The 72,089-nt window shown below is 40.4% G+C and overlaps 1 long non-coding RNA gene across 1 annotated transcript; it reads left to right on the forward strand.

The window, feature by feature from the left end:
* Nucleotides 1–30,038: 30,038 nt before the first annotated feature.
* LOC129474869 (uncharacterized) lies at nucleotides 30,039–50,365 on the forward strand. The gene is made up of 4 exons (XR_008654659.1): nucleotides 30,039–30,722; nucleotides 43,990–44,073; nucleotides 49,254–49,390; nucleotides 49,605–50,365. It is a non-coding gene; the product is annotated as an uncharacterized lncRNA (long non-coding RNA).
* The last annotated feature ends 21,724 nt before the right edge of the window (nucleotides 50,366–72,089 follow it).

The following is a 72,089-nucleotide window of genomic DNA, read 5'->3' on the forward strand; positions in this document are numbered from 1 at the left end:
GAAATAAATCTTTTGCCAAACTAAGTATATATTCACTCACATGCTGGAGAAGAAATGAGAAACAGGCACGTGGTTAAATAGTTCAGTAGTTACAAAATTGTTGTTAGTAAAATGACTGACTGGATGATCTGTAAGTCTGGTGGCATCATGGAGACTTAGCCATCATTCGGGATATTCACCGCCTTGTGTGCAATTCAGTCCCTCTAAGTCTTTTTGCTTCCACTAAAGTAGCCTCACCCTCCCTTTCATTTACTGCTGACCAGATCTTACGAGCCTTATGGTCATTAATTCCCCTCCTTTACCCTTTAGGCTTCCTTTAAAGCCAGATTCACTGCTTTCTCTTGAAACCAAAGCCTTTTTTTGTTTTTTAGACCAATGTCAGCTTTACTTAAACTACCAAGGAGGATAATCTTTGCATTTTTCTCCTTGGAAGAACATTGAGTTCGAAATTAAGGTGCTTTGTTGCTAGTCACAGGAGTGCCATCTGCTAGTTTTGTTTGCTTTTATCTCCAGTTCCCTCCTCTTTGAAGTTGGAGTTAGATGAGATTGTTCCAAAAGTGCGTTATTCTGGATAATTTCTTTTTAATATGTGTTCTTATTAACTTGCCTTTTCTAACACAGCCTTCATTATTGTGACAAGAAGGTGGCTTTGACTATATTGGAGGGCTCTGTTCACCTATTTCTTCCATTTGGAAAATGATTCTGCTTTCTATTCTCCCTTTGTTTCTGGAGATAGATTCAGTCATGAGCATCAGTGAACTTGCAGTGATACCTTTGTAAGAGATTGTTTGTGTTTCTCTATTGACGAATCAATTGATTAGTGAATCAGTCTTACATTTTCAAAGGCAAAATGTGTAAAAACTATGAACTTCTCTTTGAGTTAGCCATGCTTATTAAAGACATGGCTATTCATTTCATGTTGACAAAAGTGTGCTTCACTAGATGTGTCAGGTATTACAGAAAAAAAATTATGTACTGCTCACAGGAAATCCTGGGTTAAAGCAAGTAAAACAGGTTTGGGAAATGCTATAACCTCTAACTCCAAGTCGTGAATCAAAAGAACAGCAGCCTATTTAAGGAGCCGGAGAGTCCTACAGAAAAAAAAAAAGCAATCCATGTGAAGAAAACATGGAAAAACGTTGGTCTATAAATCATCTCATACCCAGGAGGCACAGAGGCAAAAATGTAAGTTCAAGAAATGATACACCTTTTAAACATCTCCTCAGGTCGGAAGGAAAGCCACCACACTAGCAGTGTTTTGGCATCTGGTCGACTCTCTCTCTCTGGGACTGTGTGAAAGAATTCACTCTGAGTTATGTGGTATGTCGCTAAGCATTGTAACATCCAATTTTTTGTGTAGACAGAATACAAATTAGAGTGGAAACAGATAATCATGGAATAAATGTTCTTAGCATACGAAGAGGGAAAGGATACTCATTGGTGCTGGATAGTGAAACTAAAATTCCTCCAGCCAAGATGTGAGGGAGAGGAGGGGCCTTACAAGGCTCACCATCTTCATGTCCATCTGTGCTGTTACACAAGTCACAACATGTGATGGTCAGAATGCTGGGATTTTCATCCCTGGCTGTTATTTCCTTATCTTGCTATTAAAACACCTCAAAGTTGAAGAACAATGGTCAATATTTAGGCATATTATGAAATCACTTCAGTTCTTCTTGATTGGAAGTTTATTTGGATTTGTTAAATTAATAATTTCTAAAGTTGGTACTCAACATTGTGTAAGCATGACTTTTGGAAATATACTAAGTAACATGTCATGAACAGCTAATAGAGGGAAATTACAGTTAAGTGGATTTTCATTCATCTACTTATTAGAATAAAAGGAAATTAAGTAGTTTCCCAAGCAGAAAGTTTTGGATAAGAATTGTAGACAACAAAATAGATCTGTCTATTAAAATATTCTTTTAGTAATATATTAATACTGAGAATTAGACACAATACTGAAAATTAATGTTAGTTGTATTCGTGTGTACTCACAAATCTCCAATACATATTCTTTGTAACGTTGGTATTTTAATTTATTAACAAATGACTGGGCTTAATCTGACTGAGACTCACCTAAGTGTCTTCAAGCTAGCATTGAGAATGGGCTTTCAGTAAAGGGATCTCCTCTATCTTCCAATTCAGCAGCTCACCTAACCCTATGCTCATCATCCTGCAGCCCCCAACAGTTCTTTACAATTTTGCCCTTATTTTCATAATCACTGTTTGTGAACAAAATAATAAAGCAATTGGCCTGCCCTACTCACTCTCTCATCCTCCACCTCACACTCAATAAATCAATTTTTTTTCTTGTTTTTCAAATAGCAAGAATTGGAATTTTGTAGCAAGTTAATGAAAATATGACCAGAAAATCGTCCAGTAGTTCCAATGTTGTTATTGTTGTGACCACTGTGGTTGTTTTAATCTGATAATTCCACTCACTTTATGTGGGACTATCCACAGATCACATACAAGACAAGAGAAGGGCCTGGGCCCAATACTTGAGGACCTACAGCCTTGTCTAGAGAAAGACATTTGTTCTCCATCCTCCTTATTTTTTTTTTTTTTGTTTTGTTTTTGTTGGATGATACCCTTTTCACATCTTTACTCAGGTGAAAAATTTGGGACCCCTCGTGACAGGCACCTACTTTCCTCTCTAGCCGCACCACCAAGTCAACATTGTGTTTTAAGTGTGCCTTTATTCCCATCTCTGGAAGCTGTTCTCCCTTCTCTGCCATTCTCTCTGCCTCGGTTCTGAGCCTCACTATTTCTGCTTGGACTGTGGCAGGAGCCTCCACCCTTACATTCAAGTACACCCTAGGATCACCTTACTCCAATCCATCCTTCAAAAATGCCTATTTGATTATTTTCCTCCCCTGCCAATGTCTTCAGTGGCCCCACCAGTGAGCAGTCATGGCCAGACCCCTCCAAGGAACTCCATTCCCCCTCCATCCTTTTCCCTTATCCTGGTTAATCTTGCCACCATCCACCCAGGGTATCTGGACAAACCCATGAGAGCCACCTTTGATTCCTCCTTTTTCTTCACCCTATTCACCCAGTCTGTCAGCAAAACCTGAGGCTCTACCTCCAAAATACATTCAGAGCCCATTTGCCCCTCTTCAACTCCTAACTGGGCTCCGTGTTTCCATTCTTCTTCCACCCACAATCCTTCCTCCATGCAGTCCCAGAATAAACTTAACACATCGATATGCCTCTCCTTCATTTCAGAGTTCTCAGGGATTCTCACTGCTTTTTGTGTCAAATACAAACTTCTTAAAATGTCCATCTTGGTCCTTACCTGATCTTGTCCTGTTCCACTTTTGGAACTGCACTTCTACCTTTCAAAATGTTTCATTAGGCAAATTCTGACACAATGTAATACAAAGTACACTGCACTGTTCTCAATGCTCTGGAAACACTGGCCTCTTATGCCTCCAGAATGGCAGATTCTTCCTGTCTTTGGATCTTTGCCCAGCTCTGCACTCTTAAAAAAGTTCTGCCCACCCAACCCTACCTCCATCTCATCCCCACCTCCCAAAAGTTACATAGCTAGCAACACCTTAGCCACCACCTTTCCTCTCTGGGACACCTTCTCTGTACAGTTCATCTGACTCCCACCCTGGTCTATTGAAAGATGCTATTAATTTATTTATAGAAATGTCATTATCTGAAATTAAGTTATTCTCATGTTTGTTTATCTATGTATTGACTATTTCCTACTCAGTAATGCAAGTTTCTTAAGGACAGGGAATCTACTTTGTTCTCAGCTATGCTTAGAATTAGGGCTGGTATAAGCTTAGGGCACAAAAATATTTGTCAAAATATGAATGAATATTATCAAACAATGCAAATTTACCAATATGGCAGGATAAAAACAGTGTCTTAGTATTTTGATTTGCTCTGTGATTATTCTTGAAACTGAGCCTTTTTCATACTCTTATTGACAATTATTTTCCATGTGTCTGTTAATATCCTATTTACATCCTTTGCTTACTTTTTTATTAGTTGTTTTTCTTTCTCTTACTAATTTGCAGTTACTTATGTCTTAGATTGTTTGTCCTACATTTTGAAAACATTTTCTCCTAGTGAGTCGTTTGTTTTAACTTTTTTTAGGGGTGGGTATGTGTCATTACAAAACTTCAAATGTTGATGTGATAAAATATATCCATTTTCTTTCTTAAAAATACATAAAACACAAAAGCAACAAAGACATATTCCTCGAAACATAAACTCCCACTTGAACACATTAGTCAGTGTTAGGATTCATAAAAGTGTCACAACTGCATATTAGGTAAGTTCTGGCATGATATAATATGAAATATACAGCACAGTTATGATGCATTCTTGCAAAAATAAAAAAAAAAGAAATGTATATTTAATGAGGTCATTGCATCCAATCTCCAGCCTTTCGTATGTAACAGGGATGTGGGAACAGGTAAAATGACTCCATGGGGCACAGGCAGGCAGGTAAACCCAGACTGTGACAGTCTACGGGCCCAGTGACTTCAACAAGACAATCGCATGAGAGAAAGGAAAGAGTGGGGGAGAAGGGGACAATTTCAGGTGAAAAGAGACTTAAAAGATAAAACAAATATAGACAATTAGTAGCCTCTTAAAAATCTTCATTCAAACAAACTGTAAAATGGCATATTTGAACAATTAGAGAAAACCGAAAATCATCAGACAGCAGATAATATCAAGGAATGTTAAAATTTTGTTTAGAGTCATATGGCATTGTGAGGACATCCTTTTTTTAGATACATATTAAATATTCAGGAATGAGAATATTTAGAGTTTTCTTTATCATATTTTGATGTTGAATTCCAAAAAAGTGTTAAAATTTCTTACCTATAATTTTAGAATTAGAAATTTCTTATTATTCTTGATAGTTTTGTTTACATTATTTGAACCTAAAAAGTTCCATGAGTAACACACCTTCTTGATACAGTGTTCCTTTTATCAATATGAACTATTATTTGCTTTTTAAAGGCTTTTTGTTTAAATGATATTTATTTATCTGGCATCAGTAAAACCTGCTTTTTTTGTTAGTGTATGTTTCACAGTTTTTTTTCTATTTATTTTCAATATTTCTCTTTGTCTCGTCCGTGTCTGTATGTGTGTGTGTGTGTGTGTGTGTGTGTGTGTCTATGTAACAAGATGTGCCCAGATTTTTTTTCTTTTTTTTTTTAAATCCTATTTTTGACTTCCAATAGGTCAATTTTATCCCTTCATATTGGGTGTGATTACTGATTTAATTGGACATATTCATATCATCTGTTTTTCAGTTTTCTTTTTACAGTGCTCACTGGAAATATGCAGGCTTTAATTGGATTTACCAAGTTCTTTTATGTTTTATATATTTTTTGCAGTGTTGTGGAAATTATACATATAATTTCTATTATTTAGTGATTATTCTTTTTTTCCTCTTGCCTCTTTAGTGATTACTCTTATAATAATTTATATTGTGTTTAAACGTACTATAATGTTATTTTTATCAATGTCTAGAATTAGTTTTCTCTCCCAAGTAAGACCTCAGCAGGCCAGATATGGTGACTCAGGCCTGTAATCCCAGCACTCTGTGAGGCCAAGGTGGGAGATCACTTGAGCCCAAGAGTTTGAGACTAGTCTGGGCAACAGAGTGAGACCCTATCTTCACAAAAAATTTAAAAATTAGCTGGGTATGGTGGTGTCGACCACCTATAGTCCTGGCTATGCAGGAGGCTGAGGTGGGAGGGTGGCTTGAACCCAGGAGGTTGAGGCTGCAGTGACTTATGATTGTGCAAAAACAAAACAAAAGAAATAAACAGGAAACCTCAGCAGAACTTAATTTTCCTCCCTTCTTCCCATGCCTACTACTTGTTGAGGTCATCTAGAACTGCTGACCAGTACAGAAGGCTACTGAATATCCCAAATATGCCTAGTCTGAATGGAGAGGCGCTCTGAGTGTAAAATACATGCCAAATTGCATTGTTTAAATATCGATTATATCTTGAAATACTATTTTAGATACATTGGTTTAAATAAAATATATTAAATTTATTTTACCTTTTCATTTCCCTATTTTATTTTATTTTATTTTATTTTATTTTATTTTATTTTATTATTTTATTTTATTTTTGTGTGTGTGACGGGATCTCACTCTGTAGCCCAAACTGAAGTGCAGTGGGGAGATCTTGGCTCACTGCAACCTCCGTCCCCAGAGCTCAAGCAATTCTCATGTCTTAGCCTCCCGAGTAGCTGGGACTACAGGCACGTGCCACCACGCCCAGCTTAGTTTTTGTATTTTAGTAGAGACGGGGTTTCACCATGCTGGCCAGGCTGGTCTCAAACTCCTGAGTTCAGGCTATCCATCCGCCTCGGCCTCCCAAAGTGCTGGGATTACAGGCATGAGCCACTGCTCCCTGCCTCATTTCCCTTTGTTAAAGTTGTTATTGAAAATTTGAAATTACAAATTTGGCCCAAGTTATTTTTCTATGAGTCAGAGCTGCTGTAGGATTTTAGTTCTGCCTTGGTATTAGTTCTTTTGGAAACACTAAACAGACCTTCCTCCTTTTAACATTTCTTGTGTTCCATTTTGTTTCCCCTCTTTGTCTCTGCTTTTTTGGTTCACTGTTTAGCCCTTGAATTATACTGTCAAGTAGGTAGACAATTCTGGAACTCTGATGCAATTGCTACCTCATCTTCAGTTTCTTGCTTTCTCTGTAGGCAATCTGTTTTTCTTTCTAGAAGATTTTAGGAATTACTCTTGACTCTTAGCGTCCTTCAGTTTCCCTCAAAGTGGAGTGTTCCTCCATTTTCATCCCTACTGTTTTACTCTCATAAAACTTCGAAACTTCATGTCTTTTTTGTTAAACTCTGGAAGAACTTCTTGCACTATCTTTTCGTCCGTCTATTGCCTTCCACGAGATCTATTTTTTCCATTCTTTCCTTTGTGTCTCCTTTTAAAGGAAATTGCATCTTTTGGATCCATTGCCGCATTTAAACTTTCCTTTAACTCTTTGCTATTGTGAATAGTGCCGCAATAAACATACGTGTGCATGTGTCTTTATAGCAGCATGATTTATAGTCCTTTGGGTATATACCCAGTAATGGGATGGCTGGGTCAAATGGTATTTCTAGTTCGAGATCCCTGAGGAATCGCCACACTCTCTTCCACAATGGTTGAACTAGTTTACAGTCCCACCAACAGTGTAAAAGTGTTCCTATTTCTCCACATCCTCTCCAGCACCTGTTGTTTCCTGATTTTTTAATGATGGCCATTCTAACTGGTGTGAGATGGTATCTCACTGTGGTTTTGATTTGCATTTCTCTGATGGCCAGTGATGATGAGCATTTCTTCATGTGTTTTTTGGCTGCATAAATGTCTTCTTTTGAGAAGTGTCTGTTCATGTCCTCTGCCCACTTTTTGATGGGGTTGTTTGTTTTTTTCTTGTAAATTTGTTTGAGTTCATTGTAGATTCTGGATATTAGCCCTTTGTCAGATGAGTAGGCTGGATTAAGAAAATGTGGCACATATACACCATGGAATACTATGCAGCCATAAAAAATGATGAGTTCGTGTCCTTTGTAGGGACATGGATGAAACTGGAAAACATCATTCTCAGTAAACTATCGCAAGGACAAAAAACCAAACACCGCATGTTCTCACTCATAGGTGGGAATTGAACAATGAGAACTCATGGACACAGGAAGAGGAACATCACACTCCGGGGACTGTTGTGGGGTGGGGGGAGGGGGGAGGGACAGCATTAGGAGATACACCTAATGCTAAATGACGAGTTAATGGGTGCAGGAAATCAACATGGCACATGGATACATATGTAACAAACCTGCACATTGTGCACATGTACCCTAAAACCCTAAAGTATAATAAAAAAAAAAAAAAAAAAAAAAACTTTCCTTTATGCCTTCTCTATGTTCATCTTTCCTCCGACTCATGCTCCCAGCTCGCTCATTCCTGCGTTTATTTCATCTGTTCTTCTATTCAGCCCGTCTGCCGTATAGAAGAGGTGGATTCTCATTTTAAAGTCTGCGTTTGGTTCTTTTCCTTAACAGCCCGCTCTTGTGTCACAGAAGTGATCACTTGTCCTGCTGAATATGTTAATTTTACCCTCATAAATGAGCCAGCTTTCAGTTACAGGTTCTGTCTGCAGAGTTTGGTGCCTTTCTTTCTCTTTCTTTCTTTCTTTCTTTCTTTCTTTCTTTCTTTCTTTCTTTCTTTCTTTCTTTCTTTCTTCTTTCCTTCCTTCCTTCCTTCCTTCCTTCCTTCCTTCCTTCCTTCCTTCCTCCTTTCCTTCCTTCCTTCTCTCTCTCTTTCTTTCTTTCTTTCTTTCTTTCTTTCTTTCTTTCTTTCTTTCTTTCTTTCTTTCTTCCTTTCTTTCTTTCTTCTTTCTTTCGTCTCTCTCTCTCTTTCTTTCTTTCCTTTTTTTTTTTTTTTTGATGGAGTCTCCTTCTGTCGCCTAGGCTGGAGTGCAGTGGTGTGGTCTCGGCTCACTGCAAGCTCTGCCTCCTGGGTTCACACCGTTCTCCTGCCTCAGCCTCCTGAGTAGCTGGGACTACAGGCGCCCGCCACCAGGCCCGTATTTTTTATTTTTTTATTTTTTTAGTAGAGATGGGGTTCACCGTGTTAGCCAGGATGGTCTCGATCTCCTGACTTCATGATCCACCCGTCTCTGCCTCCCAAAGTGCTGGGATTACAGGCGTGAGCCACCACGCCTGGCCCAGAGTTTGGTGTCTTTCTAGTGACAAATGAGACCCAAACCACCATCACTCCCAAAATGAATAAACTGTGGCAAGTCATGTTCCACAACACAGACACTCAGATCACCAATCTCCAGCTTGCTCAGGAGCAGGTGCTCAAGATAAGACCACAGGCAAATCTTTGTCACCCCTCTGTCGGTCCCTCAGAGCTTGGGACCCTAAAAAGGAGCTTGGTCTCTGTCTTGCAACAAAGCCCCCTGTCTTTGCTTTGGGTAGCACTCCCCACTTTCATTTGACTTTATCTTTACTAGGATTCCTCAAAACTTCAGATGCACTGAGGTTTCCACTCTTATTTTCTAATACTATTATATGTTTAAAAAAAAAACCCACTGTCTATTCTGTCATTTTTAGGTTGAAGGGCAGGAATTGGATACCGTTCTCCACCTTCTCCACATTGCCAACTCCTGTTCATCCTTCAAAACCCATCACAGGACAGACTCTTGCCAAAAACCTTTCTCAGTTTCTCTAGGTGGATTCAACTTCTCGTCTCCGTGTTACCTCTATATAACATACATATTTTTAATTGCTATTTTAATTTCTTTATTGTTTTGGTTCATCCTATCCTATTTTAACACATTCATTTGCACAGATTTTTTTTTCTTTACTAGAAAGTATATTTATTGAATAAGCATATAACAACATAATCATTTCATTTTCTTTATGTGGGCACATTATCTAGCTCAGATTGGGGTATGAACTGGAGTATTTGCACTATGCCCCATAAATACATACACTTATTATGTGTCAATCACATATTTAAAAACTCCGGGGTATCTGACACATTTGGTTCCTTTCCCCCACTGTGGCACAGGGGAGCAGCAGGCATCTACCTTGTGGCGTGAGGGGCCCCATTCTGGAGACCGCTTCATAGCCTGACGCCATGGGAATTGGTCACTCTATTTTGAGTGTGCAATCTAACCTATAGCTTCTCTCTACTGTTTCCTTCCTTTCATATTATTTGAAATGAAGGGCATAGATGTTTCATTCTCTTTTAAGAAAAGAAACCATATTCTTCCCCTTATATAATAATGAGCTTCCTTTTAAAGGTAAAAATATCTGCTGAAAATTTCAATAACATATTCCACCACCACCACCATCATAACACTGACTCTCTCTCTTTGTCTCTCTTCTCTGCTTCTCTTCAAATTGCAGAAATATTAAGTGAGAAAGCATCCAAAAAGAAAGCATTCTGAGTACTATCCTGATTTGTCCTTATCTGCAATATATATGCAAGCCAGACCAAGTTGATAAACACAGACAGCCCACCTGACTTCAAAAAACAAACAAATAAATATACAGGCAGACGTTGATTTCCCTGTGGAAATTTTACAGGGGAGTTAAGTTATGGAGTGTACACAGACCTGAAATTGTCATGCAAACTGGGTTGGCAGGGATTTCAGTGTCTATACGTGGGTTGAGTAAACCAGTTCAAATAAGGAAACCCTGGGACTAGATGTTTGAATAAAAGCAGCTGGAAACTTAGAGTTGAGATGTTTTCCCTTTATCTGTCCGTATGCATCCACTATTTCTGGTTGTTTTTGCTTTTAGCAAGAGAAATTTACAAGCCACTGTGAAAATGATTGCTAATTGTATCCGGATCTGGTTGAGGAGAGAATGTTACATATCACATCCAGGTTTTCCTGAGATCAGAATTCAAGTCCAGTTGTTCATTTGGGAGGTGGCTCCAGGAAGCACTGGCAGGTGCATGAAGAAGGGAAACGGCTAGTACAGGGAGTGTTACCATGAAAATTATCACTATGGGTCCTGGGAGCTTCATTCCACCCAGGGCCTGTGGGGGCAGCATGGAACATATACTTCAAAGCTATCCCACTTGAGGACTGAGGGAGTGGGGGCATTTATCCACCAACTCCTGTCTGACATTGGCAAAGGGCTGCTCCAAGTGGGTGTTAAATCCCAGAAACTCTGGTCTGTGTTGCCCAACAGACAGAGTGGGCCCCAGGACCCAAAGAAAGACCTGAGGCTTCATAGGGCCTGTCTGTGAATTCAGACCAGCATACAAAACTGGGAGAAATTGCAGTAACAACACATTTTTTTTTCAATTCAGACTAATTTTTACCATTTTGAGAAAATTACAAAAAATTTATAGATAATTCATGTTTATTAATTTGTTATCTGGAAATCTTTATGCCTAACCTCTGAGAAACAGTCACCTGTCACAGCTGTTCAATTTAAATCATCCATCCACTCATTCAATAAACTTTATGACTGTTGAGAAAGTTCTCATTTTAAAATAAACTTCTCCAGGCAGACAGAAAGACCAGGATGTGTGATCTTGGAGAAGCTCGAGGAACTGAGAAAGGAAAGGGAGGAAAGTAGCAGGAATTAGACGGGACAGGAAGTCACAGGCTTTGCTTTTTGTTTCTGCCTTGCTTCTGCCTGGGTTCCTGTTGGTAAATGCCTCCCTGCCCCAGGGCTCAGCCCCCTCATCCATAGATTGAAGGGCCTGTGCTAGATATTTTGACACTTTCTTAGTTTTCTTCCAGTTTCGACCTCCTGTAAATTCTATACTAAATGGCATTGGAAAAGTGGGGGTTACTTAGGTTAGATTAAGGCAGAGTGGAGCAGGGCTTATTTGTATCAATCATAGTAGCCAAGGATAGCCTCTGAGTAACCTTCCTTATTTTTAAAGCTCTATCTCCATGCACTTGTTGGGGAGGTTATCATTGTCCTTCTGTATTCAATGCTCCGTTCATGTGGGAGTATTGTTTGCTTACCAGTGGGCTGTACCCTTGGGGTCTAGTACATCGTGGGTATGCAGAAAATACTTGAGTTTTTTTTTTTTTTAGTTTCAGAGACATGAAAAGTGTTCTATTTAACCTTTAATCTCTGCTTCAACTGTGCTCTGTCTTATTGACCCTCCTGTTTTCTTAATAACATTTTGGGTAGATTCTATCACTTTCTGGTCAATTTTTTATTTTAATTTTTAATTGTAGTAAAAACACATAACAGGAATTATCATCTTAACATATTTATCAGAATTTTTTTCTTTTTAAGGCTAAATAATATTTCACTGTAAATATATACCACATTTTGTTTACTCATTCATCTATTGATGGACTTTTAGGTTGCAAAAGCTTGTGTTTTCAATGAATGAAAAAAATGATTGAGAATCAAATCTTGCCCATTAATGGTTGGCTTTTAACCCACCTATTAGGATATGTCAAACAAGTATTGTTCTATGTATATAAAACCCTCTTTTTAAAACTGTGTTAATTTTGGAAATTTAGGAAGGAGAATTTCTTCTCCAGTGAAAAGTCAAAAAAGAAACTAACCTTTATTGAATGTTTGCTCTGTGCCACACAGTCTTGCAAACATGTCATATTTTGCAAGTGAGTAAAGAACACTTCATAGAAGTGAGGTTATTATAGCCTGAGAAGGTTCAGGGGGAGGGGAGAATAGAGAAAGGTTGGTTAAAGGATACAAAATTACAACTAACTAGGAGGAATGGGTTCTAGTGTTATGTAGCACGGTAGGCTGAATGTGATTAACAGTAATTTATTATATATTTTTTAAAAGAGAAGATTTTGGATATTCCTAATACAAAAAATAAATATTTGAGGCGATGTATGTACTAATTACTTTGATTTGGTCATTACACTTTGCATACATGTATTGAAATATACCTCTCTATCCTATAAGTATGTATGATTATTACATGCCAACTAAAAATAAAAGAGGGGAAAAAAAGAAAAGAATACTCTTTCATAATTTGATCAGTGACGCTGTGAGTGATACTGAGGGGTTGTAAGGTGCTGGGCATTGTGTAGTTGCTGAAACTGTGACCCAAGCAAAGATGTCCCATCCAAGCCTCAACACTTTACGTCACTACCAACTTTGCGTGTTGATTTTTTACATATTTTTATTCTAACATTCTTGACTCCCAGAACAGGTGAATTATATATTTGTTATGACATTTTTCTAGCAGATAGCCATAAGATATCATGGTCTTGTGAAATCAATATATTACAACAATTCTGACAATGGATGTAAAACTTTACTTTTTAACTTAAAGAATTAGCACAACAATCAATCTTGTTAATCTAATAACATCTAAAATAACCTGTACTTCTAAATAGATTCTGTGAGTAATGAACTCAGAGATGAGGACTTTTAAGTGTAAAATTTAAAAAAGAAACCTTATCAGTAATGCTATAGTGGCAATATTTAATGTTCTGCTTGATGTTCATATTGTCTATTGTTCTTAAGGTACCAGAATGAAATTGCTGGGTCTCCAGTTTAAATTGACAATTACTTTTATTAAAACACAAATCATTATGTAATAACCATTAACTGTTTATCATAAATAATCCATAAAGTTTTATTTAAATGTGTTATAAACATTTTATAAGTTGTTATGGAAAATTAATCCAGTAGAAAATAATTGATACCAAAATTTAAATGTAGAATTTAAGTGAAATATAAATGCAGAAATTATTTCAAAGTGTGAAAAAATTCTAAGATAAAATGTTAAGCTGTCATAAAGTTTAGCTCAATATATAAAAGATAATATAAAAATATTTTAGTCCAAAATAGAAAATGAAAACTATCAGAGGGGAAAAAAAGAAAGCCAATTGTTCAATCAAGTATTGGAGAAAACAGACAAAATGTCAGAAAAAAGGAACAGGCACCAGAGTCACTGTCTCGGCAAATTCCAGCCGAGGCCCTTTACTTACAGAGCAGGGTATGCATTTGCCATCTATTCCCATGTCAGTAAAGTGGATGGATTTCTAAAAAAAATTAGAAGAAAGAGACCCAAAGAATCCATTCACTCAAATATACTTTCTGTCATATCAGGTAGTGGCCCAGTGATCCAAAAGGGATCTCAGGGAGACTCAGCCCTTATTGGAAATAGTCTTCCTCAGGGAGACTTGCTGGCTTTCCAAAGACAGAGCAGGAAAGACACTGCCAGGAATTCAGTACATGTGACTCGTTCTAAGAGGTAGGGGAAAATCACTGCCACTTAGGTTTTTTATCGTCCTCAAAATTCAATATTTCTTTTGCTTATTTTGCAAATAAAGGGGGAAGAAAAATAAGTAAAAATACGAATGGGTCAAAGATTGGCACAAGCTAGCACTAGTCTCGGAGCTGGGAGGGTCCTTGTAGGTCTTTCTGAGTTGACCAAGATGTCCAGGCTTGAGGTCATTCACAGCCACCAGTTGTTGGATGTGGGAAGCTATGACCTGAGGCCAGGGGCTCCAGGCAGCTGAGGCTTCCCTGAAGGGCCCTCCAGCAGCCAGAGCAACATGTCCTACCCTGAAAGGGGATGAGAGAGCACATCACAGCTTCCCCCATAGGCTGCCACCACACCCCAAGTTGATCTGATTGAGCCTAAAACATGAGCCGGAATGGGAGTGGACAGATGGGATTTTTATGAAAAGAGGCTCGATTTTCATTAGTGGTAGCAGAGACTAGAGAGGAAAAACAAATGAAGTCGTTGGAAATCCATGCAAGTTTCTGAATTTAGATGCCAACTCAAGTCGTCATCAGTAATGAGAATTATAATTTGAATTTTCATTTGGCAACAAGTTTTCTTTTTCTTTTTAGGCAATTAGTTAAGATTGGGTTATTTGATTTTAAATATATGAATGATAGCAATTTTATATAAATTTATATAATTTGTATCTAAATGAATACATATGCTTCTATTGTGGGAGAGAAAAGTAAATTGATGTTACATTAGGTGTGGGTAGTGGGTGAAAAGTACTGTGTATATCTCAGCAAACTCATCTTTACTTCTTGACAGTAATCCCAGACTTTTACTGGTTAACCAGTTACATAGGTCTTAGGACTTTTGGAAATAAACTTTTTACCTTTTTAATTTTATTTCACTAACTTCAGATCTGTTGCATGGGGGATGGGAAGACAGATCGCCAAGGCTGTGGTGTGGCCAGAGATGCCTCAGTACTCTAAGTGGAGGCTGCCAAGTGAGGAAAACCGGTTTGTTTCTGCTTAACCCTCATGGCCTCCTGAAAAGTTTGATGTGGTGAAGGTTAGCTGCAAAGTTCTAGTAAAAACAAGTCTCAGAGCAGACTCTCTCATGCAGACTCTCATTACCATTTTTTTTCCCCTGTAATTAGTGAGCAGCCACAAGACAATTCCTGCTCCCTCTGCTGTGGGCTCTCCTTGAGGTCACAGCTCACTGCCTTTATAGGTGTTCGTTCCTCTGTGCCACAGGGTGCAGCCCTCAAGGCAGGCATGACTGTGTTCCAGGGGGCCTCTGTCATCCGGAGAGCCTGCCCAGGCACCCAGAAATCCCCTTGTGAATGCCTGACACCAGCTTAATTTGGGAACCACTCCTAAGAGCATGGAAATGGGCTTTGCTAGGCTAATAGACCCTCCAGGGAGGTTGACCATTTTCTCGTATCTTGAGTACCACTGACGTCATCAACAGAATCCCACCTCTGACTCCCAGTGTGCTGTTTGGCAAAGCTTCTGGCATTGGCGGAGGTGTAGATAGCAGGAGCACTCTCAGCAGCTCCCGCTGGCCTGCCTGTGGCTGTTTAGATTCTGGCTTAGCATCCCTGGAGTGTGACAGTCAGGGCCACAAAAGCACTGGGGTAGGACTTAAGCTCCAAACTCCCTGCTTGTGATCATGCCGCCCAGGCTAAAGTACAGTCCGTTTCCCTCATTCACTGTAGCTATGTTCTATGAAGTTGCTGCAAACACTGTATTAGCAACCCACTGCTCCTAAAGGAAATATAGAGTTAAGTTCCTGCAAGCCTCTGGTCACAACATTTCCTCAATGGATCCATACATAGCCTTGTATTATGAGTGTTTCCACTTACTTAAATAAGAAGACACCTTATTTGCTATATAGGGTTGATTCATTTACCATGAAGTCATAGCAAACAGCAGTTTGGAGAAAGCTTGTCTAACACATCTTGTTTTGTCTGTAAGGTGCACCCCAGCTTTCCCAGGCTTAGGGACAGTAGCCCGTACTTCAGCACCGTGTTCGAGGGCCATTTTCAATAGCAAAATTACCATTAAAAAGCACAAAAATGTAAAAAAAAATCATGTCACTGAATGGACTACAAAAGAACACTCATATATAGTCTGAGAGCTAAAACGAGAAGGCAGAATGGGAGCTTGTTCCACCTCATCTGAGAATAGGTACTTTGGATGACTCAAATTTTTGCCACACTATGCATGTCTGTGAATGGGTGCAAAAAGCCATGAATGATGATGTGGGGGTTACAAACAAATTTTAGAGAATAGGCCAAAAATATGGAATTCATAATGAAAATAGACTTTACTAAAATAGTTACAGACATTAGAGCAGTGGGGAAGAGGGCTCAGAAACAGCTGTCAGAATACATGGTAACAGGTATGATTACCCTCTTGAATAATAAGAAAAATTCTATTAAGAACCTAACTTATATAACCTCACAGCACATGGTTTTTTAAAAATACGATTGCTAGGTGACAGCAGTGAACACTGGGTATTTTCTGAGCTAAGCAACAACTTTTGAATTCCTTTTGTTTTCTGTTAACAGTACATATTCATTAAGAAATAAAAATTTACAGAATAAAGTTTAGCATAGACAATGGATATCTCCCTGATCCCAACCCCAGAGGTGACCATCACTGACTGATTGGAGAATTTGCTTTCAAAATGTTTTCCATGGATAGCCCTATGTGATTATTATTTTATAAAATGGGGATGTTTCTCTATGGTTCTTTATTCACTTAAAATATCACGGAGAATTTTCTATTTTAGGCTAAGTGCATGAATCTTGGTACTTTTAGCAGATATCTAGCATATGAAATAGTTTATCTCAATGATCCTCTTTGGAAGGGCATTTGTGGTCTTTCAAGAAAGTTTGGAACATTGCTCTCTCATATAAGACTGCAATGACTGCGGTTGAACAGATCTTTGCAAAATTGCATGATTTTCAATAGAAGGAACACACAGAAGTAGAACTACTAAGTGAAAAGGATATGACCATTTGAATATTACTAGTTAGTTTTAAAAAAAGGTTTTATCCATTTTGCTGTATTCAGATTCTGCTAGCCACTAAATACTCTCTAGTTTGAGTGTATTTCAAGTTCGGGAAATATTTTCAGAAACTTCACGCACCCATCCCAGTGGTCAGAGGGCAATGTGTCCCTGTTAGGGTTGCATCCAGAGTCCTGAGGACAGCCCCCTGGGTTGTTAGAGGACAGACCACCTGGCGCATACTTGACCTCTCTGTGCCTTGATTGCCTAAAGTGGAAATGATAACATCCACTTCCAAGGTTGTTAGAGGACAGACCACCTGGCGCATACTTGACCTCTCTGTGCCTTGATTGCCTAAAGTGGAAATGATAACATCCACTTCCAAGATTGTTGGGAGGATTAACATGAACGTGGAAGATTGGAAGTGCTTAGTGCATAGCCCACAGGAAGCACAGAGATTAAAGTGTCATTCTTTCATTGTTACCTCAAATAACTAACAAGAATTCACTTTTACAGAAAAATATTCTTCTATTTCTAACTCGGTTTCATCTGCTAGACCACTAAGAGTTGGTAGGAGGATCTTAGTCTTGCTCACAGCTTTGCAGGCTGGCCCCAGTGACAACTGTGCAGGAATAGGAATATACCTTTGATTCTTGTTCCCTCTTTGAGTTACTCTCTGCCCTCTCCTCGGAACACCCTACCTTCCTCCCTAGCACTCCCCACCCTGTATCCTGATCAATTTCTTCTTAAATACTCCTTCGAGCCTTATTTCAATGCAATGCAGGAATGGGGATGTACAGATGCCATCTAGATTCAAAGCATGAAGTTATAATAGGGTTATTGGGGTGGTGAAGATACTATGTGGTGGTCCTACTGAAAGCCCCCTCGATTGCAAGACACAACTTTCCTTCATGCATCTGAACCCAAGGAGGCTGACTATTAGGATTTGGTCAGCTTCAGGGCCCAGATAAGCTGTCTTCAGCAGTCTTTCCATAAATTACACTGATTTCTGCTTTCTCTTAATAAATCCTGCTGCTTCATAACAAACAGTAAAACCTGATTTCTGAGTAAATGTTTGAAATATTTGTTTTCTAAAGACAAATTGCAGGCAGAAATGCATCTTCTTACCATTCCTTCCCCTCACTTGTGCAGCAGCTAAGCCAGCTCCATCTCCCTTTGTTTGGTATTCAAAGCACAAGAATAGTGTCCATGAATATCAGCTAAAAGAGACCGAAGGGATTTTAGGTGGAATATCTTAACCCCAGGAGTGTGGCCCACGCCAGGGTGGTCACAATGTTTGTTTAGTAGGTTGGGCTGGGGGTTGAAAACCAGGGACTAAAATGCTATAAAGGCCTGGATTTGAGGGGTTGAAAATATTTCACATTTGGTACAGGCACCAGGAAACTACTTATTTTGCTTGAATGTCTTATTGTTCATTTGGTCAAGTGGGGTTAGGAATCAGGACATACTGGGGAGATCATTTTTATGCATAGATTTGAAATTGCCTCCAACAGCTCATAATACCAGCTGCATGATACCACATCCTGCACCCTACTCATGCCAGAGGAATAGACAGCTCCTTTAACACACCTGCCTTTCTTTCCTGGTTTTATTTTATTCACCAAGATAAGTAGGCAAGCAGATAGATAGATAGATAGATAGATAGATAGATACCCCGATAAATAAACATATAGACCAATGGATTGATAGATAAAACAGAAACATATTAGAAGATTTTTTTAAAAAAAATTTTATTTATAAGAACAAGATACCCTGTTATTATTCCTGTAAAGTTCAGAATGGGCAGAGAGTAGCTCATTCTTAAATAAGAGAAGGGAGCTGAGAAACTTCTGTGCAGTAAAATGACTGTTGGTACTAAGACCTATGGATAATTTTTAAAGCATAGTAAGCTAACAAAAAAGTTATAAGAAACTGTTTGGAGGGATTTAAAATTTTGGGATTTTAGATACAAGAGAAGTGTAGCCCCTGCCCCGAATGCTCTATGGGTGCCTCTTCATCAGGGCTTTCCAAGAGGAGCAGGCCAACCAAAGCTCCCTTCAAGCCAGCATCTGCCTCCAAAATCCGCCTGGAGCTTCAGCCAGCCTCTGCCACCAAAAGGAGCCAGGGTGGCATGCACAGCTCTCATAAAAAGGTGCCAATCTGGGGCTTCGCCCAGACTAAATCCGACTGAGATAGAAAGCAGTGACCCTGTAATTGGACGACTTCCCCTGTGTCCAGACCACCATAGAGACTGCTGGGCAGCACAAGCTTCCCGGATCGCAGTTCACCAGGGGTCACCTTCATGCTGTGAGAACAAAGTCCGACTGAGCCCAGGGCCCCCGCTGCATGGTTCTGCTGTGTAAACACCGCGCAGACAACAGGACGACCAAATGTTAGGGTCCCCGTGGGATCCATTGTTGGATTATAGACATGGCCATAGACTTGGTTTCCAACTGCCCCTACTTCTCTCTCTTCCCTTCTCTCTTGTCTTTCTGTCTCCTCTTCTACCTCATTTACCGGCTTCTAAACATCCTCTAACAGGACAAATCTTTGACTGTTTTGCCTTTTTTGTTTTCCAAGCCAGGGTTCCCACTGCACCCCAAACAAGCCCAGTACTTTTAACAGGCACGGCCTCAGCAGAGGTGGCCCCACTGAGGCCTGTATGGTCACACGATGAATATTTTCTCATTTGTCCCCATGAACAAAACTTGCTTAAAATCAGGTGCGGGAGGAGGAGGTTAGGAAAAGGGCTGCCTCTCCTCTTCCTTTTAATCAACCAACTCATCTTTAACTGCCGCCATTCCCCTCCTCTCTGCTAGGCCCCAGCTAATAGAAACTCGGAATGCAGGTTCATACCCCTGCTCTTAGGTGTTGGAGGGTGCACTCTGGGAAGCGCCACTGCATCCATCACTGTCGGTGGCTACTTGAGAAACGCCGTGATGGACTGGCCCAGCAAAGCCCCTCCCCACTGCCCGCAGGCTGCAATTCAATTAGTCATGGTCAGAGGGAGGCATTATTATTCATACACCGCCGATTGTTCCCAAAGTAAACAGAGCTGGGATGAGGTCTCTGATCCTCCCAGTGCCTTTAGCTGGGACACAAAAGAAAAAAAACTCCAGAGACACTGGGGTGGGACATTTGATCTGAATTCTGATCTCCTTTGCAAGCTTCCCCATCAAATCTTGTTGATTTCTTTCTTTGCTTCTTTCTCTCTTTCTTCACTGTCTTCACAGATAAGTGCCCTGTGTGTGCATACGCAAACGCAGCAGGGCCGTTTTATTCCTTTATTGCCAACAATGCTAGAAAGTCTCTTCCCACCCAGGACACCCCCCATCACTTTATAATAGGGACATGGATCCCTTAACTGGAGTGAATGATCCTGTTAGAATATAACAGACCAATAACTTCCTAATTCACAATAAATAATCCCTGTAAAAATAAAGGATGACATTTGTATTTTGTAAAGTGCTAACCAAATTGCCCGTGGCCTGGCCAGCCCCCATCTGTTTATCAGTTTTGCTGAGTACAAGTGAACCCAAGATAAATGCCAGTTTTCCTTGGATAAATTTTACAGCCAAGCAGAAACTGCCAAAGCACACAGGAGAGGTAAAAGCAGAGCTGTGTTCTCATTGACAGAAAAGTCAATTTTGCAGGATGGACTTAGGCAAGAGCCTGTGACCCCCGCCCCAACTCAAGTTTGTATGTTTATAATAAGGCTGTTTTCTCTGGGAGGGAATGAGCCAATTCCGGGAGCTGAAAGTTCAATGGAGCAGGCTGGCTGGGGCTTCCCAGTTGCAGGGGGAAGAAACGGCCCTGCCTGCTCACTCTGTTTTGCAGGAGTGAGCGTCATGCACCCTGGCCCAGACATGGTGATAAACTTGGGGTGTCTGGATAACCCACATGCTCATTTTCACTTTCGCTGCATCTGACCCTCTGAGGATCACTGCACTGGGACGCTTGACCAGGCCATGCGTTTAGAAGCAGCACCTTAGCACCTCATTCTGCTCCGGAGAGCATCAGAGCATCCAGCTGATATGACGGAAACCCTTGTGCAGAGTCACCTAGAGCCTTTAAGAAACATGAATTCCCAGGCCTGACCCCAGACCACTGAATCAGAATCTCCGAGGGCCAGGGCCTTGTCATTTGTGATTCACAACAAATCACTATGGGAGGCTGCCCAGACCCCCCTTTAAAGAAAGACTTTAAGGAATAAATCTCAGCTGCTGGGAGTTGCACTGGCAGACAGTTTTCACTATCAGCCCCTTCAGAAATTGGTCAGCTGTGGAGAGCCACCTGGAGCCCGTGCTCAGGCCCCTTTGGGCAGGTCATCCAGTGGCTAATCAATGGATGTGCACATAGGCTCTGTAGCTTGGCCCCACTCAGGACTACTCTGAAGGAACCATCCATTTCAGAATGCCCAGTAGTATCCACTGTGGCTCCCTTCCACAGATATTGGTCCCAGAGCCTCTCCTGAATAAATACCCTGCAAGTTAAACTCCATCTCAGAGGGAGAACCTTATTGCCAGGTTTGGAGAATGATGATCTAGAAAACACTGTTCTTGTCCAACACTCAACCCATCCGTAAATTCTCTCCATAATATCACAAACAGCTGGGCACCTAGCCCCAGCCTGGCAAGCCAGAGGAAAGAATCCATCAGCTTCTGATCCAGTCCCTCTGGACAACACTGGGAGGAATAAGTTGGGCCCCTTAATTCTCTTGCTTTCCATAGAAAATTGAAGAGCCCTGGAGTTCTACTGCTGGCTACACTATTAGAGATGGGTTGAATGATTCAAATTACTTGGCCTCAGTTTTTCCTCTGTAGAAATACAGAAATGGTGAGGGATTTTGGAGACAGAATGAAAAAACAATTACCTCCTAGACTTTTTCATGTTCTACCATCGGTGACCCACGGAAAGAAGAAAGGGAGGGAGGACTGGAAGGAAGCAATGTGCTGAAGACCTGCTCCTCTCATCAAGAGGTGGCATCAACTTCCCTCCCATGGAACAGGGCTGGGTTTAGTGACTCACTTCTAATGAGTAGGATGGGGCAGAAGTAGCGCTGCATGACTTCCAAGGCTAGATTATAAAAGGCATTACAGTTTCCACCTGGTACTCTCTCTTAGGACACACACTTCAAAAGATTTGAGCCCCCAGGTAGGAGATCATATGGGGAGACCACATACAGACAGGGAGGCCCAAGGAGGCCAGCTGTTTGAGTCTTCTTGTGAGCTAACAGCAGCCCCAGTCACTGTCCAACTGTTCCTATATGAGAGACCCTGAGTGAGAACTGCCCGGCTAAACTTAGTCAACTTGCAGAATCATGATCAATAATAATAATAAATGGTTTGTGTGGTTTTACAGTAAACTTGGGGTGGTTATTACATAGCAATAGTTGAGCTGGGGTGAATAACAGATCTTAAAGCAGAGATCCATATTTATTCATAACATGAAGAATAACTTGACAAATATACATACCTACATATGTATGTGTGTGTGTATGCATATATATATATATATATATAATTTAGAAGAAGGTAAACCTGGTTCTAAAACTACTCAAACAAAACAAACTCAAGTTGTAGTCATGAGATTTTTCTCATAGGCCTCGGTGAGGACAGGCCAAGCACTGATGGGGCAGAGACTGGGCCTTTGTCCACACGCCAATGACTGGCCTACCTCATCTGTCTAAAGATATTTAAGAGCTGTAATAACCAAGCAGATGTCACATCTACATGCTCAGCATATGCATTCATCTCCACAGCAATGCCAGTGATGTTCACTGGAGCCTGTTTTTTCCACTTGACATAGTTGTTCTAGGCCAGGCACAGTGGCTCACACCTGTAATCCCTGCACTTTGGGAGGCTGAGGCCGGTGGATCATCTGAGGTCTGGAGTTTGAGACCAGTCCTGCCAACATGATGAAACCCTGTCTCTACTAAAAATACAACAAATAATCTGGGATGGTGGCAGGCACCTGTAATCCCAGCTATTCAGGGAGCTGAGGCAGGAGAATTGCTTGAACCCGGGAGGCAGATGTTGCAGTGAGCCAAGATCACACCATTGCACTCCAGTCTGGGCAACAAGAGTGAAATTCCGTCAAAAAAAAAAAAAAAAAAAAAAAAAAAAAGACATAGTTGTTCTAATTTAGGTTGCATTTGAAATGGTAATTTTCAGCATGGGCAGAGGCTGCTTCCCATAGCACTGAAAAATGTTTACTAACACATTGCTTTTGTTAAGCTGCTATATAAAAAATACCACAGACTGGGAGGCCTAAACAATAGACATTTATTTCTCACAGTTCTAGGGGCTGGGAAGTCCAAGAACAAAGTGCTAGCCCCTTTAGTTCCTGGTGAGGGTCCTTACCTCAGCTTGCAGTCAGCCACGTTTTCGCTGTGTCCCCACCAGGTGAAGAGAGATGGAGCTCCAGCATCTCTTCCTCTTCTAATAAGACCATTAATGTCATCATGGGACCCCTCCTCGTGAGTTAATCTAAACCTAATGAACTCCCAAAGGCCCTGCCTCCTAATACCATTACTTTGGGGGTTAGGGCTTCAACATATGAATTTGAGGGAGCACAAATGTACAGTCCATAGTATACACCAAAAGCATAATTATTAAACTTTTATTAAAATGGTCCTGAAGTTTTATTTTGAAATAATTCAGATTTGAGGTATTGTGTTTAAAATAGCAGAATTGTGCTTAAGCCTTTAGAATGATAGCCACCCATAATCACTAAAGATTTTGAAAGTCTTACTGCTTGAAAGGGGATGACTTTTCAATTGTCTTGACATTAGCACTCCATGCTACTATCTCTAGACACTGTAATTGTAAAAGGCTTACCATCATCCTTGCTGCTGAGTTTATTGTCACCCCAACAGACACTTGATTTTTTTTTTTGGTGATGCTGCTCCTAGGCACAAAATGGGAAGAAATCCAAAATTAAGGGAAACATGAGTTTTAGTTCTTTCCTCGTGGTACCACCAAGGGAAGGGGTGAGAGTAAGATCAGAGAGTAAAACTTTTAAAGCCAATTAGGGGTGTTTTAATCATTTCATTCACAACTTAGAGGGAAACTGCAACATGTGTGGATTGTGTGACCAGAGCTGCTACAGGCCTAATCCCTCCCAAGGCAGAGCTGGAACAGTGGCCTCCTGACTCCCAGTCCAGGGCTTTTTCTATTTTGTGAGTCTCACTAAAGCTGCAGTCATAGAAATGAATGTATTCTCTGCATACTTATGACAGGTCAGGCTAAGGACAAAACTCTGAAATTCTGGGAATAAAGGGAATGCGTTAGATCTTTTCTTATTATTATCTGCCTTGTGCTATCTCCCCATTTTCCACCTCAGTAACTCACACGTTCCCCAGCCCACTCTTTCATCCCTGGTGATGGACATTGGAAAGTGTGTAAGAGAAGGTGGGCTGCCCTGTTGTGGAGGGAGGGCTCTAGAGGAAACTTACAGAGCCATTGTGAGTATCTCAAGCTCTGTCAGTTATTAACTACTGACTGAGCATTCCAGACTTACAGTCAGCTTAAATACGTTTCCTAAATTCTTCAAACAGCTTGACCTTCCTAAATCACGAAGTTGACTTTGCATTTACTTCCAGGGTCCTAGTTTTGTTTTTGGTTTTGCTTTGCTTTTTGCTTAGCATTATTTATTTACTTTAGAAGTAGAAAAATACTTTCTAGAATTTGTCTCTCTTGTTGCTGCAGGTAGGTTACTGTGTCCCTCATTAGATTTATGGACAAATTTGTAATGTCAACAAAATGTGGGCATCCTTTAACATCATTAGAGTGGGTTAGTAAAACAATCTAGTTGCTTTGTGCTTCTAATTTGCCTTAGTTGAAAACAGTTTGTAGTCTTCAGAAAAGTAAGTGGCATTTGATCTTTAAAAGCAGAAAAGGGGCCGGGTGCGGTGGCTCACGCTTGTAATCCCAGCACTTTGGGAGGCCGAGGCGGGCGGATCACGAGGTCAGGAGATCGAGACCATGGTGAAACCCCGTCTCTACTAAAAATACAAAAAATTAGCCGGGCGTGGTGGCGGGCGCCTGTAGTCCCAGCTACTCGGAGAGGCTGAGGCAGGAGAATGGCATGAACCCGGGAGGCGGAGTTTGCAGTGAGCCGAGATTGTGCCACTGCACTCCAGCCTGGGTGACAGAGCAAGACTCCGTCTCAAAAAAAAAAAAAAATAAAATAAAATAAAATAAAAAAATAAATAAAAGCAGAAAAGGTTTTTCTTTAGTTTATTAGAAAACTAGGCCATTTTTTTCTGTAAAATGTAATTTGGGGATGAATATGGGAGTACTTGTAAGTGGAAGTATCTGTGTCTGTGTGTGTGCTCATGTGCATGTGTACACACATATGTAGATCAAAGTATTTTTACTTTTTGAAGAAGATGTGTAAAATATATATATATGTGTGTATGTGAAATATAAATGTATATATACATTGATTTTTTTTTTTTTTTTTTTTTTTTTTGAGTCGGAGTCTTGCTCTGTCACCCAGGCTGGAGTGCAGTGGCGCAGTCTTGGCTCACTGCAAACTCCGCCTCCCGGGTTCACGCCATTCTCCTGCCTCAGCCTCTCGGAGTAGCTGGGACTACAGGCGCCCGCCACCACGCCCGGCTAATTTTTTGTATTTTTAGTAGAGACGGGGTTTCACTGTGGTCTCGATCTCCTGACCTCGTGATCCACCCGCCTCGGCCTCCCAAAGTGCTGGGATTACAAGCGTGAGCCACCGCGCCCGGCCTATACATTGATTTTTCCAATTATTCTGGAACTTATTCGCAAGTAAACTTCAGATCTATTAAATGTTAGCACTCTCCATTCCTAATGCTCAACCATCAGCCTAGCATTTTTTATAGTAATACACTGATATCAGCTTGCCATAACCCTGGTAGTGGTCCAGACTTACATTTTCTCTTTAAAGTGTCTTTTCACCCCAGCTCTGGAGGCCAGTGTTCTGTTTGACTGGCTCGTCATCATTTTTTCTAGCTATTTCTCACTGAAAAGTGAACCTATGGTCTTTGGCTTGTGTCAGCTACCCAGAGTGCAGGAGAGAGACACTGTGAAGGGGAAGGCGTACAGAAATAGGAAATGGTAGACTGGAGGGACTATGGGTTCAAGGTTGAAATATAACGAAGAAACCCAGTGCCAGCCTGCAATGGCTGTTTGACTCTGGGCAAGATTTCCAATGGTTTTAAGACTCAGTTTACCTATATGACTCATCTATATCTGAAATAATGCCTATCTCCATGGCCACTGTGATATTTAATTTAATATTTTATGTGAAAATAGTTAGCTTAGCATGTAGAGGAAACTAAGTATTCCATTGGTGTGTACATATGTAGCACCTCCTGAGCCTCTTTCACATATGTATGTCTGCATGCCTGCCTGTGGGTGGTCTGGGTGTAAGTGTGCATGCACGTATAATTACATGTATCGTAAGTACACAGATAGATGCATGTATGTGTGTACCTGAGTACATGTGTCTTCGTGTGTGTATGTGTGTGAATGTGTGCATGTCTGGTTATACATAGCAATCACTGCAGCTGAAAGGAATATGAGCTTGAGGAGAGCCTTAGAGATTGAACAGAACAGAACTTTCATCGCTTCTTAATTTTTCCCTGGTTGGACCTGTCATCAGGAGATTCATAACTTAATTCCTAGAGATGTTAAAAATGCTCAAAGGATAATGCAATAAGATAACTTGGTCTTTTTTTTTTTTTTACAGTGCATTTAAGAGTAATTGAGGAGTTGGTATTTTTTAAAGAAAGAGATGTGGAAATTCATTTATTTATTTATTCAATCAGGATATTTGGGATGCCCACGATATGCCAGGCACCAGGAAAAAAGTTGAATCAGTAGAATAGGTTAAATATCTGGTCCCACCTCAGGGAGCACATCTTTCCTGGGGAAACAGAGAGGTGTAGATAAACATCTACCCCATCCTGTAATATGACCTATTATAGCAACAAAATGTGCAGCAGTAGCAGAAAAGAGAGAGTGATTAGTTTGTCCTGCTATGGTCAGTGAGGGCTTCTGAAGATGTGGTATTTAGGCTGAGACATCAGGGATAAGAAGGCTCTGTCCAAGTGAAGGAAAGTCAAGACGGAAGATAGAAGAAATGCAAAGACATGGGGGCTTGAGGAGGTCATGCACTGTTGAGAAATGGCAGTGACTTAGTGCCACTGGTGAGTATGGAAGAGGTGATCAGAAGCCCAGCCATGAAGGGCTTCCTCAGGCCCGTGGTAAAGGGTTATTTCTTTCTTTCTGGAAGAGATCAAGAAAGAGCCAGCTAATGTACCAAGACTGAGTAGACTACGATGAGATCAGCTGCACATTTTGGAAGGATAAGTAGTGGTGGTGTGAGGATGAAGTGGAGTAGGAAGTGAGGAGTGGAATCACTCCACAGTGCGGTGAAGCACTGGACAATGCCCAGGAAAAGAGATGGAGGAAGAACCCACCTGAGATGCATTCGAGACATAATTGTTAGGAATTGTTGACAAGAAAGAGAAATCATCAAAGCCACTCACGTTTCTGACTTGGACAATTTGTCAATGGTGGTGCAACAAGTGAAAACAATAGCACATGGACGAGACACTATGGACATTGGACAATGAAGCGAAGCTCATGAATTTAGTTCAAAATATTTGACTTAGAAACACTTTATACATTCTGGTAGAAACCCCCAAATTTCCTGATATTATCTCTATGAATTGGGTAAGCATTTGAACAATTTAAGAATCATTTGAAAACCTGGGACTGAATTTAACCAACCGTAAACCTGTGGAGTAAGAACAGACTTTCTGAAACCCAAATTCACTTAAAAATGACATTTGTGTATGTGTGCGCACATACACAGATATATTTGTATATATTCTCTCCCTTGCTTTCCCTGACTAACCTTCAGATTTAGCAGTTCTCCCTTCCTATGTTGAATTGTGTGTATTTGTACGTGCACCTATGTGTGTGTGTGTCTGTGTATGTGTGTCTCTGTGTGTGTGTGCTTGTATGTAGGGTTTATAATTTAAGGCTCAAGGACTATGGGACACAAGCTTTTCCAAAACTCTGAAATTACAGCCCTATTTTATGAATAGGAGCAGATTCATATTGTGTCTGAGGAGGAAGATCACAGCTTTCTTAAAGGGACCATTAAAAAAAACAGAAAAAAAGAGTTTCAGAAACACTGTCTGGAATCATTTTGTTCATTTCACCCTTCAATGTATGTGAGAAATTGGAATCCCATTGGGGGGTGGAGATACTTGTTCGAGGACAAAAAACAATTATATTAACCAGAAGAATCTCATTGGTTAATCCCACAAGACTTTTGATCCAGATGGGACCTTTTCTTTCATGGAGTATGTTGAATTGTAACAAACTCAGCTATGACTGATTATTGCTTTTGACAGATTCTACAGTGCTCCTCATGGCAGATTGGTGGAAATAATTCCATAGTAAAGCTCAAGCAGATTTTTATTTCAGTAGTTATCTCAACACATTTCTAGAGATACAATCTTCTTGTACAGTATTTATATTTTTATTTTTTAGTATTTGAAACACGTTAGAATCTTTAAACCTAATGATCTAGAATTTGAGTGACAAAATTAATGACCTTGTACTACGTGAATTTGGATAACTGAAAAAAATTGTGTTTGACCTCTGTTTCAGTCTCTCAGGGCCCTGGCAGTCATGCTCAACTCTGCACAGGGTCTGGGAAGTGCTGGGAGTGATGGTGCAGTCCCCCAGGGCCAGTTGCAGTGGGGAGCTGTTTGGGAACCTGAGCCTGATGGGCCAGGGAAGGAAAAAGCCACCAGAACCCAGAGCAAGTAGTACGCACTGATAGGCACTACAGACTTCAGTAGACACCGTGGTGGCTCAGCGGGGAGACAGCAGGAAACAGCACCTCCCCAACTTCAGTCTCTTTCACCTCACATCTTCTGCTGGTGATTTCCATTGGCTGAGCCTAACTGGAAGCCAGAAAGGAAGCCGATGATGCAGCTTAAAAGGCCTGAGTAGGTGGAGAAAGGTGGATGCTGCATTCAGAGGTAAGTGATCCAGATTCACTTAGCACAAGGTCATTAATTTTGTCAATAAAATTCTAAATCATTAGATTTAAGGATTCTAACATATCTCAAATTACTAAGAAGAAAAATATAAATAACATACAAAGAGATTTTCCTGTACAAGGAAGGTAGCCAGCATAGATTCTTTTTTTTCTCAAGAGGGCTAACTACATGTACTTGAGTGCAAATATAATGTGAAAATATGAGCCTGGTGGATTTTTTACCTGCTCTTTGATAAGTTACGTTCACATTTGGCCATATACCATCACGGCTCTGCTGACCAGGAACTGAGTTGTTTGAGTTCTCCAGGAAGCAGATGCCAAGAAGAAGGTAAAAGAGCAAGAGATTTATTGTGAGCAACTGCAAATGGCAAAATGGAAAAAAGCAAGAGTTGACAGGGAGAGCCTTCAGACCATGCTGTGGGGCTGAGACTAGCAGGACAAGATGGGGAGAAGGGAGGATTAAAAGAGAGGACTCTTAGAGCACAGCATTGCTCTGAGAAAGCCCCCCGAGACCAACTAGGAGCTCTGCCACAAAGACCGCCCATAGAGTGGTCCCATGTTGGGAGGAGATGGCCTTGCCTTGTACCAGTATTTTGCTCATTGTTTGAGGGCCACCCAAGAAGAGTACCATGGCTCAAAAGCAGTGCCAGACCTAGGGGAGGTTCCTCCTTGCAGCTGGGTAGCCAATCTTTTCTTGGAGATCTGAGGTTGCATCTCCATGTCTGCCATAGATACCATGACTTTCACCCCAGAAGGAGCACATCATGAGACAGAGGAAATCCTAAGCAGACATGAAAGGGAAACTGTCTCATGTCTCTGGAGAAAGGCCCCTGTGGAGGGAAAAGAGTAAGGCACGTGGAAGCAGGGGTTCAGGGACCTGTGACTTGACCTCCTTTGTCAGGATGGAAATCTTGAGCAAGGGGAGGTGTTGAGAAAACAGAAACTGGAAACGCTGGTTGGAGAGCACTCAGAGGGTGGCCCTGAGTTTACAAGGGATGCTACAGTTGATTGACAATGGCATGATGGCCTGATTAGGCTGAAATAAGGCCTCCATCAGCCTCCAGAGCTACTTTGGCTGTTGCATGGAGTGGAAGGCCTGCAGGAGGGCCTGCCTGCTCGCAGCAAACATGACGGGCAGCTGTGGGTGTCGGCTGCTGGGCCTGGTGGGCCACACTAACTGTGCTCGGGGTAAACACCCTGTAGCCAAGGTTGATATCTGAGCCGCAGACCAAATTGGCAATTAAAGCCAGTACTCAGGATATTCTGTTGGGCTAGAGAGGGAGAACCACTCAGCTGGCTTAATGAAAGACACAGGTGTGGGACTTTGTCAGCAGATGCAAGCCTGGAGCCACCTCACAGTAGAGAGGAGTAGGAACCCAGAGTATGGAAGCCCCTTCCTCTCCTGCACCAAGTCACACACAGCACCGTGATGGGCAGAAGTAGAAGGATTAGAAACCACACAGCCCTGATAGGAGTTGAACTTTGCTTCAGCTGGCTCTTAACCTGACACGAGATTGTGCTAGTTGGAAGATACCACGATACTCTTACAAGAGAAGATGAAGTTCTCTTGTTTCAACTCCTATTACTGTTGACTGTCAACTTCCCAAAAGACCCCAGAAAAACATGTTAATGGAACAAAACTAAGTTTATTAGATTTACTGTAGTATAAGAGTATACCACCTTGGTAGAGTCTTGATAGTGTCTCAGGTTGACAAAGTCACGGTCTGCACTGGGGGACTTCTAATGTAGCTTCTGCAAGGTGGGGAGTAGCTTGGGACTGGGCAGGGTTTCTATCCTAACAATTCTCAATTGGTAAGCCCCCCAAGGCCAAGGATCCTGAAGCAAATCTTGATAAGAAAGATACTGGATTTGATAAGCTAGCTATTTTAGTGGATTTACTGCCTCATTTTTGGTAAGCAAGTCTTCCTGAAGCAAGCAGGTAAGTGATTTTTGCTTGGTTCCAACATTATTTAATACAGGAACAAAAAAATGACTGGCCCCAGTGCTGTTTTAAGACACTGGGAACTATGCTGACTTCAGTTCTCAAGGGGTGGAGAATTGTGAAAGGAATCATATAAATTTGTTTTAAAAAGTGGCATTTTGGGGGTCTGTCTTAGCACATATTTTTAAAATGTTTCCTTTTAACATAGTTTTAAATTTCAGAAGAATTTCAAAGGTAGTACAGAGTTCCCATATATTCCCCACATCCAGTTTCCCCTATCATTAACACCGTAATGTGGTACACTTATCACAATTAATGAACCAGGATTAATACATTATTACTAACCAAAGTTCATATTTCATTCCGATTTTCTTAGTTTTCACCTAATGTCATTTTCCTGTCCCAGGATCCCATCCAGGCTACCACGCATGTTTAGTTCTCAAGTCTCCCTAGGTTCCTCGTGGCTGTGACAGTTTCTGACTTTCTTTGTTTCTGATGACGTTGACAGTCTGAGTGCTGATGGAAAAATTTGTAGAATGTCCTTCACGTGGAATTTGTCTAATGTTTTACTCATAATTATCCTGGGCTGATGGGTTTTTGAAAGGAAGACCACAGAGGTAAAGAGCCATTCTTATCACATCATATCAAAAGCACATTCTACAGGTTGACTCTCTCTTATCTGAAATGCTGAAGACCAGAAGTGTTTCAAATTTTGAATTTGTTCAGATTTTGAAATATTTGCATATACATAATCTTGGGAGTGAGACCCAAGTCTTAATAGGAAATTTATTTATGTTTCATATACACTATATACCCATAGCTTAAAGGTAATTTTATAAAATTTTTAAATAATTTTGGGCATGAAACAAAGTTTTGACTGTGTTTTGACTTCAATCTGTCACATGAGGTCAGGTGTAGAATTTTCTGCTTGTGGCACCATGTTGGCACTCAAAATGTTTCAGATGTTGGAGTGTTTGGATTAGAGAACGTTCAGCTTGTATCAGCAGGACTCATGACTGTTGGCATTGACCTTGATCACCTGGCTGAGGTGGTGTTTGTCCAGCTTCTCCACTGTAAGTTTCCTTTTCCCCTCTTTTCATACTGTGCTTTTTGGAAGAAAGTTACTACATGCGGTCTAGTCTTCAGGAGCGGGGAGTTATACTTTACCTCCTGGAAGGCAGAATTTCTGCATAAATGCTTTGGGAATTTCTGCAGAGACCTTTGTCTCCTACCCCATTTATTCATTTATTTTATTATTTGTCTATCAATATGGAATCATGAATATTTATTTTATACTCTGGGTTATAGTCTCATATTGTTTTATTTATTTTATTGGTCTAATTATTCCAGCTTTGGCCATTGGGAGCTCTTTCCATTGCTTCCTTTGTCCCTTTGACATTTCTCCATCATTGTGTCCTTTTTTTTTTTTCCCAGTCACTTCCTTGCTTCCTGGAACTGCAAGCTGTACGATGTTCATTGTGTATATTTTGTGATGCAGCCTGAGAATCAGCCATGTCTCCAAAGAGCCCTGGTTCCTTTTATTGGAGAATGGTATAGAAATGAAGATCTGGGTGCTAGGTTTACTCATTGCCATTGGGGTGTCATTGTTTCTAGTGGCATTTCTTTTTTTCCACTTGTGTACTACATTTGTGACCCCTTCATTTGTGAATCTACTTTTATTCTTTCAATAACTATGTCATTTGAGAAGCCATAGAAGTCAGCCACAGAGTGACCTGAAAACTTGTTCTCTCACAATAAAGATATCCCACAGTACCAAAACAGTTTAAACTGCAGAAGAGTCTTCCATGCACTGCAGCTCCAAAAAGTTAAACATGATCTCTCAGACGGTTTAGAGCTTTGTCCTCACCCAAATCTCATGTCTAATTGTAATCCCCAGTGTTGGAGCGGGGGCCTGGTAGGAGGTGATTTGATCATGGGTGCAGTTTCTCATGGTTTAACACCATCCTTCTGGGAGCTGTAGTCGCGATAATGAGTTCTCAGGAGATCTGGGTTTTTTTTTGTTTGTTTGTTTGGTTGACAGGGAGTTTTGCTCTTGTTGTCCAGGCTGGAGTGCAGGGGTGCGATCTCGGCCCACTGCAACCTCTGCCTCCTGGGTTCAAGCAATTCTCCTGCCTCAGCCTCCTGAGTAGCTGGAATTAGAGGTGTCTGCCATCATGCCTGGCTAATTTTTTGTATTTTCATTAGAGACGGGGTTTCACCATGTTGACCAGGCTGGTCTCAAACCTCTGACCTCAGGTAATCCACCCACCTCAGCCTTCCAAAGTTCTGGGATTACAGGCCTGAGCCACCACACCTGGCTGATCTGGTTGTTTAAAAATGTGTAGCACCTCCACTCTCTCTCTTTTCCTCCTGCTCCACACAGGTGAAGTGCTGGCTTCCCCTTTTTCTTCTGCCATGATTGTAAGTTTCCTGAGGCCTCCCCAAATGCCAGCATCATTCTTCCTGTATAGCCTATGGAACTGTGAGCCAATTAAACCTCTTTTCTTTACAAAGTACCCAGTCTCAAATATTTCTTTATAGCAGTGCAAGAACGGACTGCTACAGTCTCCATTTGTTATATACCAAAAACAACAGAGAAATTTTCATTTTTTCAATGCAAATTCATAGTTTTGAACAAGGCAAATTAGAAGTCTGGGAGGCGAAGTCCCCATCTTGGTGTGACTGATGACTGCTCACAGTGCTGTGATGAATGGGTCTCTAAACCAAACACATCAATACCTACTGGGCGTGGGAAGGACAACGTTTGTTACCTTCAGCGAGGTTAAACCCTTTTCTCTCAGACTTCGTGTTAAGACAGGCTCCACAGTTACAATTTGATCCCAAGACAAAGAAAGAAAAGTCAATGATTAAAGGCAATTCTTTACCATCAAATTAAGATGTGACAAATTTGTCTCTTCTTCACTGACAATATTTTGCTGCTTCTGCAAAACCAAGATTAAAGGAAAAAAAAAAACAGAAAAGTAAAAGAAAGACTAAGATCTTTTAAATTTTCCATTTCAGTTCTCTGGTTGCTTCTGTTTGTTCATTTAGATATTCTCCCTAATTATTTTGAATACTGTAAAATCTCATACCATAAAAACTTTTTAAAAAAAGAAATACAATAATTTTGGTACAGAGAGTTGCGTTTGATTCTAGTGAAGATCTGGGCTTCAGTAAAGGAAGTAAGGCTTAATGAGACAATTTCTAAAAAGAAAAACTTCATGTAATTGAAATGTTAAAATATTTTATAATTCTATCGCCTAGCATATATTCACCCTGGGTAGTTCATGGGTCTTTGGGGGCCCATCTTTCCCAAGAGGCTTTCAGAGCAAGATGCCCCAGGTCTTTCTCATATACATTGCCATGGGACCTGTTTCATGAACCATAGCTGAGTGTGGCAGGACTGAGCGATACATCCAATGACACACAACTGAATCCTGCCACTGATCCAGGGACAGCATTGTCCGTGAGCTGCTCGATGAGTTGGCCTGGTGTGAAAACCTGGGTAGGTTGTGGTACACCACACTGGATTGTGATTAATCAGCTAATCAACTCCTCTCTCTGGAGAGGAGATGGGCCCCCCAGAGTGGTTTTAGGATCACCAGAGCTCCTATAATAGCCTGAATTGTGGTCAAAAATGTTTCTGGTCTCCATAAGTCCTGGCTTCTGGCTGCTGAGATAGCTTCTTGTGCTTTCTAACATCCTGGAAAGCACTTATAATAAAAGTTATCTCCTGTGGTTACCCAAGCACATCTTGGCTCCTTGAAACTTAAGAATCTAACATAATGGTAACATATTAAATGACCAATATTGTAGGTTTCTTGAGGACAGCTATCAAGTCTTATCTTTGTATCCTAAATGGGCACATTTAGCAAGTACAGACACTCCCAGATTTATAATGGGATTACTTTCCGATAAACCCATTGTAAGCTGAAAATGCATTTAATATACCTAATCTAGTGAGCATCATAGCTTAGCCTAGCCTACCTTAAATTTCTTCATAATGCTTACATCAGCCCACAGTTGGGCAAAATCATCTGGCAGCACAGTATACTGTAGAGTCCCAATTTTTTACCCTTGTGATCATGGCTGACTGGGAGCTGTGGCTCACTGCCACTGCCCAGCTTCATGAGAGAGTATTGTACGGTATATTACTAGCCTGGGAAAAGATCAAAATTGACTGATCTTCTGATCAGTTCAGAATTCACTGAACTAGGATTTCTACTGAATATGCATTGCTTTCTCACTGTTAGGTAAAAAATTTTAAGTCAAGCCATGGTAAGTCAAGAATCATCTGTACTCAATAGTGAATATGATTAGTGAAAGGGAAAATGAATAAATGAATGAGATAACAAGAGCCAGAGAGAGTAAATAACTTACCTGAGGCTACTGATAAAAGAGGTCAACATAATGTCTTGACCCTGTGTTAAACAGTACTGAAACTACTTATTCTTTCCTTTCCATATGTTAAATAATACCAAGACCAAGCAAAAGTAGCTGCATGTCCCAGGGATACCGGTTTCTGAAAAATAAGACCATAAATGAGCTAAACAATTCATTTATTAAGGTAAACTATTTCCTCAGAAAGACTGACTTCTTAGCCTGGCCTTGCTGTGCCCAGCTAATTGAAAGCTATAATACCATAAACTCCATGCAGCTCAAACCAGTTGCCTACATGAAAAGAACATCTTAAAAATCATTCAGCGTAGGTCCTAGGGTGCTATTGATACCCCATCCTAATTTTCACTTCCAGCCTAATTTTCATTTCGAGGTGGTGTTCTATCTTACTATGGTGGGTGTTTTAGTTTTGCTTGATAGGTAGATTTTTCTGATGCTCTTCAGGGGAATTGATGGTCAATACAACGCGATCAGTTTTCAGTTCCCTTTTTCTTCTTTTTAAAACGTGCTTTCACATTTCTTTGAATGTGCAAAAATCTTCTAAGCACAGGGAAGTATGGGTGTCATTGCTTTCCTACAAGGTCTTGGAGCATGAAAAAAATAAGGCATTTTCTTTTTTGTTACTTTGCCTAAGGAATAAAATTATTGGACTAGAAGTTATTTCAAAAATCTTTCCAATTCTAAAATTTGGGTTTCAGTAAATCTAGAGAAGTGCTCACTAAATTCAATTTTGAATGAACATAATTGTTCTCTACCGTGTTGAATACAGAAGAAATTCAACATTGTCTTGACTCTGAAGTAGAAAGTGGCTTATGGTACATGGCAAACTGTGTTAAGGCCCTCTGGCCCATTGAACACCGAATTTAATTTCTCAAATATACACAAAAATGCACAGCTCTGGACTTGCAGTAAAGTGTCTGTCATGAGAGTTGTTTTAGCCCAAATGGCTCTAAAACATGGCTGTCAATTCCAGACGTTTCCAACTGGAAGAGACAACAGCCACCACATGTCACACAATGCACCACACACAATGTAAACATACCATTCACGTCCACACTCAGATATTTATGGCATTTTCCGTGGTTGCCATGTCAACTCATGGAGCAACCAGGCCATTAAATCATGCTGTCAGCAGGCCAAGACAGTAACACTACAAAAAAATTCCAGTTGCTGACATGAAACATTACATTTATCATTTCAAGACCTGTTTTTTTCCAGCTGCCTCTTGCTTTATGCTCTTCACTGCTTTCGAGCTGGTCTTTTAGGGTACAAGGAGAATACAAATGAGCTGTTTAAAATGCAACGGAAATCCCAGCCAACTCTTGAGTACTTTTACTTTCGTAGAACTTATTTTTTTAAGGTGACAATCTTGAGGTCACATGCCAAGAGAAGGGATGGGCTGAGAACTGACATACTATTGATATAGCTGGCCAGTTTTTAACTTTCTAGCCTGGATTCAGTCTTTTATTTCTCTCCTCTGCATGAAATTGTTCTCAGCAAATTTCTGGATTTCAAGTACATTCACTCTAATTTCTTCTGTACTCTGATGTCTTCTGAAACTCTGATTTCTCCTTAGGAGTTCCCATTAAAAAATTTTTTCAGGGTCATGTAGAAAGAAAGCACACAGAAATCTCATCAACAGATCTGAGAGGTCGGCTCTACAATCAGTAACAGAGACAAAGAGCAGATTTTTTAGGGCAGTCCTGATTTTTCTTGATTATATTAATTTCAGAAAAGATGAATCACTGACTGTATAATTAGATGTAAATTAAATGTTCTACCATTAGAAGGCCTTTCATATAAATTCACAATCAGAAGAATTTTTTCGTGTCACACTATGCACTAAGAATTTTAGAAAATAAGGACATTGTGACATTTCGGTGTATGTGATGATGCTATTGTCAGACCATGACGACTGTGCATGAATAGAAGGAGGATGTGAAGCCAGCCTGCCTTGCCTCGCGCTGTCTCTCCTCTCTGGCGGCTGTGCTTCCTCCTCTTCCCTTTGGCCACCTCCAAGCACATTAAGCTTGCAGGATTGTGATGGGATTTAAAGGCATTTCAGCTACTCATGTGCACAGCGCTCTTCTCCTCATTCTACCTGGAGAGCAACACTAAGAAGGTACAGTCAGTGAGAGCTTTCAGAGGAGAACAAGTCTGGATGAGAATCTTCTCAAACTGGGCATCAGAATAGGTTTCTCTCCTCACTCATCTGTCTGTGACACACAGCCCTCGAAAGGCATGCCATCCCGCAGACATTTTTCTTGGAAAAAGAGACAGAACGTAATCAGGAAATGTGAAAATAAAAGAAGAAACGATGGGTTAGAGAACATCCAGGCTATTCTCACGGAGCAGATATCTGGGGGCAAAGGTGAGAGAGGCTGGGAGCAAACCCGAGGCCCTCAGACACCTGCTAGCTCACAGGCAAGCGGAAGCGGCAGAACCCTACAGAGCCTACTTTGAAACAGGCAAACTGGAGACCAGAGCTGGGACTGGATAATATGAACTGGGTCTTCAAGGATGGGTTAGCAGTTTCTGACACTTGTATATGGGGAGAAAAGAAACTTCTAGACTGAAGAAACCCTTGAACGTATGCCCACGGCTGGGGAAATAATGATGCAGTCCCAGAAAGAAAAAGTAGATCCTGTGCTTTCAAAGCAGATTAGGCAAGATACAGGAGAGGGCCAACCCAGGGAGGATGAGGAGTGCCTGGGTGAGGAGACTGCAGCAGAAGTTTCAGTGGAAAGGGATGTGGTCAGATCCGTGCTCTTGGGTGATGTTTGTAAATGAATCTGATGAGAAGGGAGATGAAGCCATGAAATCATTAGAAGTTCATTAGAATAATTGGATGTAGGAGACAGCAAAAATAATAATAATGGAAGAGGATTTAAAATTATGATTCAAAGTCTGAATGTATTGGGGTGTGGCAAAAACTCCTCTCCCAGAAATTTTGAGCATAAAAACAATACCTTTAGAATGAATAAATAATAGTATAGTCACACAAAGTAATAGTATACCGCAATGAAAAAAGGGTGAGCTATAAGCACAAAAATATGGTGAAATCTTGCAAAGATAAAAGTTGAGAAAAAGAAGTCAGTCACAGAAGAGTTAATATGATGCGATTCCAATTATTTAGGTCCAAAAATGAATCATGCTGCTGGCTAGATGGTTGGGATCTTGGGGAGGGTAAAGTCGTTGGCTGGAAGGGAAATAGCCGGTGGTTTCCAAGGGGCTGGTGGTGTTCGTCTCTCGATTTTGGGTGCTGGTTACAGGATGTGCTTGGCTTGTGAAAAATCACTGGGTGGTACATTTATGATATGTTCACTTTTCTTTTCTGCCTGTTAAACTTGGATAGAAGCTTTTACAAAATGGCACATCTTGCTTTGGAGATCTTAGTTTAAGGAGGCGGATTGACTGACAGGTGATCTTTAAATGTCCAGCCCTTGAATCTAAATACAAACGGGTGTAAACAAGGCCATGTTTCTTGGATTCCAGGAAATTAGGAACTATGATTCAGCAAATTAGAGTATTGCATCATGTAGTGAAACCCAACATCTCCTGGCCGTAGTCCTCCCACCTCTCAGCCAGACTTGGACGCTAGCTTAGCACCCACAGGCCTGGAAACGGTCACCACAACCAACTCATTGACTCATTAATTTCAAGGATGTAGAAGAATAAAAAGTGATAAGGGCAAGGGTGGGAGGCTATCTCTTAGCAGCTTCAGAATAAAACCAGTGGAGTTCAGTTCCTGCCAAGAACTCGGGAGAAATCCATCATTCCTCTTGCCTGGCCTGTGGTCAGCGCCACTGTGGTGATAAGCAGAGAAGCCTGTAATGATTAACCGGGCAGGTACATACAATGGTCACCCACACACACAGATTTCTTATCATCCAGGAGCCCAGCACTTTAATACTGAGTCATACCAATGTTCAGAGAAGGAAGTGTGCTGCCACTAACACACTTCAAAATTTGGATTCAGAGTTAATTCCTGTAGTTCAGTATAACCCTTCCCAACTGCTTCCTACCTAGAGGAAAAAGAAGCAATTGAATTTTAAAAAAAGTCCCAAATTATACCCTGGGTGGATTTCTAAGAAGCATTTCATAATTAGAAGTTTCCATAAATGCATTTAATAGATTCTTTGCAGATTATTAACCCCTAGAAAAGGAAGAAGGAACAAAGAATGAAAGTAGTGTTAGAATAAGGCAAGTACCCAGAAAAATAATGTGATCTACATTCAGAAAAATCTCCTTACATTACTTCAATAGTACATGTAAGATTCCTGTAAAATGGTGGCTTATAAGCAATACTTTCAACTTCCCATCAGAGCTGGTTTAAGCAGCAACATAGTTTTTAAAAATATTTTTTGGAAACTCTGATATAGAATGCATTACATTTATTACATAGAACTCAGTATTATTCAGAGCTATTTTCCTGATATGAACAAACTTGAGATCTCTCCCTCTTACTCGCTGCTATACATTTCCACCGTTCATTCCTTCAGCAAATGTCGCTGAGCACCTTCTGTGTGCCAGGCACTGTTTAGATTATTGGGGACACAGAGGGTAGTAAGTTAGGCCTCATCCAAGCCCACTGGACCTGACATTCTTGTTGCTGTGGCCTGGTGCAGTCTCATTCCCTCTGGTGCTGACTTTTGTAAATTCCTCCCAACTTTCCCCACCTCTAGTCTGTCAGCTTCCAACCCTTCCACAACACTGGTTATTAGAGTACTATCCTTACAGATCAAATCTGACCATTTCACACCATCCTTCTTGCTTCCTTTCTGTCCTCCATTCCATATAACAAAACAATACAAACATGCAAATTATTCCCCACCAAACAAAAGCAAAAGGAAACAAAACCTTTAATGGGATAAAAGGAAAGTTCATAGGATAAGAAAGGAATTCAGAGTCCTTTGAAATCTCATTCTAGATCTTTTTCCCAAGGTCCTGCATGTCTTTCTTGGTGTCCTCTGTAGGCCCTTTGATGCCTCTCTATGTCAAAACGGTTTCCCTATTTTGCCTTTATTTAAATGTGTCTTTTGCCAGGAATGTCCTCTCCCTCCATTTCTGTCTATACAAAGTTCCCCATGTTTTACAAGCCAAATTCAAATGCTTCCTCCTTCATGAGACCTGTAGATACCGGTATCCTGTCGGTACCTCTTCCTAAATCCATGTTCGTGTTGATAGTTTGAATTCATCTGTGACGAGAGTATTCACACCATGGAAACTGGCAAACGCTGAAAATCGGAGCTTGATTTATTGTTTTGTTGATTGTCTAGACTTAAGAAAGTGGTGGAGAAAATGTTAACATAGCAAGTTAAACTTAAAAATGTGCTGCGTTTATAGCCATTACATTATGAAAACACATAAAGCATACTTCAGGAAATATTTTTTGAGTATTTGAAGGCTATTGTCCAATTCAACCCAGAAGCCATTCATTCCACTGATGAACAATGTCCCAATATATGTCCTCATTGTTTCACTTTCATTTTCCTACTTAACATCAACAAAAACATCAGCTAACATTCATGTTAGAGTTGCATTTGCTCATCATTGAGGTGAGCAGCTTCTTTGCAGAATCTGAGAGTGATCAAGAATTGATTTGTAGGCTAGGCATGATGGCTCATGCCTGTAATCCCGGCACTTTGGGAGGCCAAGGCAGGCGCATCACTTGAGGTCAGGAATTCAAGACCAGCCTGGCCAACATAGTAAAACCCGGTATCTACTAAAAATACAAAAATCAGCCGAGTGTGGTGGTGCCCACCTGTACTCTCAGCTACTGGGGAGGCTGAGGTGAGAGGATCACTTGAAGTTGCAGTGAGGTGGAGGCGGAGGTTGCAGTGAGCTGAGATTGCACCACTGCACTCCAGCCTGGGCAACAGAGTGAGACTCTATCTCAAAAAAAAAAAAAAAAAAAAAAAGAATTGATTTGTAGTTGGCTATGAGTGCAAAAGTTCAGCAAAATCAACAAAAGAATTCTGTTAAAATCAATTAGCTATATGGAATTTATAATGAATAATATTTTTTAAAAATGTTTAATTGACAAAAATGTATATTCAAGGTATATTATGAGATGATATGATATACATATACATTGCATAATGATTACCACAGTCAAATTAACTAGCACGTCCAGTACTACTCGTTACTATTTGTGTGTGTGTGTGTGTATGTGTGTTAATCCTTAAAATCTGCTCTTGTAAAATTCCAAGTTATCAATACATTCTCCAATTATGCATTAGATCTATAGAACTTCTTCACCTTATGACTGAAACCTTGTGCCCTTTGACTAAAGTCTCCCTATTTCTCTCACTTCCCAGCCTTTGATCACCACTACTCTACTCTCTGCTTCTATGAGTCAGACTTTTTAGATGCCATGTATTAGTGAGATTATGCAGTATTTGCCTTTCTGTGTCTGGCTTATTTCACTTGGCATAATGTCCTCCAGGTTCATCCATTTCGTCACAAATGGCAAGATTTCTGTCTTTTTAAGGGCTAAATAGTATTCCATTATATTCTACATTTTCTTTATTCATTGATCTCTTGTCAGTGGACACTTAGATTGTTTCCATGTCTTGCTTATTGTGAATGATGCTGGAATATGAGGGTGCAGATAATTCTTCAAGATTCTGATTTTGTTTCCCTTGGACATATTACCAGAAAAGGAATTGCTGGATCATATGATAATTCTAGTTTTAAATTTTTGATGAATCTCCATACAGTTTTTCACACTGCGGCACCAGTCTACATTCCAACCAACCACGAAGGCTCTCTTTTCTTCACACTCTCGCCAACACTTGTTATTTCTTGTCTTTTTGATAATAGCCATCCTAAGAGGTGTGAAGTGATAACTCATTATGGTTTTGATTGTCACTTCCCTGATGATTAATGATGTTGCGCACCTTTTCATGCATTTGGCCATTTATATGTCTTCTTTGGAAAAATACCTACTCATTTTTAATTGAGTTATTTTGTTATTTTGCTATTGAGTTGTGTAAGTTCCTTGTATATTTTGGATATTAATCCCTTATCAGATTTATGGTTTGCAAATATTTCCTCCCATTTCATAGGCTGCCTTTTTGTTTTGTTGATTGTTTCTTTTGCTGTGTAGAAGCTTTTTAGTTTGATGTCCTGCTTGCTTATTTTTGCTTTCATAGCTTGTGCTTTTGTTGTCATATTAAAAAAAAATTGCCAAGACCAATGTCAAGGAGCTTTTCTCCCATATTTTCTTCTAGATATCTGTAATAAACACACACACACACACACACACACACACTTTCTGCCAGAGAGCCATTTGTTAGACATTTACCAGAATATAGTAGTCCCTCCTTATTCTTGATTTTACTTTCTGCCATTTCCATTACCTGTGGCCAACCACAGTCTGAAAATATTAAATGGAAAATTCTAGAAATAAACACTTCATAAATGCTAACTTGTGCGCCATTCTGAGTAGCATGATGAAATTCCTCACTGCCCCACTTTGTCTTGCACAGGACATAAATCATCCCTTTGTCCAGCATCTCCACACTATAGACACCACCATCCATCAGTCACTTAGTAGTCAGCGTAGTTATTTAGTGTGCATAGGGTGTGGTACTATCTGCAGTAGCAGGCAACCAGTAGGGTCTTGGAATGTATTCCTCAAGCATAAGAGGGCACTACCATACCACTATCAAGCTGAGGCAAGTATCCTCTGGGATTGCTTAGCACAGGAGGAAGAGGGAGGACTGCCCAGCTTACCTGCTCACCTGCCCCTCATGTGGCTCCTCGGAGGCCCCCTGCACTACCATGTACATGTGATGCCCCAGCAGCTCCTCCCTGCTCCAGTCTCCTCCTGTGGTTATTGTGGCTGAGGCTTCCCTCTGACCTTGTTCCTCCATCCCTGTAATCCTAGATGTGTTTTTATTCCAGGCAAGTCCTCACATATTTGTCCTGCGTTGGTTAAGTTCTCTAAGCCTTAGTTTCTCCATCTGTAAAGTGGGAACAATATTAGTATCTACCTCAGAGCATTGTTGTAAGTAAAAAGAGGGTAATGAATGAGAAACTCTTGGCCCACCACCCTGGCACACAGTAGGAATAATACCAATAAACATCACAATAGCAAATGTGGCAAATACCTGCTGAGTGCTTGTGAGACTTCCTTTGGAATCTCTATTTATTTACTTTTCATGTCAATCCAGTGAGATGGATTCCATATCACTCCCATTTTACAGATGAAGAAACTGAGGCACACACAAATTAAGATATGTGTCCAGAGCCCCACAATTCGGGATGTTCAGTAAACTACTATTGAAGAGTTATTGAAGAGTTAGATAACATCATAACATGGTTTTCAGATATACACCCCTTCTCTCTTCTCTTTTTTTTCTCCACCCATTTTTCTTTATTCTTACATACTCTCTTATTCTGCCTTCTTGCTGCATTTCTGATTCCTCATTTCAGCTTTAGTCACTTGAAATGAAAAGGGAGAAAACGTCAAAGAAGATTCTTTATTTTTCTGTGAGTGCTTCACTTTCTTTGGTGCTTCCTTTGGGGTTTTATTGACTTTTTAAAAAATCGTTTTCGTGTAACTTCAAACTTGTAGAAGAGTTGCAATATCTGTGCAAAGAAGGAGCATATATACCTCATTCAGATGACACATTTATTTCCATTTTCTCTCATGTGCTTTATCTTTCTTTAGAACTCTTTGTCTTCTCTCCACCTATTGTTCGCCAGACATCAAATTGATGCTGTCAGCTGTCCTAGCTTTACAGACCACTGTACCAACAACTTGTTTCTCCAATTCCTCTCCTCTATATTTTCATATATGATCGAAATTATAGTTGCCTTTTCTAATTACAATTTTCTTCCTGTCTGTTCACAGCAGAGCCCTTTCAGCCACAAGTCTTAATAGTTTGCATGAGTGTTAATCTGCTTCTCATAGAGTCACCATGAATCACACCTTAGACAGGTATGAGCTATGCTGTCCAAAACCCTTGGGTCCAAAAGTGTTTCAGAATCCAGCAACTTAAAGATTTTTAAAGATAAGGTGAACAATATTCCATGAGTTTAATAATACACCCAGTGGGGTCTAGGGGAGCAATCTCATAATCAAACAAATGCAAGCAAATGCATGCAGAATAAAAGATTTTACATATTCTCAGTACAGTTCATGTCATGTTAAAATTTCAGTATTCAGAGCTTCTTGCTTTTTGGAATTGCAAACAAGGGTGCTGTAATTTTTTATATGGTAGGGGATAGGTTCAGATAAATACTTTAGTGACTGATCAACTATATAGCATCTAAATTGCATAAAAATTTAGTAAGTAGATCAATTTTATTTTAATTAACATATTAAAATTATTATAATTTCAATAGAACATAAAAAAACAGGATATTGACAGCAAAATATCCCTACATACACCAGAGTAGGATTAAAGTCTTAAAGATAAAGAGCAAAGACTAATGCTTTGTTTTACAACAAGAAGGTCTTCTTTGAAGTCATAGGGAAACAAGGTCTCAGCTGTAGCAAATGGCATGGCCTTCCAAAAGAGCAGGACACATTGTAACCATGGGGACTCCAGACTGTTAATAACATTCTATATTAAAGAACAGATAGTCTGTAGTCCCAGCACTTTGGAAGGCCAAAGCTGGCAGATCACCTGAGCTCAGGAGTTCGAGACCAGCCCGGCCAACATGATGAAACCCCGTCTTTACTAAAATACAAAAATTAGCCAGGTGTGCTGATGGTCACCTGTAATCCCAGGTACTCTGGAGGCTGAGGCAGGGGAATCGCTTGAACCCAGGAGGCGGAGGTTGCAGTGAGCCAAGATCATGTCACCGCCCTCCAGCCTGGGTAACAGAGGGAGACTGTCTCAAACAAAACAAAACAAAACAAAACAAAACAAAACAAAACAAAACAGACAGGTCTATGTACCAGCTCACAGTCCTTACAACACATTAGTTCACATAAGTGCGAATAATACAATCTATTTTATAATAGCACAGCTTGTTATCACATAAAATTACCAGCTTCCTCATTGTATTGTATGCTTCTTATGTTGACTAAATAGATAGAATGAATATTCCCCCATGTAGCAACCTCTATTGAGTCTTCTTTTCTCTGAAACTTGTAAAAAATACATAGTTTCTACCAAATTCCACCTAGCATGAGATTGGACACTACTTCAAACTTTTCTCAAATGACTTCATGAGTAATATTCATTTGGTACCTGTAGTAGAATTTATGCATTCTAAGCTAAGAGTTGATACTAAACAAATATTTGAGATTGGTTGCAAAAAATCTAAAGAAAAAAATAGCAAATTTCAGTTGGGATGCAACTTAAAATTATCCTAAATCTATAAAAGTTTTTGCGATTAATTTACTGTTACATACAATTTATTCTCAATATTCACTTGCTGAGGTTGATTAACTTTATGCCATTTTAAGCATTGGGAAACAAATTTAAACAAATTGCCACAGTCAAAAGTCAAACCAGAGTGCCAGTGATGTTATGTTTTAAAGTCTTCAGTGTAAGTAATGAATTGCCCAGTACATCACGGATGACTTTAAGATCTCCCTTGTTGGAGTGAGAGACCAGAAATCATGTTTGCCAAAAGAACACTCTTTTCCCAAGAATGCAGCAAGGCTCCCCATCCCCAGGAACAAACATCACTTTCTTCTTGATGTTGCCCTTAAAATACGAGGCTGAAGTTCAGAGTTAAGCACATCCTGGAACTGGGAACTCTCACCAGTACCAGGTGCAGGGAAGTAGGCAACTTTGCCACTGGCTTATTCTTTTAAGAAGACTGTGCCTGTACTCTCTGAGTAAAGTGGCAATATCTGCAGCTGCCTGCCCGCCACCAGACAGCCAGTCCGATGTGAATTATTTAGCAGAAAGTATTGCAACCTCCACTCACAATAGAGGAGGCTTCAAGATTTGTGGGTGACACCCTGACAGGCTGCAGGATCAAAGCCAGGATTTTAGAGAAGAGGTGCAGTTGAGCAGTGCCCGCTGGCCAAGGAGCCGTCATGACCTAGGGCAGAGGAAGAATGCCAATCCATGCTGTGAGGGTGGCACATTCCAAGGACTAAACCAGAAGAAGTAAGGCCAAGTGCTGGCAAGAGGGAGCCACAAACCAGAATGATTACGTTTTTAAAGCACTGCTTCCTGGCTCAGACATAAAATTATATTTAAATGTCCTGCCTCTGTGCAATCAAAAGAAGCTAACTGAAAGAAACACGCACTTCAAGGCTGTAAATCTGAAACTTCCTAATCCCCGAAAGTCCACACTAGACTTCTTGCCTCCATGGAAACAACAAAGCATTCAGCCAACTGATTGGCCTCCAATGAATTTTAGATAAGACAGCTTGGAAGGGAATGGATGTGATTTTAATGCAGAAGAAAGCGCTGGAAGGGAGGTCCACTTGGTTCATATTTGAATAAAGCAAACAAGGCAGACGAAAGGCTGACAGCTGTAAATGACATTGTCAGTACAAAAATTATCAGCCAGTTTACAATCTGTTTGCTTATGTTGAACAAACAGACTGTGTGTGGCATCCTTCGGCCTGGTGAATGGCAGAAATACTTGCGGGCTTCAGAAAAGCTATCTGCTCTCCTGCAGCCCGGCCACAATTAGATCGCCATTTGACAGCCACACTGAAAAGGAAACTGTGTCCTCTGCCTTCCCCCACACTCCCTTGCCTCTTTGCTTTCTCTTTTCCTTTCTTTCTTTTTCTTGGTCTTCTTCTTCATAAGACAAGCACTGAAGTTGGGTAGAGACACTTGTCCTGTTGTATCAATGGCGTGAATTATGTTAGTTCTGTTGCTGGATCAAGTCGTTTACTGATGTGTCTGACATTCCAAGTGGGAGATCTTCAGTAACCTAGCAAGGCTCAGCGCCAACAGTCTTCATTTTTTATTCCTTACAGGAAGCAGAATCCAGGAGCTCCTGAAAGAATGCCACTTTTTTCTTCTTTGTGCAGCTTGTCTCGCAAACCGTTTGCTTTGAACTTGCTAGCATTGCATTTGGTGCCGAAACAAAACACAAGCAGGGCTGTGGAGTTCTATTTCCCCTGAGCGAGGCCCTGATAGCCCAACTTTCAGGAGGGAATAAAACCTAGTGGGCGCTACCGCTCCCGGGAAGCTATGCTGAGTGTTTAAGCCAGCCCCCAACCTGAAAGGAATGAGTTGTGTGGTCCCATTGCTTAATCCCCTCTGTGTTCTGCAAACTCATAACACAGAAATAGCTCCTTTTGTTCAAAAAGAATGGAAAGCAAACACAGGTACTAATTTTATCCCTCACGTTCTCAGAGGCTCCCTCTTGTTTAACTGCATCAGAGAGATTTAAGCTGCTGGGAGTGGCTTTTTTCACCAGGCCGGAGGCTGTTTGGGCACTGGGAGCTTTTTACCTGAGAGATTCCAGCTCACCTTGGAGTAAGCGAGTGACACACCTCCTTGCCCTGGGCGACAAGTCACCTCTGTAGAGCGCGCACACTGGAAAACAGAATAACCTCATAGGAAGACAACTGTCTACAAAACTTAGAGTTTTGATTTTCATCTTCTACCTTGTGTATTGTCATTATTTATTGTGTCTTATTCTTGCTAGAGTTAGCCAAGAAGTTATTCATTTGAGGAGAGGATCAAGTCTTTCTGTTATGCCTTCCTTTCTTTTCTCCTTCTTTAATATAAAGAATCTATTTAGAGGTACTTGGTTTATTTGACCGGAAAAAAAATGATGATAGGTGAGTATGGTGTGTTTGTCACAGATAAAGGGCACATCACAGGCACACACAAAGCCGGAAGACCGTGGTAATTACTGGTAAGCAGCGAAGCATCAAAACACCTCTTGTATGAAAGTTCATCCAATTACCACTAACCTAGAGAGGAGAGTTATGTTGCACTGTGCTTTTCATTTTAATCTAAATGGCTGTTTCTTTTTCTCTGATATGGCCATCGGTCATAAAGAGTTGACCATCATTAAAACTGTTTGATTTGGAAGTCTGTAGTGTTTGGCTAAGAGGGTAAATGCAAATTTGATGAAAGAATAAGGATAAATTTACATATCAGCCTCAGCTCACATGGAGAGAGTAAACATTCTGTTTATCTCAAGTGTCACTTTATGATTTCAGTAGAATATAAAACTGACCTTGGCCCAGTCATTGCAAAAGGCCTAAATGAAATATACGGTTGTCTAAATACAATTTACTCAAGTAGAACTTGTCAGCAAACCCTGTGGAACTCAGCAAACAGGACTGGAGAGCACAGCGAAAGAATTTTGTTCTGATAAACTCCAAAATGAAATTCTGGAGCAAGGAGTAGGTGAATAAGAAAGGTTAAGAAAAAAAAATCCTACCTCATGAATTTTATGGTAACCAGTGTGAATTAAAACATCCTATTTAGCTGTAGTTTTAGGCTTTAGTTATCTAAAAATGAGAAAATAAAAACAAACAGAAAATTTTAAAAGCCAATGTTAACACTGTAACATATAGTATTCTTTTACTAAACCTTTGTTTTATCATTTGGGGACAAGAGTAAGATCATCATTTGTTTGGTTTCTAGAAACTATAATTGATTCCAGGAACTTTAACACTCCATAGGTAGTTTACACTGCAGGAGGATAATTCCTTTTGGCTGTATAAATCAACCACGTTTGCATTTTCCACAACATTTTTAATTAGTTTTTTCTCCAGCTAAGTCAACATTCATCACTGGGTGAAGGAACATCAGACTTTGTTCATAATGGAGGCTTTTGAGTGTGCAGAAAAATATTCCAAGACAATTGCAGGCATCTGAACAGATATTTCACCCCCACTTTCTTGTTTGTACCCAAAAGTTCAATGTGGAAAATGAAAGCATAAAATGAGATTCTTTTATGGAGAAAAGTTGATGGCATAAATAGAGTAAGGGGGTGGAGGAGTATATACGTATTTTTAATTTGAGCTATTCTAGAAATTTTGCCCACAGTAGAGCAAATAATAATAATAATAATAATATTCTGAATGAAATGAAAGGTGAAGAAAATTTGGCAGAAATGAATAGTTTTAATTACAAAAATAAAGAATATTCTTGTAGGACCTATTTATGCATTTACCTTTATAGCCCACAAAATATTTTTTAAATAAATAATTATCTATTTATATTCACATAGAATAATACAAAGCTTTAACAAAGACCCCATAAGAACTTCATATCTGAGTACCATTTGCAATCGATTTACAAATAATGCCAGCATCCTTAGCTACTTCTTCAGGCAAGGTTATACTGGGGGTTTTTGTGGCTAAGTAGGTGAGAGTGCTAACATAAATGAGGAGAAAGTACCTCATTATTACCAAAACTGTAACCAGGCTTTCCACGTGGGGTTTGAAAAGAGATTGACATGTTGCCCTCACTGGAAGGAGAGTTAAATCAAGTTTTTGTGGGGTAGGAGGAGAGGTTGTATGTATCTGAGGAAGTCAGGCTGTTGAAATGCTTTTCCTCAGTGTCCTGTGTTCACATACAGGTGAACTGGGAGTACCGCACACAGCATGGCTTCCAGCCTGAAGTGACTGTAAAACGCCAGTGAATAGAGAGGCTCAAGGCTGAGTAAAGGATCCTGCACACTCAACAGGCTCATCCTTCTCTGCACCCGAGATGTTTAGAGTCCCGGTTACAGAGCTTTCAGAAGGCAGAATTCGTCCACAGCACACTATTGATGCCTATCGAATCTAAGGAAATTAACTAAGAAGGGAAGAAATAATCTCCATAGAAAAGGGATTTGAGAACCCAGAAGAGGGTATGGGCCTGGCAGTGTGCATGCTGCAAACTATGCACCATCACTGGCCTAAAACTCACCTCTGTGTGCATCATTTACTCATGTTTAAAAATCACCCTCTACTTGTTCTCCTGTGACCCTCATTGGACTATATCCAGACAGCACTGAAAGCGACAGCCAGAAAAAGTAGAAACAACCCATGTGTTCATCCACTGACGAATGGATCAAAACATGTGGCGTGTCCATCCATACAAGGGGATATTACCCAGCAGTCAAAAGGAGCAAAAAACTGATGCATACCACACCATGGCTGATTCTCAACAGTATGTTCAGTGAGAGAAACCAGTCACAAAAGCCCATGTACTGTATGGTTCTATTTATATGAACTGCTTGGAGGAGGCACCTAGTGGTTGCCAGGGGCTTGGGATGGGGGTGGAGGGCAGGAATGGGGAATGCCTGTCCCCTCCATGGGGTCTCTTTGTGGGGTGATTAAAATGTTCTAAAATTGGTATGGTGATGGTTGTACAAGTCTGTGAATACACTAAAACCACTGAGCGGTACACTTTAAACAGGTAAATGTTATGGTATATGAATAAAATCCCAATGAAGCTGTTAAAGGAAAAAAAAAGGAAGAAAACCTGACATCTACAGTGTTATGGAGCCAAAGACGAGCTTTCATAAAGAATTGCGTAGGCCCCTGAGGAACCATGGAAAGCAACATGAACATGAACTCCAAGCAGGCCATGGGCCATCTCTGACCGATTCCACCTAGGTGAAGGGAGCAGGTGTCAGAATCAAATCCTGACTTAAAATTGGTAAATATTTGTTGGTTATCTATGCTGTGCCAGGCATCGTGGCCCACAAGGGAGAAAAAAACTCCTTGTGGAGCTCACCGTCTAGGTGAGAGGCGAATATATGCAATTAGCCAGACCACAAGTGGCACAACCATGCATGTCATTAACAGTGGGCTTGGAAGTGCAAGGGACATCTACATACCTCTGGGAATCCCTGCTGCAGAGCAGAGAAATCAGACGACAAGTTTTCTAAGTTTGGATTTTATTCTGTAGGTCATGAAGAGTCTCCAAAGTTTCTTTAGAAGAAAAGTGATAAGATATTTAACAGAACCCAATGTTAGGTTCTGTGCTGGATCCCAGCACAAACACACGAACACAGGCCTGAGGATCCATGATTCAGCAAAGCTTCAGGTCCAGGGAAAGCACCTGGAAGCTTCTCCCTTTGCAGCATTGTTGTAGGTTGAAGGGATTGTGTGGTTCTCCAAACACCTAACAAGATTCTGGATTGCATGAATACTATTAAGCCTCAGATGCAAGTTGGAGTAAGTTTACCATTCTGAGACCTGAAGATCACATCTGAAGGCCTCATTCAAGCCCAGATACCTCATTTCAAAAGGACCACATATAGAGGAATATGGGCAGGACTTGGGAAGAGCCACCAATTACAGAACATACAGAAAGGTGGAAGAAAATGTGAAAAATCCACCTAGCCAGGGCAGGTATCTAGCCTTACCAAGCCCTTGCTATGGACTGGGTGCTGTGTATCACTACCAGCATTACTTCATTTAATCCTCAGAACTCTAAAAGGAAGAAGATGAGTAATGATATTATCCCCATTTTGCAGATTAAAAAACAAAGCAATAGAGCAATTGAGGAATTTATCTAAGATCATTTAGTAAATAGTGAAACTATTCCAACACAGATCTGTTGATCATCCAAGGTTGTACCTTTAATCACTGTGTTATTCTGCTTTCTTGTTCCAAATATTCTCAAAATATTTAAAACTTGCCAATAAAGAAACGCTTCAAGAAGGCAGCAAGTTCATTTACTGAACTCTGTAAAGAAGAGAGAAACTTTCAGAAAGAGTTCCCAGTTGTTGAAGATGTTGGTGCAGGAGCCAAAAGACCACTTGTCAGAAACACAGATGATCTAAAGTATTATGATTAAACGGCATTTATGTGTTCTGTCAACCTGGCTATTCTGATGTGGGATCCTATGAACAGAACCAGAACCCCCGCATCTGGCCATGAAGGTTGGATATTGCATGACTCTAGGGGAGGGATGCTTCATATTCAGAGGCATTGTGGATTTTCATATAGATCATGACAGTTTTCCTGAAGATTTTAGTCAAGAGTGTGAAGGGAGGGCTGCTCTCTATTTCTTATATGCTCCAAGTTTCCATTTGGGCCCTTAAAGGTGCTAATCATATCTGACATAGAAAGATAATTTAAAGGAGAGGGATGGATAGGCATAAGGCCAGAGATGGGAAGATGAGTTAGGGGGTTATGGTGATGACTTCAGCAATAGGTAAGGAATGAGGGTGGGGATGAGAATAGAGAATTGATGAGGATCAGGAAGCGATTTCATATTTGTATTAGTCCAGGAGACAGATGAGCTGGAAACACAAATTTAGGAGTCACGAATATGAGAAGATAGTTGAAAGTTAAGGGCACTGGTAAGTCTACATGAGAAAGACCAAGGAACAAGAAAAGACAAGCATTGAAAGCTTGATCACTGCAAATCTAAGTCACTGGTCAGGAAACAGAACGTTTTCTGCAGGTAGAAGGTGATTGGCAGAGAGAGTGTTTCAGACAGTGGGATGATGGAGAAGTTGACGGACTTCACAACTTGGATTGCTGTCAACCTTTACCAGACCACTTTCAGTAATTGTTGATGGAGAATGGTACAGAAGACCATCTGACAAATTATGGAACAATGGCTGCTCAGAAAGTAGAAATTGTGAGTGCAGAAGGGGGTGTTGGAGGAGAAACCCAGGGAGCTGTAATTTCAGGGGAAAGGAGGTCTTGGGAAGCTTTTTTCATGGGAGCATTGAGAAGACCTGTTGACACAATAAATAATAAATCCTTTGTCAACAAGAGCCATACCTTACATATCACTGTAATATCTAAGGTAAATTTGGTGCTGAATGATCATGTCCCATAGTTCCTAATACTGGCACATAATAGAACAAGACATTTATTTGAGGGAGGAAATCTAAATATTTTGCTGTTGAATTGCTTGGGAAGATGGCTCTTCTCTTGCAGTGTTGAGAACTTACACTTGATGTTTTAACAAGGTGTGGGAACACTAAAAAGGAGGGAACAAAGCTTATAAGCAACTCATAAGGCATGATTCCAGGGTCCAGCCTCAGTTTCAGTGAGTCCCACTTCTACATTTCTCTCAAATGCACTATGTGACAGAGAAACTTGGGAGAGTCTTGATTTGGAGGGCCCAGAGTGACTGGGAGACTCAGAGGCCAAGAGACTCTGAAGCCTCTACCTGCACTTTAAATTCTTCCTTCTGCTGTTTCTGAACCAGCCAGGAAGCTGTGGCTGAAACTCTGGTCATGTATCAAAGCTCTTAAACTGGCTTGGGGCAGTTGGTTAAAAAAAGAAAAGGAAAAAAAAAAGCAGCTGGAACCATTTTGCCATCCCATTGTATCGTCTTCTTTATATCCATCATCTTCATTATAATATTCAACACTTAAAGGTAATTTTTTTTTGTCCTTATGTCTGTTCTGTATTTTCTTTCCATATACACATAAGCTATTATTATTTATATAATTAAGTTCAGTACTCAATGTGTTGGCTAAATGAATGACAGCATCTACTTTTTGGTAATATTCCCTTAGAAATACACTGCCAATTGTTTCCATAGTTCAGTGTGTTTGTCTACTACTTGATTTGTGTTATCTTCATATTATTCCAATCCTGTGCACATATTTCATGATTGGTTTGGATATTTTGGCTACTGGATACTTAGATTGCCCTATCCTTTTTTTTCAGTTACATATGATGCTGTAGTGAATATCATCTCCTGAAACCCTTGGTATTATCCCTAGGAGAATCTGATATCCTAACATATATCCTACTTCATACAGAATACATTTTAAGGCTTTTGTATTGTCAAATTGTTGATTAGAATGGTTAGTCTAATTTATATTTCCCATGAGCTGGCATGAATGTTCATTTTTCTACATTTTTATTAAGTGCTGGGCATATTCATTAAAAATAAAAATGTTGGTCAGTTTTATAAGATAAATGTGGAATATCATGTGTATATATATCATATGATAAATGTGTTGGAATTATTGAAATTTTCATTTGATCACAAATAAGGTTTTAAAATTATTTCATATATTTACCATCCATTTTAACATCTATTATTTCTAGCTCTTCTTCAGTGAGTTGCCTGTTTATATCTTTTGCCAGGTTTTCTATTGATCCGTTGATGTGTTTGTCTTTTTTATTATTTATAAAATATCCTTATATAGTAAAGATATTAGTCTTTTCTCTGTCATGTATATTGTGATGTGTGTGTGCATGTATTTGGAAATGTGATATTTTATGTAATCATATATAATGCTTATTTACTTTGTGGAATCTTTCTCTGCTCTTACGCTTACATAAGACTGTTCTACAATAAAATTATTTCTCTATTTCTCTGGTTTTGTTCTAATTCTACCCCATGAAAATCTTTATCTTTTAACTTTTAAGAAAAATCAAAATTCATCTGGAAGTATGTGAGTGCATGTATGATATTATATGAGGCTCTAATTTTGATTTTTCCTTAAAGATTTAAAGAATTGGCTCATTAGTATTGATTTTTTCCTTTTCCTATTGCCTTGAAAGCTACTTTCATTGAGTACCAAACTTTTATACATACTGAGCTTTCTGGATTTCTATTCTGTCCCAGTAACGTATTTTTATATTAATATAATGCTGTTGTAATGATACATCAGCTTTGCCCAGCAGTCATCTTTAAAGAAGAATGACAAAACAATGGTAGTAAATTTAATGTAACTTATCAGTAAAGTCTGAGAAGTGAGCATCAAGTTCTAATTTAGGCATTTGCACCTGTTTGCCGGGTGATATTGACTGAGTTGACTGAGTCACCTAAGATTTTAAATATATTCCTTTATTTAAAAATTTAGATTCTGCATGCCTAAAATTGGGGTTGTAACACTTCTGTGGCCAATGTCATTCCACTGTTGCAGAATCAAATGAGTGAAATTATATCAAATCACTTAAAATTTCAACTCTAATGTTGCTTATGAAATCATTTTTCTTTGTGTGGTGGATTAAATGAAATCTTAGAGTCTGTAATGTTTCTTTTAAAAATGAGTAGCCCTGGATTGAAATAGAAAGAGGAAGAGTTACAGGTTTCATTTTTGACCCTAATTCAAAAATTTAGAAGAATCACAATTAGAACTTGCCATGTAACCATAGGACCTGCTTAAAGAAAGAGATGATTCAGAAAGCAATTTGAAGCATATTTTGGGATTTTCTGGTCTCAGGAAGAAAAGCCTGTTTCAAGACAAACTTTCCTCCTGAAGGCATACATTGCATTTGGCATCATCCTAAAGGAGATTCTGCTACTACTGGTGTAGGTGATTCACTACCTAGTGAGCTATTTGAGGGGAAAAGGCTGTGTTCCAAAAATATTTTATGGGTAGTAGTTGCAACACATGTACCCTAGAACTTAGAGTATAATAAAAAAAAATTAAAAAAAATCTAAATGAATACTTCCTCTGTGCTGACATTTGGATAAAATCCCTCAACCACAGAATAGCAAGTTGGGCAGGAAGGAAAAAGACTCCCAAGGGCAGAATGCACCAGCTGCAGGACCAGGAGCACTGGGTTGGGACTCAGGAGCTGGGAGATATGATCTTACCCTGCCTTTAACTTTCTGTGTGCTTTGGCTACATTTGAGTTTCAGTGTCCATGTTTGAAAGCAAGAGTGCTGGCTGAATTCTACATTCTCTTCCAATCCAAGCTTCCTGTGATTTAGAAACCATCAGCATTTGATTCACTGGTGTCACGTGGAAGCAATGCCCACCGGCACCTGCTCACCCAAGGTTTGAGAATTACATCACATGAAAAGAAAAGCAGATGGAGTGGATGATGTTTATTAAGCTCTGGAAGCAGAGTGTGAGCTCTCTGAGGGCAGAGACCATGCTGTGCGATTTTTCCTCCCAGTACCTAGCACCATTCCTGATGCACCACCCAGTGAATGTTGGTTGAAAGAATGAAGAGATGGAACTGAATCTACGGGAAAACAACACAGGTGGCCCACAATCAGGATAGGAACCTGAAAAAGATGTTTACCCTTTCTGATAGGTATCAGAATCTTGTTTCTTGCTCTCCCATTCTCAGCCTCAGTTTCATATCTTCCATCCCCACCCCTTCCCCCCAAACCTTCACCCAGGGATGAAAAGAGATAGGGCTCCTCCCACAGGCAGACCTCCAACTTTGCCATATTTGTCCACACAAACAACCGTCCCTCCTTGTTTGTTCTTCCAGCAGGGTACGAGCCTGGGAGGCAACACTTCAAGGCCAGTGCCTCCTCTCCAGGGGCAGTGTCCCAGCATTGATGTGCAGCCTGTTCCCACCCACAACACCAAGGAGCTATTTCCCCAGTACCAGGATGGGATTCCTACTGTGAGAGCTGGAGGCATTGTCCTCCACCTCGGCTTGGTGGAAAATGTTCCGTTTAGACGGGTGGCTGAGCTTTCTACCAACTGGCAGAAATTTTCTTCTTCTTTTGCTACGAGCTCCATCCTCCTTGAAGCTGGGCTCTGGCCAGAAATGGGGGGTGGGGTGTCAAAGGGGTGGGGCAGAGCAGGAGACAAGCCCATTTGCTAGAGTTACCTTTTAACGGGATGGTATTATTCCGCCTTCATTTGCCAAGAAATGGAAGAGGAATTAGGGACAGGTGCACGGATCAAACATTCCCAAGACCAGCCCAGACCTCCAGAGGTGAACCTGGGAGCCCTGGAGCCAGGGAAGTTCACAGCTGGTAAGAAACGTGGGAAAATAACTGTGCCCGCTTCTAGCAATACAACCAGTCACCTGTCCTGACTGCCTCTTGGGTGCTGTGCTAGAGGTTTGTCCTTTAAGCCTTGTCCTTAAAGGTTGGGCATCCAGGTATTCACAACATGCAGGTGAGACAAGCAGCGGTCAGACTCACCATGGCATCCCACTGCATGAATTTTGCAAACATCAGCAGCCTAAAATGGCAGAAGTCTTGGAAGCCAATACAAAAGAGGTAATTGTAAAATGAAGTTATTTACTTCAAGCTAGAACTCTGCATGAATTGCAGTTTTCAGGGAAAAAAGGTGCATTTATTTTCTATCCCAATAATGAAGTTATTTATCGTAGTCTCTTCACATCTGATAGAAATGTGTCCCAAGGTGGTCAAACATCACTAAATTTGAAAATACCACCCTAGCAAATAATGTTCCCCAATATTGGTTATAATCGAGTACCATGTAACTCAAAATGTAAAGTGATTCCCATCATTCTTTAATAATTCTGTGATTGGGAGGTGGAAGTCAATGAAAATAAAACATTTTCAATGATCAGTTCTTTAAGAGACCACTGTTTCCTGTGTCTACCCTCGTGAGGTCAGCACTCCACTTCTGGGGAGTCTGTAAATGAGCCAGGCAGGTGAGGACACTCGGTGCATGGCTGGCTTGATTCAGTAGTTTGGGTGTTTGCTTCTGTACACCAGCCTCTTACTTCGTTCTACTCAAATTTGTCCCTCTGCAAAATGAACAATCAATGCATGGCCACTTGTAAATGTTAAATCTGCAAATACCAGGGCCACTGTATAGCATGTTTCCATAAGTTGCAGGCTGCTTGCCATGTTACCCCCAGTTCTCTTGGGGAGGTGGGAAGATTAGGATGAGCACTTTGCTTTTGGGGAAGTAAAGGCACAGGAAGCTCAGGTAATGAGTTTGATAGAATCAATGCAGAAACCCTATCATAAATCCCTGGGAGAGTAAAAAGTCGGGAGGACTCCTCATGAATGTTTTCAGTCATAAATACATTTTAATGCAAACATACTTCAAAATGTGAGCAAGAGTGTGCAGCCATTCGAATGAGGTTTTATTCACCAAGCAGAAGGCTGCATTGTCATACGAGGACTCAGTGGCAGGAGAAGATAAAACCATCTTCCATAAAAATGGGGTCATGTAGGTTAAAGCTCCTGGAGCATTTATTAAAAAGGAAATAATTCCTACTTCTCATTCATTGAAAAACTGGAGCATTCTCAAGAAAAAAATGTTAACTATAAAATATAATGATATAATTTATTTTATAGATAGACTGTATGTGTGATTTTATAGAATTGACATGCCAAATGCATCTAACAGGTTTATATCTAACAGTCTAACAGGTTTAATGTTTCATGTTGGTGTTTTTCTTCCTTAATAAGTCAAGCGATTTCTTATTCACAAATCCTTTCTGAAATTTCACATTCTAAATGAAACTAGGGGAAAAACCGTATTTTTAAATTTCCTGAAATGGGTAATATTCTTTTCATTTTACTTTTGTATTTTTGTGCAGGTGATCTCATCTTACACCTGGATGTTTGAAATGAATGAGTTTTTTGGTAAAATATAGGCAGAATTTCTCTATAGTTTAGTAAGTCAGATGTTCATAACTAGATATTGTCATGCAGTGAACTAGTAGGCTCTTTATGAGCAGAACTTCAGAAAATTGATTATTATAATCCTCTTTATATCTCTTTAAAATTAGAGAACATTATTTTCTATTCTCTTCTCTTTATACAAGTACTGAGAATATAACTCAGCTGGCATTTTGATATATAAATATACACACATATATTTTTACAGATTTTAAGTTCATGTTGTATGTAGATTTTGTTTTTGTTTTCTCTTTTGTTCCCTCATACTATATTGTGAGCAGTTCCCCATGGCATTAAATATTCTTGGAAAACATGTTCTTTAATACGTTATGGCTATAAATAGTTTAGGGTACCACGTATGTGATATCTTAATATGTTTTATGATATACAACACTGTCTATTTAATTTATTGGAGAAAAGGTAAATTCCATGAAATCAGTCAATTTAGTAGAAAGAATAACATATATTTAGTATGGTGTTGAATTAACAACTACACAATTTGATCAACAGTTTGGCCTTTCAGCTGTGGTTGTAATAGATTGTTGCAGCAGACCTGGTGGCCATCAGGGTCCTGTCTCTTCTAGGAGTAAATTCACTACTACATTTCGTTTTAAACAGAATTCACATGCAGAGATGCAGTGAATGGGGTATGGACAGAGTGAGATGAAGAACAAGAGAGCTATGCTTTGGATAACACTGATAACTGGGTTTCTCATGAGCTCCTAATATCTGGGTTTTCTGATAACTGGATTTCTCATGAGCTTCATGCAGGGTATTCAATTTCAGTCAATGAGAAGAAGGAAGACCCAACATGAAAAGCAAAGAGCTCATAAGGGACAGGTGGAAAAAGGTATATATTTTTAAAAGCTAGTGTTTTTTGTACTTTTTAACTAGTCGTATTTTCCTAACTGAAGTTAGTCCCAGCCTAGTCACTCTGACCTGGTGCATTGCTACTAACAATCCAAGTTGTATTCCACTCTTCCACATTTCCTAACCCTTGGGTTGGCCAACAGGTCACTCCAGCCTTTAAAATACCTCTTACCAAAATGATCTCTTGCATATATTAGGATACAGAAATGTGAAGTCTCATATGAGGGCTTAAGTATCATTTAATTGGTAGAACTATAATAAAAGGCCCAGAGAATCCTTGTTGTTCCTTACTTTAATACTGTGCGGGGTCTTGGAGCTTTAATGATATCAAGCATCATAGAAGATTATTATGGGTATTTAGGGGGAGAATAAAGGGTGATTAGAAATCTGGGTTTATATTTAAACTTCAATCAAGAAGTTTTATCCATTCCAAACTCCAAGTTTATTTCGTCTGCAGTCTGAACGTTTTCCTTGAGTCTCATTGGAACCAGCTCATGACTTGTTCTTGGTCACACATTGGCCTTTAGCATCCACTTTAAGGTAGAAAGTTACAAAGTGTCCCCTCCTTTAGAAGATGTGGGGCTTCATTTTCTTTCCATGACTAAGTAGGCCGTTAGTGCCTAGGTAGTGAGAACTAAAAGGGAGTTAGTTTCATGTGATGACACAGCAACATAAAGGAGGGTAGGAAAATACGTATTAAAAATGAATGAAGTAAAAAGTTTGCCTGGCTTCTTCTGACCTGAAAACACACCATTGCCTTGGGAGCAACTCCCATGACAACACATTGTCGGTGAGTCAAGCTGCCCATTCCCGTTTTCTTCCCTTAATCTCAGATTGGGCAGCTCAGGTGTGTGCCAAGTATCTGCTCCAGCAAAACCCTCCCTCCAGCTTGTCAGAGTGGCTATTGTTACTCAACGGAAGCTCATGATTCAGCAGGTACTCAGCGTGTGGTCTCTTAGGAAACGTCTGCAGGGCACCCGAACGATTCACTGCTGACTGACCGCAGCTCCAGCCAGCAAATGCCTCCCACAAACGGGCAGTCAACTTTCTCCAAGAGTAGCAGAGTGGACATGTGTCCCAGTGCCAATAGTGGAATGACATCCTCAATTAGATTGGTCCCCTACCCCACCCCAAGAAGTCTTAGGCATTTATTCGGGAACACAGATTGGTGTATGGACATTGTCTTCAAACTAAATTACAGACAAAAGTGTGTGCCATTACCATAATGAAAAATGTCTGGCTTTCTGCCCCTGGTTATTTCTTCATAACCACTCCAGCAAAAAGGACTAACTCTAGAGCAAGACCCTTCCAACATTCATGCATGTATCCATTAGCCAATAACCAGTTACGTTACTAGTGTTACCTGAAAACCTTGCACCAAACGCTGAGGATACAAACATGGCTAAGATCGAATCCTGAAGCACTCAAGAACTCGTCAAGAACTCAGTCAAATGGGATGATCAGCTTTTTAACCTATTAAGTGTCCTATAGCAGTGAATGTCATACAGAGGAAGTATGAACAAAATGCTGTAGAGGAAGGATTGAGTGTGAGGAAAGAAATAAACTTTCACGGGGGTGGGGCGTGTAGGGTTGAGTGTTTCTTTATCTGTCTCCTTCTTAAAAATAATTTTGATTGTGTATATAAGGTACACAACATGATGTTATGGGGTATATAGAGGTAGTAAGATGTTACTGTAGTGAAGCAAATGTACATATCCATCGTCCTGGGTAGTTACCCTCTTTTTGTGTGTGGGAAGAGCAGCTAAAATCTACCAATTTGGGAAAAATCCTGAGGACAGTACAATATCATCAGTGTAGCCCCCTTGTTGTGCCTTAGCTCTAGACTTGTTCATTCTGTATAGCTGCTGCTTTGTTCCTTGGACCTACATCTCTTTATTCCCACTCCACCCCTGGCCCAGATAAGCACTGTTTTATTTTCTATCTCTGTATATTTGACTTTTTTTTAGATTCCACATGTAATTGAGATAATGCAAATTTTTTTTCTGTGTCTGACTTATTTCGCTTAGCGTAATGTCCTCCAGTTTCATCCATGTTGTGGCAAATGGCAGGATCTCTTTCTTTTTAAATATTAAATAATACTCCTGGCCCGGTGCAGTGCATCACGCCTGTAATCCCAGCACTTTGGGAGGCCAAGGCAGGTGGATCATTAGGTCCAGAGATCAAGACCATCCTGGCCACACCACAGTTTCCTCATTCATTTGTCTGTCAAGGGACACTTAGGTTGTTTCCATATCTCGATTATTGTGAATAGTGCTGCAGTAAACATAGAAGTGCAGATATCTTTAAAAGTGATGATTTCATTTCCTTCGGGCATGTACCCAGAAGATAGATATTTAGGTCATAGGGTAGATCTATTTTTAATGTCTTTAGGGAACTCCATACTGTTTTTAAGAATGGCTGCACCAATTTACAGTCTGACCAACAGGGTACAAGGGTTCCCTTTCGCTACACTGTTGCCAACACTTAATATCTCTTTCATTGTTTGATAATAGCCATCCAAACAGGTGTAAGGTAATATTGGACTTGGATCTTGAAGGGTGAATAGGAGTGTGTCTGGCAGAGGAGGAGGTCAGGATTCCCATTCTCATGATTCATCTCTGAATACCCTTTCAAAGGCATCACATATACTTTCAGGAAGTAGCACAGACCAATAAAACCTGTGTGTGTGACTCTTTCTTTCTGTCCTTCACTTCTTTCTTTCATCTGTGGCTCTACTCATTTGCATACTTCTCAGAAGCTGCCCAAGAGGGAGAAGCAATTGATTAACTCTGGTGTGCAGCAAGGATTGGTGCTACCAGAGGTTTGAGTTCAAATCTTTTCTACTTTCTGGAAGCTGGAGTCATTGATCAATCATTATATCTGATTATCTGGGAAAATTGAGACTTGGCTGGACATATTATTAAGTTCTGAGTTGGTCTGAGACAGAAGTTATTGTTGCAAATGATTTTGTATTGTGGTTACAATAGAGTGTGCAAAATTTCCACCTCTCTCTTGAATAAAGGCCACTTGATCACAGATGCCCTCCCTCCTCTCTGTCTCTCCTGCAAGGCTAAAGGGGCTTCTTGCCATCCCAAGTAGTCACCCTTTACACCCTGATATTGCCTGTGTCTTTCTCTTTGAGTCATCCACAATTCAAATCCAAGCCAAATGTTGAAACTGAAAAAATTTTAAAAAGTAAGTCCAAACTTACTATTTGACTAGAAGTGAAAACATAGAAAGTAATACTGGTTTATGGGCCGCTCATGGTATAGTTATGACCTCTTCCAAAGAAAGTCTTCCTATGTTCTTTCAGCCAGGATCCCCATCTCCAGCAACTCATGCTCCCTTCTTGCAGGGTCTTTCTGTTCTGGCACCTGGAAAGTACCCACAGTCACTGCAGATGCATTTCTATTCCAGTCTTACTTCCCTTTCCAGGATGCAGGAGCTCTCTGGAACCCAAGCAGGCCTCTTTGGAGGTGCAAATCTGAAAAACATTTCTTTTCTCTTATAACTGTGACCTGCTTGTGTTTTAATCCCAAATCTGCCTTTCAGTTGAGCAAACTGATGTCATTTAACATCAATAGCAGCTAACAACACATGGAAAGAGATAAGTAACAAACATTCAAATGTCACTCTTCTATGTGGATCAGTTCAAATGTGTACCTGAGACATTTTACCTTGATCACACAAAGTGAATATAGATCAGGGAAACATTATTATTGATGGAAATCTACGACTTTGCTATTTTAATTCACAAATTCCAATTTTAATGACATTCAGAGAGTTAAGCAGAAAACATTTAAGTAACTACAAATCTCAAATTATTTTTAAAAGAAAGAGTATCTATCTGTGCAGATGGAAGAAAGTCAACATTGATTTGAGATTTTATTTTGGTTGGTTCATGTAGAAGCTGGGTGTGAAAATGTTCCAGACTGGGAAACCCAATCTGACCAGATATTTTCCTGGCCAGATATTTTTATGACCAAAAAACAGGATGCATGATTTGATGCAATGCCTGATAACAGGACAGAATACTTGAAATACGGACTATTGTGAAAAACACAGGAGTCTTGGTGTGGGCCCATGAAGAAGGCAATTCCAGATACTGTGAATGTGGGTGGCTGAGGCCTTCGACAAGGAGCCCTCACCTCTGCATTTGCTTTATGACTGAGTTTCTCCTGAAACAGTGGAGAAGCAAATGCAGTGAGGATCTAGGTGACTCCTAAAGGAATGCACTGTGGATGAAGTTCTGGTTAACTGTTGCAGATGTTAGCTTTGCCTTATTGTAGCAGGTTTGACCAGAGACACAAAAAGTAGAAGGTGATAGAATAGACCAGCCATCATTCACATCTCTGGGAAGATAAATATAAAAATTAAAAGGATTATATTCCTCTTTGGTTTCTATTGAAATACCTTTCACTTTTTGCATTTTATTTTAATACAAACTGATACCTTGTTGAAATTTCCAAAAACCTAGATAAAGTCCTAATTCTTTTTTGGTCACATGGAGAAAAAAAAAAAATTCTCAGGCTTGACATATATAATTAGGAAAAAGACAGACCCTCTAAAAGCTAAATGCAATGTTTATTTTTAAATGTCCTAAGGTTAAGACCTTGCTAGCAAGTTTTTATTGCTGAGCGACAACCGTAAGTGAGAACTGGGGTTTATAATGGAAATGCAGATGCACTGCCTTAATTATCAGATTGCCACCAGGCACTAGCATAATGAAGGAATTTTCTTATTTTTGCACAATGAATACTAATTGAGGTAGCAGAAGGGAGTGTCTGGATGGCCACACTGCAGTAAACTGGTGCCATCTAAAGGAGAGGAGAGAAAAACCACCCGAGTGGTACTCGCAAAGGAAACAGGATAGGTACGCTCTTCTAGTCCCTGGATAGCCAGATTTCTGCACTCGAATTTTGAACACAAAGCACAAAATTGAATTTTACCATGTTACTAACACAACTGGTTATCAGGTGGAGTTAGGAATGGGGCAGATGTTGCCAGTTTTTCTGAAACCCGTCTCTATACAGCAAACTTCTCATCTGTCAGCCTGTAGAGAAGTGATTAGGTACCATTGATTAGGCACCATTGATTAGGCATGCCAGATGAGAGGGAGAAGAGGAGAAAGAAGTGCGCAGAGAAAAAGGCGAGAGGGGTTGGGGGCACAGAGAGGAAAAAGGGAGGGAGAAAAGAGGGTTGGAAAGTTTATTTTGTGCAGGCTATTTTGCTTTCACACATGCAATATGAAATTTCACCTTTAGTTTTCACAAACTATTGCATTTGTCCATGTATACAAGGGAAGTGAAACAGAGAAGTGCAATAAATGACCCTCAGATGGGACTGTTGGCAAGCCACAATGCTATTCTAGCTGCTTCTAGGACCATGGTGTTTCTGCAAGCATGAGGTCATGAATGGAATAATGTGGTGGCTATTCTCAGAAAAGGAAGCGCTTCATTCTTGAGGTTTCACCGGGACAGGGAGTGGAGAATGCCCCTGAAGGGCACAGCCAGGCTCCCTCCAGGGGCTCTGGAGTACAGGAGAAAGGGTTGGAAGGCCTCAGTTTCTGGGCAGGCGTGGGGAGTTTGCCCAGGGGCCCATGTCTCAGACGAGAAATACATCTCAGATGTCTTTTGTTTATTTCATAGAATCAGCCTGTCTGGGCTGGAAGAGACCCTGGCATGGTTATCACTGCCCAGTGAGCCAACAATCTGAAGCTGCTAATGTGAGATCAAGCTGGTTAGCTTCTGGTCAGGCTGGGGCTCCAGGCCCAGGCCCTGAAACACGGTGTTATTTTCAAACCTGAATAGCCTGCATTGTGGAAGAGTAGAAGGTACCTTCCATGCAGGTGGGGGCAGCTAATCCTTAAGTAATCTGTCTCCTTTCCCCAGGCAAAGACGGAACTCCCTACACTCAGCCTGCACTCCCTTGGTGACCCCATGTGCCAGTCCTGTGCTGTCTGTTGGTGCCTCTCAGTGCCAGGAGGATCCCTGGCTGCCTGGACCTGGTACCCAGAAAGTTCTTGGTGAATGTTTTTGGAATGAATGAATGAATGTGGTGTCTCCCTCTCATTACTAACTGGAGTTTAGTTTTTCCATAGAAAGTGTTTCACATGGGAGTTAGACTTGTACACCCACTCATTCGCCCCTCGTATCTGGGTGGGTGGTGGGCAACAAAGTTCCTGTAACCCACTGGGGCATAACAAGGGAGGGGATTTGGGTCACATACCCCAGAAACCAAGGACACTGCCTACCTGGGAAAGGAGGGTCCGGGTAGACCTCACATCCAGGAAGTGGAAATGGGAGAGAGAGCACCTGAGGGGTTGGTTGGGGTCGGGAGAAAGAGTAGAGCTGTGTCTCTCGCTGGACAGGGTAGAATGAGACCCGAGTCATCCAGCCAGGAAGCACATTCTCAGCCCGATCTCAAGATCTGACATGATGACCTGAACAATTTTAGAGACCAGCTGCTGCCAGACAGCAGACACTCCGACTGATTCTGCATCCAGAAAGTACCTCGGTGATCTGAAAAATGGGAGGATTAATAAGGAAATAGGTAGAGATATTTTAAAAGATTTTAGGTTTCAGGGGACGGCTTGGAATGAATCAGCACAGTGATGAGGTTGGCATTTTGGGGAAGCTGGGGGTTTTGAGAAGGGGGCAGGTGACCTGAGCCAGGCCCTTAAATAACATGGTCTAGTTAGGGCGTTGCTTAGCGACAGGGGGAAGGTGCTTGAGAGAGATCCCTCCCTTAAGGAGAGGACCTCCCAACCCCTCCCCACCCAAGAGGGCCCTTGGGGTGAGATGAGGGCCCAGAGCAATTTACTCAAGTATTATCTTCATGGTCTGTCATCCTCCCCTTTCCCTACCAACTCCCCCAGAATAAGTCCAGTGGGTGGTTTCTATTCAATGAAGCATCCAGATAGTCCTGGTATACAGTTGGCACTCAAATCCCACTGAATGAATGAATGAATCAATGAACAGGGTCAGGTTAGGCTGCCCTGCACAGATTCTAATCTTGTGATCCTTATCGGTTTCTAAGCAAAAAAACACTCTAGGGACATACACGTGTATAAAGCACACACATGCTTTCTCAGACTTCTCTAGAAATATTAGTTTTGCATATTAGTCCCAAGAAACGAAATGACAAGTTATATATATGTCAAAAAAGGGAAGCACATATTGCATTTCTGTGAATATTACCATATGTAAGTTCAGGCACCACTGGGAGACTTAACATTGAGTATTCCCATTAAACAGACTTGGAGAAACAAAACACACACATACACACACACTCCTTCACACTCACAGGTCTGGTTAACATTGTTGCTTCACCCCACTTTCATGCCTTTAAAATGTGATTTTCTGATGCATCAAAAATTCATGGGAGGACAGGAGAATGAGAAAGCGCCTCTGGGATTTTAACTTTAATTTTGACAAACGATCTCAGTACGATGAGGTCCTTTTCATAAACCAGGGCAAACCTGGACCTTGCTTTTCTGTTTCATGGCAATATACGGGAAGCAAATGCCACTTGGTGACCAAAAGGTATTAATAGATCTCAAAATACATGGACTTGCACTGTCGCTACACCCTGGAGATCTGGTTAACAGCATTGAATAGGTGTGGGATTTGAGGCTAAATACAGCATTTCCAAAGTAGCTGAGATTTCCAAATGTGGCAAACCACAAAAACATTCCTTGTGTGAAGAGCATTTTTCTACAACCGGAACAGGGGCAACTGAATAATTTTAGTCATTTTACCAACCCAGTGCATCCGTCGCAAAAGCTCAGGTGAAGGAATGCACAGTTATTTTGCAATGATGGTCTGCAATGCTGCCTTGCGTGTTCCCCAGCTGACTCAGTTGTACCATCTAGACACAGCCAGCCCATATGGAACTGGGGTTTTCACCACAATTCACTAAAATAATGGGCGACAGGCATGAGTGACTGGGGCAGGACTACTTGCCTTTCACATGGGTCAGCCTCTCTGATGAGCGAGCCCAGGTGCACTGTCTCCTACTCATTTAGTAAAAGAAAGAAAGAGGATATAGTATTTCAGCTTCTTACAGATTTAAAACGGAAGTGATTCAAGTCACAAGAAAAGTACAAACACGTTGCTTAACCGAGTGAGTATATTCTGAGAAATGCATTGTTAGGCTATTTTGCTGTTGTGTGAACATCATGGAGTGTACTTGCACAAACCTAGATGGTAGAGCCTGCTACATCCCCAGCCTATGTGGCATTAGCCTATTGCTCCTGGACTACACACTGGGGCAGCACGTTGCTGTACCAAATACTGTAGGCAGTTGTAACACAATGGTATTTGTGTATCTAAATGTAGCTAATATAGGAAAGGTACCCTAAAAATACAATATTATAATCTTATGGGACCACTCTTTGATATGCAGTCTATCTTGACTAAACTGTTGTCATGTGGCACATGACCTGTAATCTCTTTTAACAGTGTATATTGACATGTTATAGACTCTTAACAAGGCTTGAACATTTCTTCAAGGGGAAACACCTGTTTGGAGCCTTTCACTTTAAATTACAGGCAACTACAGTGAGAGTTCTAGCTTTACCACTTTTTTTTGGAGGAGGTTCTGGCATTAAAAGTTTATTTCTATCCATGTTATTCAAATACAGCACACTAACTTTATATTATACAAATAAGTCAGAGAGGAAGAAGGGAAGAGAGCAATTAAAGAGTTATGAATACATTTTTTATTGCAGAAAAGGCCTGAGCCTCCTGGGATGTGAAGGCACACACAGGATAAATAGGCCCCACCCTGTGTTCTTTGAGAGGTTAACAATATTTAATCCAGAACTTTTTGGAATACATACAGGTGTTCTTTGAAAAAGAGTTTAGCAGTCAAGTGAATTTGAGAGAGGGTGGTTTAATTGAAGTTAAACATTACTGCAGGGCTTTTCAGAGCCTTTAATCTGCTAAATGCTTGTGACATTCTAAGTGGGGCTGTGAATGAGGACTGCCTTAGAAACTTTCACACAGGGCACTGCAAGGTATGGGCCCTAGGAAGGGGTGAGGGGGCAAAAGGACGAGGAGGCTGGATAGGGGCCTGAATAGGGGCCTGCTTCTGGGACTGTATTTCTCCCAAACATTGAACTATAGAATGCTTTTTGATGGAAATAGTAATAACATAACAGAGAACACACAGGCACAAGTGAAAAATGAAAAGCAACTGTTCTCTCAAAGAGAAACGGAAACTTCCCAGGCCCTGAGGGTTGGGGGCGGGGGAACCAATGTTTTGAGCCCTTTTTAAGCATCACATCAGCTCCTTTACAGCTACTATGAGCTTCTAACATCGGGCATTTTAAGATAGAAAGGGGTCCAACACATGGCTTTCCGGGAGAGTGATCCAACAATGTCAGGTCACCTGCAACACATGCACAGGTACCCAGAGAGAGAGAGAGAGAGGGAAAGAGTGAAAGAGAGACAGAGAGAGAGAGAGAGACCCCTTTGCAGAAGGCGATGATGTCCCTGGGAAGTGGCATGAGGAGAAGTCACTACAGGGTCCACAAATCATACATGCTCTGAGCATCATCCATGGCCCGCATACATGGTCTGTCTTGCAGTGATTTGCACCATTCTATCTCAAGCAGACAAATGCTACTGTGATTGATAAAATACAATTAATGTAAACATCTTGCTGAGTTCACAGTAACAGTCTGTCTTTAAATATTTTCTCTATAAAAGGATAACAGTAGAGCTAATATTATGTGTAGATCCTCAAACTTAAAATTTTTAAATGAGCAGTTTAGACATGGTTCAAAAAATAGAAAATGTCAAAAGATATAGAATAAAATTATCTATTATTTATATCTGTAAAATTATCTCCCTTCTGGTCCCATATACCAAGACTCTGATTGGGTAATCCTTGTTCTTAGTTTCTTATGTAATCATCCAAGTTTTTTTAGCACACACAAGCACATCCAAACATAGATTTTTACTTTCCCCTTTCTTACAAAATAGGTAACATATTTTATATGCTATCATACATTTTTTGAAAGGTCAAATATGACTGTACTACTGTATCTCCTCTATATTGAAAGGGACTTCTTCACCCTCACACAGCTCATAAACATTGTCAAAAGCTACCTGAACCTTGAACCACTCATAGAGCAGTTGGTCTTATGTCCCATACCTCACTTTTCCTCCCCACCTTCATGGATGCCCTTAGAACACTTCTGGTAATATGTAGGACTGAACCTTTATCATTGCTTTGTGACTGTTACACCCATCTGCCTGCAAGGAGAGGCTATCTCCTGTAGAATAGGATATCTTACCATCTCAAATCCCAGAACCTACAGAAGAGCTCACCTCTTAATATCCAATGTCTCCAGGGTAGAGGGTTACCATAGGGGTCACTGGAAGTGCGTATTTCTAAATAACCTGGGAGATTCCAATGATACTCCAATAAAGAAGATACTTAGGTGGGTCTCATGGCCTTCATGGATACTGTAATCTGCAGGAAGGATGTGATGGGCAGCCCTTCTCCAATATGTGTAGAGTTTGGATATATTCCCTTTTAGTAAAAGAAGAAAAACAATCTTCATTTCTAATTCTACTTGGCGTGTAAATTTGGACCTATCTTACGAAAGAAATCACTTAGGAATGGAAAAGAAAGAAATCAAAATAATAGAGAGACAGAGGATTCTTCAACCAAAGGAAAAAATAATCTCAGTTTTTCAACAAGAACGAGTGAATATGGCAGAAAAAAAGTAATTCATCTGAGCTGGGTGAAGTTAGAAAGAAAATTCAAATTTGAATGAAGTTGAACTCATGATCATATTGCTTGGCTGAATGCCTACAAGGTGCCCCCCTTTACCTCCACTTTCTCCTCACATTGTTCACCAGCCTTGGAACTTGGTATGATGCAAAGGCTGGCAAAAAGAGAAATCAATGAAGTTCAACATCACAAAGAAATTGCAGAGGTGTGGGAGAAGCTGATGTCTTTTACAGAAAAACTTGAGAAAATCTGAGTGTGTGTCAGGAGCTGTGAGAACCATGGGACTGTACCTGACCCCAGATACGAAGCAGAAGGAACAGTTCATGATTCTCATCCTAAAATTATCTTTGGTGGATTAAGAGTAGATAGATTAATTTCAAGAATGGTGCCAATCCTCTACAGCTCCCTATATTTACATCCTCTGAAATGTGACTTTGCAATTCTTCCCAAATCTATTTCCTTCCCTATGAATAAGGGCTGCCCCTGTGACTCACTATGCCCTATAGAATGCTGCAGAAATGTTGGGGTTTTGGGGGGCAAAATAAGCTTAGGCTTAAGAGGCATTGCATGCTGTTACTCATTTGGAACCCAGCCAGGGCCATGGGCAGTTGCCTGGGCTAGGCTGCTGGAGGATGAGAGGCCCTGGGGAGCAGAGCTGAGTCAATCCAGTGGCACTCCCGGGTAACGTTTGAGACTCCAAAGGAATAGCCAGTGAGACAGGAGGAAACCCACAAACTGTGCTGCTAGAGAAGGCAAGATTGGGGATGTTTCAAGGAGATTGTGGCTGGCTGTGTTGGATGCTGTTGATAATCAAAAATGATGAAGACAGAAAAAAATGTCCTTTGGATTTAATGTCATGGGGAGTCTTGGTGACCTTAATAAGATCTGTTTTGTTCTTGTTGGTATGCTGGGGACAGGAGCCTGCTCATAGCTATGCCAAGTAGATTAAGACTGTGAGTGTAGACAACTCTTTCGAAGACATTGTTGATACACTTTTTGATGAAACAACTAAGGTGTAATGATGTGGTGTTAAGAATCATTCAGCAGAGAGAGTGAGACAATGTTGATAAGAGGGAGAACTACATAATCAAGGGATAGGACACTTGAAAGACAAGGGTTTGGGAGCCTGGTAGACAGATGCCCAAACTCAGATGTGTTCTCTAACTGTCTAAGGTTTACGTGCCAAGTGCTTTGTGGCCTGTAGAGAAATGCACAACAATCATTTATTATTTTTGCTTTTTTAATCAACTCTTTTTCCCTGGACAAAGCTTATTTTTGATAATAATTAGTAGAACTAACTATATGGAAACTAACTTTATGGCAACGAATCTGGCAGACACCATCTTAACCATATGATCATAAGTAACTGGACAAACCCACATTATGTGCCTCTTGATATGATGCACTGAGGAGGGTAAAACCTCACTTCCACAATTTTCCTGGTGAAAATGCATCAATTACCTCTCATTATGAGGAAATATCAGACAAACCCCAAATGAGGGCTATTTTATAAAACAAGTGGCCTATCTTCTTCAAAAGTGTCAAGGTCATAAAAAGCAAAACAGATTAAGGAACTATTCCAGATTTAAAAGAGACTAAAGAACGACGATAATCAAATACAACATATGAGACCAAATTGTTTCCTGGAATATGTATATATATATATTTAATATAAAGGACAATTTTGGGATAATTTATAACACATGAGTAAAGTCTCTAAGTAGTAATATACTAATGTTAATTTCTGATTTTAATTACACTATAGTTCTGTAAAAGAATGTCCTAGATCACAGAAAATACATACTAAAGTATTTGGGGATGATGAGGCGTTATGTTTGTATCTTACTCTCAAAGAGCTTGGGAAAAAATATGAATATAGTAGAACTCTAAGATAGTTCCCAAGCTTTCTACACCCTGCTACACAGGGTGTAGAAATTAATTGCTTCTTCATGGGTTTGAGCAGAATGTATGCATATGATGGGAGAACACTCCCATGACTTGATTACTCATCAGTTGACTTTGAGTTAATCCAAAGGGAAGTGATTCTGGGTGCACCTTGCCTAAGCAGGTGAGCCCATTAGATGAAGGTGAAGCATCGGAAAGACTCCATGCTGCTGGAGAGCAAGCCGACATTTTGTGGAAGTATGGGAAGAGCCACTCGGCAGGAAATGCC

This window comes from Symphalangus syndactylus, chromosome 24, assembly GCF_028878055.3.
Source record: "Symphalangus syndactylus isolate Jambi chromosome 24, NHGRI_mSymSyn1-v2.1_pri, whole genome shotgun sequence".
Taxonomy (NCBI): Eukaryota; Metazoa; Chordata; class Mammalia; order Primates; family Hylobatidae; genus Symphalangus; species Symphalangus syndactylus.